Source organism: Salarias fasciatus, unplaced genomic scaffold (genome assembly GCF_902148845.1).
Source record: "Salarias fasciatus unplaced genomic scaffold, fSalaFa1.1, whole genome shotgun sequence".
Lineage (NCBI taxonomy): Eukaryota > Metazoa > Chordata > Actinopteri > Blenniiformes > Blenniidae > Salarias > Salarias fasciatus.
In genome coordinates, this window is record NW_021941373.1 from 2277768 (window position 1) to 2349856 (window position 72089).

The 72089-nt window shown below is 45.8% G+C and overlaps 1 long non-coding RNA gene and 3 other non-coding genes across 4 annotated transcripts; 1 reads left to right on the forward strand and 3 right to left on the reverse strand.

The window, feature by feature from the left end:
• Positions 1–13704: 13704 nt before the first annotated feature.
• Positions 13705–13776, reverse strand: trnaa-agc (transfer RNA alanine (anticodon AGC)). Its single transcript has one exon. It is a non-coding gene; the product is annotated as a tRNA-Ala (tRNA).
• Positions 13777–15850: 2074 nt separating this feature from the next.
• Positions 15851–15923, forward strand: trnak-uuu (transfer RNA lysine (anticodon UUU)). The gene has a single exon. It is a non-coding gene; the product is annotated as a tRNA-Lys (tRNA).
• Positions 15924–20524: 4601 nt separating this feature from the next.
• On the reverse strand, positions 20525–20596 carry trnaa-agc (transfer RNA alanine (anticodon AGC)). Its single transcript has one exon. It is a non-coding gene; the product is annotated as a tRNA-Ala (tRNA).
• A 12141-nt stretch (positions 20597–32737) lies between these two features.
• Positions 32738–54609, reverse strand: LOC115384928 (uncharacterized). Its single transcript, XR_003931008.1, has 3 exons — positions 54599–54609; positions 37687–37690; positions 32738–33192 (listed from the first exon to the last, which is right to left on the reverse strand). It is a non-coding gene; the product is annotated as an uncharacterized LOC115384928 (long non-coding RNA).
• Positions 54610–72089: the final 17480 nt, after the last annotated feature.

Genomic DNA, 72089 nt, shown 5'->3' on the forward strand with positions numbered 1-72089 from the left:
TACGGAAGAAGGAGAGGGAGAAGGGCCGGAGTTCAGGTGAGGCTGTGATGGCTCTGGAGGCGAGGTGTCACTGGAAAACACCGGCGTTCACTTCTAGCGAGCCGTGGCCTGACGCCCCCTGTCCCTCCGTGGAATAATCTCCCGTCACCGCTGGCTGCGTCTGTCAGATTCTCCGTTCTCCGACCGGTGGTTCCTGACACGTCCTGGGAGCTGAACCCGGCTCCTCCGGTGTTTGGATTCCCCCGCCGCTGCAGAGTGAGTCCACGTCATCTGCGCCCTCTGACTCGGGATTCCCTCACTGAGTTTTCACATCTCCAAATGGCGCTACTTAATGCGCGCTCCGTAGCAAACAAATCCTTCGTGCTAAATGACTTTGTTCTGCCGAAAAACCTGGACTTTCTTTTCCTGACGGAGACCCGGCAGAGGAATATGGATCTTGCCCCCCCATCGAGCTTTGCCCAAATGGCTACACTTTCATCAGCTGGCCCAGACTCTCCGGTCGCAGTGGAGGACTTGCTGCAGTGTTTAGGAGCCGCTTCGTTTGCCGCGCGGTGAGCACTGCATCATTCTCTTCCTTTGAGCTTCAAATGACTAAAATTGGTCGTAAAAATCCATTTTACTGTGTTTTAATGTACCGCCCTCTAGGGCTGTAGCGATACACTCATTTGACGATACGATACGATACACGATATTCAGCTCACGATATGATATATATCACGATTTTCGGCCAACGATATGATCCGATACAATTCGATGCAACTCGATACGATTTGTTAAACTAACATCATTTTCTGCAAGATTTTCAGGGGAAAGTGTGATTTTGGTGACATGTTGTTACTGTTCCATTGACTTGGATTGATTTAACCGAACTGAAAAAAGAATGCATCAAATACACAATATATGGCTCTGACTATGCAGAGAGAGTCTACAGCTTGCAAATGCTGCACAAAGTGAATCAAAGACGTGGCGAGAAAATTTATTTTTAATTGAAACAGTGCAAACTGTGGCTTGCAAGCCTTTGTGAGGTGAATAAAGTGCAACAGCATTCCAGTGCACATTGAAAATTGCAGCAAGTGGCCTGTTCTGAACAGTTTCTTTCACAGTTTTTCTTAACTTCACATTTAACTTCTGAGGGTATCCCTCTAGCCACCCAGTTAGTAAACATAGTACCTTGGTTACTCTAAAACAGCCAATAATTCAAGTAACAACGTGCCATTTGAACACATTTAACTCACTGGTGACGTTTGAGGTGCGCCCGTAGGTTCGTTGTATTTCCTGAGTATTTGACGTTTGTGTGACACAGCTTGCAAACCGCAAAATTTTTGTCCAAATCAACACTTTCTTTCTTCTTTTTAAAACTTTTTAAAACATCTGATGTAACCCTTTAAGCCCTGGGCTATTTTTCAGAGCCTCTTCTCGAAAATGACATACCAAACTAAAAAGAGTATAACACTGTAATAACTAGGCCTATTTGAGTGGTTACTGTCTCCTCATAAAGTGAACACTTGTAAGATTTGTCCAGATGTGTAAATATCAGTATATATGTTACTGGTTAAGTGTGACTGAAGATGGAACACAGCACAAATGAAAAATTTTCAGTCTCGCCTAAAAAAAAAAAAGCACTTTCAATGTGATCATCTCTTTGGAAAAATCCAGCTGCAGCTCTAAACCTCCATCAGATCATAGACAAATATGTGAACACTCTCTGCAAAGGTTGACTCTGTGAAAGTGAAGCAGAACAACATTTGATAGGTTTTAGTACAGACAGGTCAGGCGATGGCACACTTTGGCACACTGTGGAGCCATTTGTGAAATCTGACTTTTCTAATGTACCAAATCATATTTTTCACTTTTATATCACTGCTGAGGTTCAATACATCCAAACAGAGCAGTCTCTGGCGTGACTGCAGTGGAAATTCACACAGAGCGTCTGTTTACGCTCAGCAGGACTCTCCGTGCGTAAAGCCTCCTCTGTATACAGGCTCCCAGCTCCGCAGCAGCTTCATGAATACAGACACCCCGTACGTCGCTAGATTCGTCTGAGCCAATAGAATGCAGCGGGGGTCACCGACATGTGATTGACAGCTCTGTTAGCCAATCAGAACAAGCAAAACACCGTCATGGCGCAGACAAACTGTATGGCGCTGACCAATCACAGAGCTCCTTGAGGCTAACTGGGGGTCAGTTTTACGCCCGGATTGACGTCAGAGGTGGCTAAGTGGCTAAGCTAAGCGGCCCCGATGGACAATAAACGCAGAATTCGGACTCTATATGGACAAAAGTCCAGGTAAGAGGCGATTTTTTTTTACCGCAGTTTGAAAACGCGATCTTGCTGTTGGCTGTTTTAGTGGCATTTTCTGGCAGATTCTGTGGTTTTAGAGGGCTTTGAGCGGTATGGTTGTAACCAGCGGAGTCTCAGCTCTCGTCTGAGAGGCTGTTTGTGTGAATTGCATCATTTTTCACAGCGCTACGATCAATATTTCGGCGAGTGGGTTGACACGGTCACGAATATGGTTCATAATTCATTTAGCCTTATAATAGCGTTAACGTTATAATGGCTGATATATTCGGTTAGCCCAGGTTCTGCTGTTTAAGCATCATGACATTCTGTCAGAAATAATCCATATTATTAGACAATCTCTGAAATGTTTGCTGCCAGGCCCCCAATTGGGGGGCGCTCGGGCTTAAGACACGGCAGCGCTGGAGTTAAATTCTCTGCCATTTTCTCGATCCTTCTTGCTCTTTCTACTTCTGTGGGTAACTTACTAGAAGTGCTGCAGCGACACCAGTGGCTGGCTGACCTAATTGCTCTTCCTGCAAAGCAGACGGAGCAGGGGGAGGGGGCAGCGAGCAGAGTGCAGGACGGAACAAGCGGGATTTGAATGAGACTTAATCTATCGATACTTGCGGCTGAAAGATCGATACTTTCTGGCGAAAAAAAATATCGATTTATATCACAGAATCGATAAAATTGCCCAGCCTTACCGCCCTCCAGGCTCAAATGCACTTTTTCTTTCTGAGTTTTCTGACTTTTTATCTTCCATTCTTAAACTATTCAGAGTTCTCATTGTCGGTGATTTTAACATACATGTCGATGATGTCTCAAATAATTTTGCCACTAGTTTTATTAACATCACGGAGTCTTTTAACCTTACACAGCATGTATTAGGCCCTACACATAATGCAGGGCACACTCTGGATCTTGTTTTTACTTTGGGTTTGAATATTGATTCTTTATTTCTTGAGGATCTTTTCATTACTGGTCATAGCTGTATTTTATTTCATCTGTCTTTTAATCTGGATTCCTTACCCTGCCGACCTACCATATGCTCTCGCATCTTTAACCACCTCTCTGCAGGAACATTTACTGCTGCATTTTGTTTTGATCCGGATGTGAATTGTGATGCTGACACCTTGGTACACTCTTTTAATGAATATTGCCGTATTGTTCTGGATGATGTGGCCCCATTCAAAACAAGACGCCCCGCAACCAAGCCCGCCCCCTGGATTAATGACAGTATTCGCTCGCTGAGGAGAAACTGTCGAAGGGTTGAGCGTTTATGGAAATCCACTCAACTGCATGTTCACTATTTTTCTCTAAAAGAACTTTTAATGTCTTTTAATAATGCTGTGAAGGAAGCCAGAGCTGCGTATTTCTCCAAGCTTGTGTCAAATAACTGGCGTAATCCCAAAGTTATTTGAGACTATTGGTAATATTGTTACCCAGCTTTACCCTCGGTACCAATATTCTCTGATGAGGATTGTGACAATTTTCTTTCTTTTTTCTTGGGCCAGATTAATGATATTAGATCAAATATCGTCCCCTCTCCGGCCCCCTCTGGCTGTTGTTTCTCTCGGCGGTCCATCCGGGAGAGTTTTTCCCCTATAACCCTGCATCAACTCTCTGACGTGGTTAATCACACTAAAACCTCTTCTTGCTCTCTCGATGTCCTTCCAACATCTTTGTTTAAAGATGTTCTTGGGTCAGTTGGTCCTGCAGTGCTCTCTATAATCAACACCTCTCTGTTATCTGGTTGTGTTCCTGCAAGTTTCAAACATGCAGTCATTAAGCCTCTGCTCAAGAAATCAAATCTGGACTCTTCTCTGCCTCAAAACTACAGGCCCATCTCCAAGCTGCCTTTTTTGTCAAAAATCTTGGAGAAAGTTGTCGCGATCCAGCTCACAACTGCTCTAGATGATCACGGTATCTGTGATAAGTTTCAGTCAGGTTTTCGAAGGCTGCACTCCACAGAAACGGCCCTTCTTAGAGTCTCAAATGACCTCCTGATGCGCAGTGACGCCGGAGGCTGTTCGGTGGTGGTGCTGTTGGATCTCAGCTCAGCATTTGACACAGTGGACCACGGCATACTGATAGAGAGACGTGGTCAGTGGGTGGGGGTGACGGGGACAGCCCTGCAGTGGTTCTCCTGCCTCTCTGACAGCAGCTGTGCCGTCTCAGTTGGTAACTTCGCCTCCTCATCTGAACCCGTCTGCTGTGGTGTGCCCCAAGGCTCAGTCCTTGGTCCAGTTCTTGTATTTGCTTCCTCTTGGGCAAATAATCAGTTTGAAGGTGTCTCTTATCATTGTTATGCTGATGATATCAGCTTTATTTTTCCTTCACACCCCACATTGCCTCCCTGTCAGCTCTGAGTGACTGTGTGACAGCGATAAAAAACTGGATGGCGAATAACTTTCTGCAGCTAAACTCTGATAAAACTGAATTTCTTATCTCTGCTCCTCCCAGTCTTGTGCCCCGGATCAAAGATGGTTTATGTCTCCATACCTCCATGATTAAACCCTCCGTTAAAATTCTAGGTGTCACTGCAGACCAGGCTCTGACTCTGGATCAACATGTGAAACTTCTGATTTGTTCTTGCTTTTTCCAGTTGAGGAACAGACAAACTGAGGCCCATTGTGTCTCAAGCTGAGATGGAGATCCTTATCCATGCGTTTGTATCCTCACGCCTGGATTACTGCAACTCGCTGTTTACCTGTGTCAGCAAAGCGTCTCTGGATCGCCTGCAAGTGGTCCAAAACGCCGCTGCCAGACTGCTGACCAGGACCCCAGGAGGTCCCACATAACTCCAATCTGATCTGCTCTTCACTGGCTCCCCATTAAGTCTCGAATACAATATAATATCCTTGTGGTCACGCACAGAGCTCTGCACGGCCAGGCACCGCTCTACATCACAGATCTGTTACAGCCTTACGTTACCAGCAGGTCCCTGAGGTCCTCCGACCAGGGCCTGCTGGGAGTCCCTCGCTCCAGACTAAAAACTAAAGGTGACCGAGCGTTTGAGGTGGTGGCTCCCACTCTCTGGAACTCCCTCCCAGTTAATCGACGATCAGCGGACACTGTCGACTCCTTTAAAAAGCAGCTGGAGACGCATCTCTACAGTCTTACTTTTCTGTGATTCTGTTGTTTCTTTTCCTGTTGTGTGTTTTTTTTGTTCTGTTTTTTATCCTTTGTTGTTTATGATGTGTAAAGCACTTTGTGACTCAATGATCTTGAAAGGTGCTATACAAATAAAGTTTATTATTATTATTATTATTATTATTATGTGGACATTAGTGGCCCTCATTGCTGGAACCTGCAGGAAGATGGTTCCCAATGGACTAACAGCCCTCAGCCAGTCAGCAGAGCAGGAAACAACCTCCTCAGCAGGACACACACCTACACAAGTCCTCCAGTCTGAGACAGGAACTGTGGGAAACACCGGCCTTTCACTCTGAACCTGCTCACACACAACACGGGGTCAGAGGGGCGGAGCCTATCCTCCACTGCTTCCAACCAGCCACACACACACACTGCTGAGCTGCTAATGCTTTACCATACACATAGCTATATTATCTTGATTTTTTTTCTTCTGGGTGACCTTTGACCCCTCTAGCTCCATGGGCTCTCTCAGGCGCAGTGTGAAGATCCTGTCAGCTCTCAGAACAACATGGCGTCTGGCGGTAGCGGTGAAACCAGCAGAGCTCCAGATGTGAAAAGGCCAGAGGGGCTCAGAGCAGAGATCAGAAACTATTTCAGCTTCAGAAAGGAGCAGACAGGAAGGAGCCTGGAACAGGAACACAGGACCAACCTGAGGAACCACATGCAGCCACACCACCAAGAGATCCTGTCCAAGACCAGCGGACCAACAGAAGAGCCTCCAGGAAGCTCTGCAGCTCCAGCAGGGCTGTCAGTCTGGAGGAGATGCTGACCGAGGCTTCAGAGGAGCAGAGACCAGTCCTGGTGACTGACAGCCTGCTCATTACTATTGCAACAACACATCATCAGTAGGGTAAAACTAACCTGTCTCACGACGGTCTAATCCCAGCTCACGTTCCCTATTAGAAAAAAAGCATCTTTTCATCCTGATAATGAAAGAAAACCAGGAAAGATCAGCTCTTCAGGAGACATGGAGGATGAAGAGGACTGAAGGAGGAATAAAGACTAAATGTTCTGGACTGTTCCTTCACTGTGAGCCACTCTGTATTTTCACATGAGCTCAGTGGAAACAGGAACGGCTGAACGCTCTGATGATGTTGTTTAAAACACTCAGAAGACCCTTCTTGTTCTCTGAGCTCTGATTTCTGTTTCTGCTCAACAGAAATCTCTTTCTGAGCAGTGATCCACCTGTTTCTCTTTTCACTGGAGCTTGTTGGAGGTTTTACTGCTGTTGACATCAGAGGAAAGTTTCTCTGCTGAAATAAGATTTTTACATCGAGAAATGTGGATCAGGTAAGTATCCACATCAGGAGAAATATTTTTTTTTTGAGGGTTTTCAGTGAAAGAAAAATAAGTAAATGTTACTTTTTTTGAAAGAATATTTTTAATTCCTTATTTCTAGCAAATTAATTATTAAAACATTTGTCTATACTCCACCAGTTCAAACAGGTGTGGGTGACTTCTATTGTGTTTAAGAATATACATATCAGAGTCAAAGCCCAAGAGGTTTTCCACTCTGCCCACCAGATGAGAGCTGCTTTAATATGGCCCATAATCCTCTGCTGCCTGCTGAACCAATACTCTCTGACTCTCTCAGCCTGGTCTTCATGCAGGCTGGTGGCGGGATGGATGAAGCACCGAGCCCAGGAACCCGGTTGACTCTTAGCCAGCTAACAGCCACCTGGACAGTTCTGGAGTGCCCCCGAGCAACAGCTCCAACCACCTGCTGCACAAAAACAACAAAAGGCTCCATGTGGACATTAGTGGCCCTCATTGCTGGAACCTGCAGGAAGATGGTTCCCAATGGACTAACAGCCCTCAGCCAGTCAGCAGAGCAGGAAACAACCTCCTCAGCAGGACACACACCTACACAAGTCCTCCAGTCTGAGACAGGAACTGTGGGAAACACCGGCCTTTCACTCTGAACCTGCTCACACACAACACGGGGTCAGAGGGGCGGAGCCTATCCTTCACTGCTTCCAACCAGACACACACACACTGCTGAGCTGTTAGTGTGTTTTGTCATACACACATATCCAGAGCAGCTCCACACACACCTGCTGCTTCACACACACGGTCCACCTGGCCTCAGCAGCCGGTCTGAAGCTCCTGATGGTCACACGCCTCCTGGGAGAGTGAAGCACATGGCATCAGGACCACAGCCAGCAGTGTCCTCAAAGAGAAGCTGAAGAACCAGCAGCTCTCTACCATGTGGCGACCCGGTGGAGCAGTGTGCTGCTCTGCTACAAGGCTCTGAGCAGCAGCTGCAGTCTGGGGGCCCTGCTCCAACCCCAAGTCCACACAAATGAGGAGGATGTGAGAGAAAGCGGCGGTGAGGAAATATTTGGGATTTGGAAGGAAAGACGCTTCACAGACAAAACTCAGCCGTCAGCAAACAGAGCCAGTGGGAGTTCAAATACTCGGGAAACAACAAACTGAAGCAGCAGCAGGGACTCCACCCCCATGCTGGCTCCGACGTCACGCCAGCTTTAACCAGTTTCTCTCCACAAACACTGAGCAGAGCCTCAGAAAGAGCGCTGAGGAGAACAGACGCCGTTTCAGATTCCATCTGTAAAGATATGAGAGCTCACAGTGTGGTCCAGAATGACGGCTTTCTCCAGCTGCTACATCCTCTGGACCGCCAGATAAAATCCCTCCAGACAGACGATGTGAAGAAGACATCAGCAGCTGAAGACTCGGTTCAACTCCTGGACCAGTGGAAAGAGCCACGACCATCATGTGAGGAAGAGCAGCCACAGTGTCTATGACTGCTCCTCTCACAGCTCAGTGATTGGAGCGCTGCATGATCTCAGAGGAAGACTCCGGTTCAGTCAGAGAGATGAAGCAGACCATGTCCCAGGAGCTCCAGCAGCCATATGTCCTGCAGAGAGCCTCTGCCTCAGACACCAGCTTCAAGAAGCTGCCGTTCCTCAGCGATGAGGAGAGAGATCAACTTTCCAGAGTGTCCAACACGAGGCTGAGAGCTGTGGGACCAGACACTAAGATCACATTCTGCTTCAGGATTGCTGCTAGAAATACTGTTGTTCATGAAGAACAGATCAGCTGCTGCTTTATGATTAAAATACTGACATTTGTTTTAATGACCTGCAGAAGGGCCCAGAGCCACAGCTTGAGAACCAGCTCTTCACTCTGCTGCTGATCAGCCTGACCTGGTGACGGCGTCTCAGGTTCAAACCCTGGACCAGGTGTGTGTTTCCCTTCTGTGGGAAGTGTGTGATTCAGTGTTAGAGAGCAGTGAATGAGTTCATGAACAATCAGCTGATCAGTGTGAGGAGTGAACAAACCAGAGATTTCCCTCTGAAAGATTAAAACATTGTCTTCTCTGTCATGTCAGATGATGTCCTGCTTTCTAAAAGTCTCCGGCCCTTGAGGATCTCTGGTCCTCCTTCACTGTGGACCCAGCCGGACTGTCCAGACCTCCAGAGAGCTGGCCCACACTGAGGCTGCCAAGTCTATCAGCTCAGCATCTCTGGTCCTGGAGGGAGGCTGCTGGAGGCTCCCTCCTGGCTAAACCTGGTCCCAGTGGACCCTCTGAGCCTGGATTCAGCACCAGGAGACACTGTGCCTTCAGAGCAGAGTTTTGTCTCCTCAACATGTTGATCAGCTGCTTTTTGGAAGAAAAACCTTCCAGAGAAGAAAACTACAAGACAGCTGTAGAGTAAAAGCCAAAGAGCTGCTGATCATCACCTGCAAAGGATCTGCTGAAGGATTTACCTTTGTTCAACTGCTTCTCAGCTGAAATGTCTCACTTTGTTTGGACTGAGAACTAAATCAAAAGTTCCTCCAGAAGAAGAGGCTCCTGGATCTAGTAGCTCTGATGCAGGATGAGTGAACTGCATCTGGAAGAACAGGGTGAGGAGGGATCTCCGCTCACTTCTCTCAACACTCTTCTGTTTGACACACTAAAACATGAGTGAAGCTTTCCACTAAAATCCTGCTTTCATTGATGGAAAGAGGACTTGAAGCTCTTTGAGTCTGGTTTTCCAGGATGGGAATTGTTCTGTAGGACTGAAAGCTCATCAAGGCTCTTTAAGCTCACTGAGAAAAAATGCTCTGAAACATCAGAAATGTGAGACCATAGTGCTCTATTTTCATTTGATTCATTTCTTTTTAACTCCAGAAGAATCCTGTTTGCTCTGTTTAACTCCTGACACCATAAAGACCTTAGAAATAAAATGGTTCAATGGTATTTCAGTGTTTTCAGTGAGTTCATATCAATGTAAATGATGGTGAGATGAGCATCGTATCGACTGCAGGCTGGAGAATCCAGTGGAATTCGTCTGGTGACAGACTTTGTGATCTGGGCAAACATGGTGTGGTGATCCAGAAATATGGACATCATATCATCTGCTGATGAAGCTGGGATTTACTCCCCTAATGTCAATATAAAGCTGGGATTCAGAGAAAAAGCCCCTTCCTCCCTCTCTGAGCTGATCTGGACTGAAATCATCACTTCACTGCTTTGATCTGTCTGAGCTTTGAGTTTAGTTCCTTCTCAACCTTGATTTATTGTGAAAAACCAAGCAGCTGATTTCAGAGCAGTAAAAAGGCCTTTTATTCCCGTCAGGAGTGTTTCCAGTTGACAGGAAGTTAAAGCTTTAATGGCTCTATTTCCTCTGAGGGAGTGTTTAGCTGTGCAGCCAGCAGTCCTCAGTGCCTGCAGTGTGTTTTGATCTGCTGAGATCTGCTCCAATAGTCTTCAAACATCTCCAGGATACACTGCCCTGACTTGAACCTCATTTCAAAGCTTTGACTTCACAGCAGCTGAGCAGCCAGACTTCATTTCCACCAGGACTCTGGCCCTGAACAAAGCTGCTGCTTTCCTCTAGAAGCACTAGAAGCTCAGCCGGGGCTGGATTCACTCCAAACTCTCTGCTCCAGACTGACACACACACTTTAGACAACTGGATGGAGTTCAGGGGAAAACCTGGCAGAGGACACATTTCACTGCCACCACTCACTTCCACAAGCTTCTCTTTAGCCTGGAGCGCCACCTGCTGGCTGGGAAACTCCCCACATTTCTGAGGAGAACAGCTGCCTCCATGTTAGAAGAATGGCTTGATTGCTGTTCTGCTTTTTATTTCTATGTTGTCAGTCCTGTCAGGGTTTCATCTGGAGCTCAAAAGAAGCTCTAAAGCAGAAACTGAAATGTTTCCTGCTGGTTGGTAAAGAGCAACAAGGACCTTCAGACCGGCTCCCTTCATGGAAATGGACTTTCCAGTCCTAGAAAAGGCTCCAGATGCTGTCTGAAGCAGCTCCAGAGAAGTCCCACATCACATTCTGAAAGAAACACAGCTGCAGCTGCTCAACAGGAAAAACTCCTCCTCCTTTAAAACCTCCTGGACTGGATGGTGTGTGAAACCCACAGAGCTCTGATATGGACAGAGGACCCAGACCTGATCCTCCAGACACAATGAGAGCTGCTGATCAGAAGAAGACAGGAACCAGGTAGAGACTCCCTGCTTCCTCCTGGACGCTCTTTCTATTGAGGAGGCTGATCTGAACAGTTGCTGAGAGCATCAAGTTCCTACCAGCACCCTGGATCCCAGCAGGACGGAGGAGACCAAGGGGCTGGAGGACATGAAGACCAGGATGGAGGCAGTGGAGATCCAGGGCCTGAGGAGAGGAGGATGATGATGAAGAGCAGGACTGACTGGAGGAACAGTCTCAACAAGATTCACTCCCTGCTCCACATCTACTGATTCACTCTCACATTTCTCTCAGCACCAACATATGAAGCTCATATCAAACCATTTCACATTTTAACAGCATTTCTTCACATTTCTCTTCATCCTGACTGAATCTAGTCTGTAGATCCTGATAAAGCAGTTTACTGAGGCCAGCAGCAGCATCAACACACTAAATATACAACACTGCTTCACTTTAACCTCCCTGCAGCCTGATTTAAGGCTGGAAACAGCTTCACCAGCTCACTGCTTTCATTCTCAAGGTCAACACGTGCTAATTAGCTGTTAGCATGCAGCTAGCTCACCGGAAGTCCTCCAGAAACGTGGCTTTGAAGGAGCTGCAGCTCCGTGGCTGTGGTTCAGCTTCTCCAGCAGCTTCCAGCAATATTTCCACCTTATCAGGACTTATTTTCTCCTCCAATCCAAGAGCTTCACTTTCTTCCTCTGGCAGCAGGACGCTGCTCGCGGGGGTTTCGGATTAACTGGTCTCCGTGTTAACTGGTGCCCCACTTCCTGTAGCGTCTCTGCTGCTGCTAAAAGCAGATGTTAAAAACCGACAGGAATCAATCCGGAGCTTCCTGGAAAACTCACTTTAACCGCTCTGAACACAAAGTTTAAAGAGTTGGACCTTTACTGAGTCTGGATCCTTGTTGGACCAGCACGTGTCAGACCAGGACTGGCATCAACTGCAGCTGCAGCTTCTTCTTCTACTGACTTCCGGCAGGCTGGACGCTGGATCAGCAGAATGCTGCCCCCACCTGGTCACTGTTCATACTGAGAGGTTGGGGGAAGAAGAAACTTTACAACTGCCTGATCTAATGGCGAGTTCAGCCCAGACAGAAATATCCTCTTTAAAGAAAATGAATGAAGCCGAGGCCTGAAAGCTCTTTAAAGTCCCGCTCCAGTCCTCTTTTGGAGCTGTTTTAAAGTGTCCTCAGGAGTCTTTACATTGTGACCAGGAAGTTTTTAGCCAACATCACTAAACCTGAGTCATTTTCCAGCCTCTGTATCTGCAGAGCTCCAGAGATCATTAACTATTTGCTGCTGGGTGAAGACCGGCTGTGGGGGGACTGTCCCCCAGTGTCCAGACTGAAGGCTGTGGGTGGACTGTCCCCCAGTGTCCAGACTGAAGGCTGTGGGGGGACTGTCCCCCAGTGTCCAGACTGAAGGCTGTGGGTGGACTGTCCCCCAGTGTCCAGACTGAAGGCTGTGGGGGGACTGTCCCCCAGTGTCCAGACTGAAGGCTGTGAGGGGACTGTCCCCCAGTGTCCAGACTGAAGGCTGTGGGTGGACTGTCCCCCAGTGTCCAGACTGAAGGCTGTGGGGGGACTGTCCCCCAGTGTCCAGACTGAAGGCTGTGGGGGGACTGTCCCCCAGTGTCCAGACTGAAGTCATTGTTGACCTGGGTTCCTGCTTCCTGAGAACCAGAATGAAGACTGATCTTCTCCAGAGCTCTGCTGCTGAATGACTGTCAGTGGCAGTGGCGGACCGTGCATTTCACACTAAGGCCTTCAGAACAGATCCGCCTGAACCAATCCACCTCTCAATAACTATTTTATGTCTATAAAAAAATCTTATTATGCAGATATGCACATAAAGAGTTGTTGCACAGCAGATAGATACTTGTGCAGCCAGAATAAATGCCTTTGCTGAAGTGCACACGTCTCCTACTACATCTGTGCGCATACAGTGAGCATCAACAACTTAATAAAACAGCAATATTATTTAGGAAAAGAGGAACATTTTACTCACCAAAATCCCGATTATTTGTAAACAAAATCCATCCTCCTTTCCTTCCTCAAAAAGAGTTCATTTGCTCTGTCATATAGATTATCGGTGCGTTTCAGTTCCATCAGCAGATCCTTCTGCACTGCCATCAAAGCCAGGGCTGAAAGTCCAGCTTTCCCTGAAGGATTTCTGGCATTAATTTTAATTCTCTTCCAAGTCTTCTTCTTCTTTGGAATAATGGCGGGTGGCGACCAACAACTTAGGTGCATACCGCCCCCTACTGTATCTCTTGGTGATTGAATCTCTGCCCACTGTTGGACTTCACGAAGGACCACGATCTTTTTTTTTTTCTCCTGCCCACTTAAACCCGAACAGTGATTGGTCAATTTCTTCCATCTCTCTCCACCCCAAAACACAAAGCCTGGTCTTCCCGGGATTCGTGATGTCCTAACCAATAAATGAGCCAGCTAGCCGGGCTCTGACAGTGACGGACGATTCTGATTGGATGACATGTGTCTGGACAGTAACCCTTTCATTGCTGATGTGAACTTTACAGGAAACTTAACTTTCAACTTATATGATGTACTTATACTTGTATTAACTGTATTTTATCAAACTAAATGAGATTATATAATGACAATATATATAATATATATATATTCTCATTATATAATCTCATGCAAAAAACATGAGTTTTGATTAAAACTCATATTTTTTGGTCCTTCTCTGAAGGCCTGAGGGTTCCCCTCTGGTCAGTGGAGAGCTGGAAGAGTTGATGCTGAGCTGGAGTGAGTTCCTCTGCTGAGGTTTTACAGTCATACACTGACATAAAGCTGGAGATGCTGGGGATTGATCCCAAGACCTCATACATGCTGAGCATGTGCTCTACCACTGAGCTACGTCCCCTGTAGTTTGTGCTGCTAGATTTCTTCTTTAACTGAATCGTTTCATCCAGTCAGTGAGGAAAACTCCTGAGAAGCAGATCTTCACCTTCACTGTCAAAGCTTTGATTGTGTTGTGTGTCTGGTTGCTGTAGGTGTGTGTTGGTGGAAGGCTCTGGGTTCACTGTTAACAATGGGAGGATTGGACATTCGTCTGGACAGACCACCAAGCTGGACTGTTGCTACTGTGAACTGTAATGACAAAACTCTTTATAATGAGAAGACTCCCTCATGGAAACACAAAATACAAAATAAAACAACAAATTGTCTCTGAGAGATGACCGAGGAGAATTGAAGTGACCTCACAGCAGAGGAGTTCTCTTTGTTGTTGTCGGTCATTGCTTCTTGGCTCGCAGAGGAAGGTTTCTCGTGACGTCATGTTGGTAAATTTCATGCCCATGAAAGGTAAATGGTTGTTAGACACTGACTGGTTTCCAGGAGCAGTGTTGGGCAAGTTACTTTAAAAAAGTAATTAGTTAGAATTACAAATTACTTCTCCCAAAAAGTAATTGAGCTAGTAACTCAGTTACCTCACTGAAAAAGTAATTAGTTACTCAGCAAAGTAACTGACGTTATTTTTCATGTTCTACACATTACCACATTCTATAACATCTATAACATCAAAGATGTTTATATCAACTGATTGAAGAATAAAAACACTTCATACAGTATTTTAGAACATTTAGTATTTATTTGAACTAAATTGCAGCCTGTTAAGAAAACACAAATGTAAACTTCTGGCCATTAAGTATTGCAAATCTCTGTAACTGTACATTAGGCCTACTGTGTACCAGAGGACCTGCAGTCAGTGTGTTCAGCTCGGCTCTGGTCGCCTGCTGGCTGCTTGTTTTAACTGAGCGGCTCCTCTCCCTCCTGCTGCGTTTGGACTCGGGGTCAGGTTAGCAGCAGCAGCAACAAGTGTCATGCTCGCATGTGGCAGACGTGGATAAAGTCTTCCAGTGAGGCTTCCAGTTTCAGAACGCTACCTTTCTATGTCCTGGGCTCGAGCTCCACGCCATTGTCTCTGTCTTGTTGTGTTTACCGGTCAGCGCGTGCAGCGAGTGAGACACGTGGGCAGGGCATGCCCGCCCACCAACCAATCATCATCGCGTCTTCATCACACCCCCCCCCCCCCCCCCCCCCCCCAATTCCCCTCTCCCCCGTCCTCCCTGCTCTCTCCTGCAGCTGATGTGTGCGGCAGCAGCGGACACTCGCGCTTCATTCAGTCAGTAGTAACGCGCCACTTCATATTCTTAGTAACGGTAACGGCGTTGCAACGATGGGAAAAGTAACTAATTAGATTATTCGTTACTGAAAAAAATAACGCCGTTACTAACGCCGTTTATTCTAACGCCGTTATTCCCAACACTGTCCAGGAGTTGCTCTATTATTGTTGCTCTATTTATTCTTTTGTTGTTTTTTTTATGACTGTTTTTTACTGATAAGCACTTTGCGTTGTTTTTTATTATCATGAAAAGTGCTATACAAATAAAGTTTGATTTGATTTGATTTGATTTGATATTTTACATGATATTAAAATAAAGTATTCTGGATCATCTGCTGCCACTGCTCCACATGTCAGCAGCGCCCTCTTGTGGCCACATCCATTTTGACAGGAGTAAAACTGGGGCTCATGAAATGAAATGAAATGAAGTGTAGTTTTCTAAAAGTTTGACAGGAGATTGATGTAAATTTAATGATTTTTTTATTGACTTTCATAAATTGCTGCACTAAAGTAGGTTAACCTAACATCTGGAGTCCTGTGGCTTTGAAAGAAAGAAAGAGAAGTTTACCACATACAACAAGTGACTCTAACAAGTGGTTTACTGCTGAAGCCCAAAGTAAATATTTTTTTCCATGACAGTGCTTCTTGTACATCATCTTATTAAACTCATGGCAGAAACCTGAAACATTTCTGGTCAAAAAAGTCAGTCAGTCAGACAAGACTCCTCTTTGTCCGCCATGGAGGACAGGAAAGCTGTCTGCTCTGTCTCACTCATAAGTGAGAGGTATAGAGACACAAAAGATGCTGCTGTCAGGCCTGGGTGGCTCAGATGGTAGAGCATCAGACTTTTAATCTGAGGGTCCAGGGTTCAAGTCCCTGTCCAGGTGCTGCAAGGGGAGACACTTGTTCAGGTCCAAATCCTCATAGCAGAGGGTCACAGTGCTTTCAGGTATCTGTGGCCAAAACTCATGTCCTGGTGAAATTCTGTGCTTCATCTTGATGTTGTCAAGCCTGAGATTCTCCGGAGACAGTCTTCCTCTGTGACTTCTTTGACTCCCATGAGCTGGATGTGATGTTCCTGACAGAGACGTGGCTGCTGGAAGGTGAACTTGTTCCCTGCTGGAACTCTGTCCCCAGGACTGTGGCTTCTTCAGCTCTCCCAGCATGCCGTTGGGCTCACTTAGGGCCCATTGATGTCCAGGAGGACTTTTTGAAGTGGTTGAAGTCAAACTGACCATCATTCAAGTCATTAATGACACATGTTTTCATTTCCTTTAGCCAGATGTCATCAGGAGTGACAATGTGTCCTGGCCTGTCTGATGACCTCCAGCAAATCGACGAGGCCAGGAAAACGGCCATCATCAACTGTGAGCTGAGGAGGCTCAACATAGACATTGCAGCACTGCAAGAGACGCGACTCCCGGGCAGCGGGAGCCTGAAGGAGAAGGACTATACGTTTTTCTGGCAGGGACAGGAGTCTGACCAGCATCGCCTGCACGGTGTTGGATTTGCTGTGCGAAACTCCCTTCTGTCCTTTGTTGAACCGCCATCCTCAGGCACTCCACGAGTCCTCTCTCTCCGCCTCACAACCTCCTCTGGACCAGCTAACATCTTCAGCGTCTATGCTCCGACGCTCTGCTCTTCACCCGAGATAAAGAATGTGTTCTATGAGGCGCTTGAGGCCAGGATCCAGCAGATCCCTGCCAAGGAGCACCTGTTTCTGCTCGGTGACTTTAACGCACGGGTAGGAGCAGATCATGACTCTTGGCCCCGCTGCATTGGCCGCTTCGGCATCGGCCAGCTCAACGAAAATGGCCAACGCCTCCTTGAGTTCTGCTCTTTCCATGACCTCTGTCTGACCAACACATTCTTCTCCACCAAGCTCTGCCACCGGGTGTCCTGGAGACATCCAAGGTCTCGCCACTGGCATCAGCTGGACTTCGCCATCACCAGGAGATCCATGCTGAACCAAGTGCTGGTCACGCGCAGTTTCCACAGCGCTGACTGTGACACAGACCATTCCCTGGTTGCCACCAAGGTACGTCTCTTCCCCAGACGTGCCAACCGCTCCAAGCAGAAACCCCGGCCCCGCATCAACACAGCTATGATTGCAGTACCTGAACTGCGGGAACGCTATGCTGAAGCCATAAATGAAGCCCTGATGGACTGCCCCACTGACTGTGCTACTGCAAGGTGGAACCACATCCGCGAGGCCGTGTTTGAGATTGCCATAGACACCTTTGGGAAGAAAATGGGGAGGAGTGCGGATTGGTTTGAAACAGGAGCCGCTGACATGGAACCTGTCATCGCCGCTAAGCGTGAAGCCCTAATCGCCCACAAGAAGGAGCCTTCTGTGCGAACGCTCGCTGCACTGCGCGCTGCAAGGAACAATGCCCAAAAGATTGCAAGGCGTTGTGCCAACAACTACTGGCTTAACCTCTGCCGGGACATACAACTCTCTGCAGAACTTGGGAATGTGCGCAAAATGTACGAAGGCATGAAGAAGGCTTTCGGTCCCACTGCCATCAAGACCGCCCCACTTAAATCAGCTGCTGGCGATGTCATTAAGGATCGTGGCAAACAAATGAAGAGATGGGCTGAGCACTACCAAGACCTCTACTCAAGAGAAACTACCGTCTCAAACACGGCCCTTGAGAACACCCCTTCACTGTCCATCCTGGCTGAGCTTGACGCTCCACCCACCACCAAGGAACTCAGCAAGGCAATAGATTCCATCTCAAACGGCAAGGCTCCGGGCAGTGACAACATCCCCCCTGAAATCATCAAAACCGCTAAGAAGAGCTCGCTCCTGAAACACCTTCATGAGCTCCTGCTGCAGTGCTGGGAGGAAGGGGCTGTACCCCAGGACATGCGTGATGCCAAAATTATCAACCTCTATAAAAACAAGGGGGAGAGGAGCGATTGTAACAACTACCGTGGCATCTCACTCCTAAGCACAGTTGGCAAAGCCTTTGCCCGCGTTGTCCTCAACAGATTACATCTACTGGCCGAACGCGTATATCCAGAGGCGCAGTGTGGATTCAGAGCAGCCAGGTCAACTACAGATATGGTGTTCTCTGTGAGACAGCTGCAAGAGAAGTGCCGGGAGCAGAGACAACCCCTATATCTGGCCTTCATCGACCTGACCAAGGCTTTTGACTTGGTCAGCAGGGATGGACTGTTTGCTCTCCTCCAGCGAACCGGATGCCCCCTCAAGCTCTTGCGCATGATCAAGTCATTCCATCAGGACATGAATGGCGTTGTCCAGTTTGGGGGATCATCCTCAGACCCTTTTCCAATCAAGAATGGTGTGAAGCAGGGCTGTGTCCTTGCTCCAACCCTTTTTGGCATCTTTTTCTCCATGCTCCTGCGCTACGCATTCAAGGACTCTGAAGACGGTGTCTTTCTCTACACCAGGAGCGACGGAGGCCTCTTTAACCTGACACGCCTCAAAGCAAAGACTAAGGTACGGAGCGTTCTCATCAGGGAGCTGCTCTTTGCTGATGATGCTGGTCTTGCCGCCCACACTGAGGAAGCGCTCCAGCGTCTCATAAATTGCTTTGCTGATGCCTGCTCTGAGTTTGGCCTCACCATCAGCCTCAAAAAGACCAAGGTCATGGGTCAGGATGTCAGTAGTGCTCCCAGCATTAACATCGGCGACCACACCCTTGAGGTAGTGGACAAGTTCACCTACCTCGGTTCGATCATCTCCAGTAACCTTTCCCATGATGCTGAACTGGACACGCGCATTGGCAAGGCATCGACAGTGATGGCCCGCCTGGCGAAGCGTGTCTGGGACAACTCCATGCTAACCACCAACACCAAGATAAGAGTCTACCAGGCCTGCGTACTGAGCACTCTCTTATACGGCAGCGAAACATGGACCCTCTACTCCTGTCAGGAACGTCGGCTGAATGCTTTCCACCAGCGCTGCCTTCGCAGACTACTGGGCATCAGCTGGCAAGACCGTGTCTCCAATATTGACGTCCTGGCCAGAGCAGAAGTTCCCAGTATGTTTGCCATCCTGACCCAGAGACGCTTGCGATGGCTTGGCCACGTCACCCGAATGAACAACGGCCGCATCCCAAAAGACCTACTGTACGGGGAACTGGCTACTGGAAACAGGTCAAAGGGACGACCAGCTCTCAGGTTCAAGGATGTCTGCAAGCGTGACCTTAAAGCTGGAGGCTTCAACCCTTCTGACCTGGAGTCAGCCACGTCCGAACGCTCTGATTGGCGGACCACCAGCAAGGATGTCATCAGGAAAGCAGAGGAGAGAAGAGACACCCGCTGGGGAGAGAAGAGACACCGCAGACAGCGGAAACCATTGACATCTCAACCACACCACGAAGAGTTCATCTGCAGTGGCTGCGGCAGGATCTGCGGATCCCGTATTGGCCTCTACAGCCACGCCCGGCGCTGCAGCTCCCTGACTGTAAATCCACGGCACAAACCCCCCCCCATGATCTCTCGAGATCGATGGAGCCAACAACTTTCATTTCCTTTAGCCAGATGTCATCAGGAGTCTGGATCACCTGAGTGATTCATGACAATCAGTTGAATCTTTTTAATACAGCGTGTTGGCTTGTTGGTCTAGGAGTATAATTCTCACTTAGGGTGTGAGAGGTCCCGGGTTCAATTCCCAGACGAGCCCTTTAGTTGTCTTTGCTCTCTCCTACCAATGATTTTCAGGTTTCGTCCAGAAGAAGTCTGTCCACCAGAGGAGAATAATGTGATTACTTTGATATATTCCAGTTAAAAGTGAGGCTGACGAGTGTGGAAACCCTCCTCAGATTCAGAGTGATGATCTGGTTGGTGGAGGAGCGACCGGCCCCCAGTGACGTGGAGGGAAACTCCGTAGCGTCAGCACAGGTTCAGACTGCTGAACGAAGCCACACCTGGCTTTACCAACGTGACACAGCTGCTGAAGGAGCTCCGGCTCCATGCTGCTCACTCAGAGGAGGAAGAACCAGATGTTGGACTCTGCAGGCCAGGGGCCTCGTTGATCACACACTGTGGAGGATCCACACTAAAAGTCTACCAGCACCAAAAGCAGAAACATCCTCTGGTTTATAAACCATGCAGCTCTTTCCCTTTATAAATCCAGTCCAGCTGGAAGGCTGTGCAGGTGGATTCACCTCATATCACCCTCCACACACACACTTTCTACCAGGAATGGTCACAGTACCTCAGGAAGATCTGATCTCAATAAGCTGCTGATCGCTGGAGTTTTACTCTCAATCATGGCAGAGAAGACGAGGAGAAGGAGTTTCAACAACTTCTACATTGTTGAGGGAAATATGATTTTACCAGAAATTCTTCATGCCAACAACAGAAGGATTTCCCCACCAGCTCTGCTGGCAGCAGTTCGATGTTCTGTTTGGCTGGAAGGATCCTCTGGGATGTTCAGAGCTCTTTGTTTAGAGATGGATTTTCACACTCAGCCTCTATTCAGGAGCTTGATGATGTTGATGTTAGACATAAAGCCTGGAGATGCTGGGGATTGAACCCAGGACCTCCTACATGCTAAGCAGGTGCTCTACCACTGAGCTACATCCCCTGCTTCCTCCAGCTGTCCTGCTGGTTCTGACTGAAGTGAATCAGCTCAGTGAGTCCAGGAGGGAAACTCCTGAGAACCTGTTCCTCTCTCAGCAGGACAGTCTGGACTGTGGAGTGTGGCTGGTTGCTGGAGGTCAGTATTGATGGAAGTGGATCCATCACTGGTCCAGGTCAGGTGGTTTCTGTTCATGGGGGTTTGATGGTTGATGGTCCATCTGACAGCCAGGTAGTGCAGCACTAAAACCATGCTGAAGGAGCTGCTCAGAGAGCCTGTCTCATCAACAGAATAGAATAGAACTTTATTTGTCATTGTAACAAGTACAACGAAATTGCGAAGCCCTTCAGTCAGTGCAAAGACAGACATAAATAAGTAACATAAAAAATGAAGTAGATAAAAAGGATCCATATAAATATATAAATAAATAAGATGCATACAATGCAAATAAAATAACATCAGTGCAGGTGCAGAGAAACTGCCATCGTTTGAGTGCATTATCCTTCCATTTAGCCTTTGTTCAGGATCCTAACTGCTGTCGGATAGAAACTGTCCCTGAACCGATTTGTTCTTGCAGTAATGGACCTGTACCGCCTGCCTGACGGTAACAGACTCAACATGTGGTGACCGGGGGGAGAGGGGTCCTGGGTTATTTTCCTCGCCTTTCGGAGACAGCGGGAGTGATGCAGTTCCTCCAGTGTGAGGAGAGGGCAGCCGGTGATCTTTTGGGCCGTGTTGATGGTCCTTTGCAGAGATGTCCTCTGGGCCGCTGTGCAGCTGGTGTACCACACACAGGCAGTACCCCAGGATGTTCTCAATGGTGCTCCTGTAGAAGGACTCCAGCAGTCTCTGGGAGATGTTGTTCTTCCTGAGCACCCTCAGGAAGTGCAGTCTCTGCTGGACCTTCTTCAGAAGCTCCGAGGTTTTCATAGTCCAGGTCAGGTCTTTCTCTAAGAGGACTCCCAGAAAGCAGAAGTCCTCTACCCTCTCCACACAGTCCCCGTTGATGAGAAGGGGTGGGATGTCTGTTTTAGTCCTTTGAAAATCAATGATCAACTCCTTGGTTTTTACTGTGTTGAGGAGCAGGTTGTTTTCTCTGCACCACCCAGTCAGCTGCTCCACCTCAGCCCTGTATGCAGACTCATCCCCCCCGGAGATGAGCCCCACTACTGTGGTGTCGTCGGCGAACTTAATGATGGTGTTACTTGGGTGTGCAGAGGAACAGTCAGAGGTGTAGAGGGAATAAAGCAGAGGGCTCAGCACACAGCCTTGGGGGGAGCCGATGCTAAGGCTGACGGTCCCGGATGTATCGTCTCCCACCCTCACCCTCTGCCTACGGTCCGACAGGAAGCTGTAGATCCACATACAGATGGAGTGTGGAAGTCCAAGGTCTTCCAGTTTCCCCACCAGCCTATGAGGAAGGATAGTATTAAAAGCAGAGCTATAATCCACAAAGAGCATCCGAGCATAAGTCCCCTGCCGCTCCAGGTAGGACGGTGACGTGTGGAGCGCTGCGGCTACAGCGTCCTCTGTCGATCTGTTAGACCTGTAGGCAAACTGGTAGGGGTTGAGACTTTCAGGGAGGAATGAGGTGATGTGATCCCGTACCAGTTTCTCGAAGCACTTCATCACCACTGGAGTGAGAGCTACTGGCCGGTAGTCATTGAGGCTGGAGATGTGTTGCTTCTTGGACAGGGGACGATGGTGGAAGACTTCAGGCAGGGTGGGACGATGGACTGGGACAGCGACCGGTTGAAAATGATGGTAAACACACCAGCCAGCTGATCAGCACAGTCCTTCAGCACCCGTCCAGGGACACCGTCGGGTCCGGCTGCCTTCCATGGTTTGACTCCCCGTAGCGTGTGCCTCACATCGTGCTCCACCAGTATGAGGCTGGCGCTGCTCTGGACCACAGGGTGAGGTGTAACTCCCCCCGGGGATCCTGTCTCAAAGCGGGCAAAGAAGCTGTTCAGCTCCTCCGCCAGTGAGGCTCCTCCCTCAGCAGCTCCTGTCTTTACCCTGAAGTTTGTGAGGTGCTGGACCCCCCGCCACACCTGTCTGCTGTTGTTGCTCTCCAGGCGATCCTCGATCCTCCTCCTGTAGTCCCTCTTGGCCTTTCTGATGCCTCTCTTCATGTTGGCTCTGGCTGCACTGTACAGGGAGCTGTCACTAGCCCTGAAGGCGGTGTTTCTATCCTTGAGCAGCTGCTGGACCTTCTGGGTCATCCAGGGCTTCCTGTTCGGGTAAACCTGTATGGTTTTTTCAATTGTGACATTGTCTGTGCAGTTTTTAATGTAGCACATAACTCTGTCCGTGAACACCTCCAGGTCTGGGTGTTTGAAAATGTCTCAGTTAGTCCTTTCAAAACAGTCCTGCAGCTGCTCAGAGGCATCACCAGGCCAGATTGTAATCGTCCTTCTGGTGCTGGGGGCAGTTTTCTGGAGGGGGGTGTATGCAGGGATCATAAGCAGGGACATGTGATTGGACTGGCCCAGGTGTGCTAGCTGCTTAGCCTTGTAACCCAGCTTGATGTTGGAATACACCTTGTCCAGTGTATTTGCTCCTCTGGTGGCACATTTGACGTGCTGATAAAACTTGGGGAGCACTGTTTTGAGGTCCACATGATTGAAGTCCCCAGCTATGATGTGTGCTGCTTCGAGGTGTCTGCTCTGCTGCTTGCTAATGCTGCTGTGGAGTAGTCTGTAAGCTGCGCTAGCATTAGCATCGGGTGCAATATAGGCAGCAGTCACAAACACCACCGTTATTTCCCGAGGAAGATACACGGGCCTGCATTTAACAGTCACATATTCCAGATCCGCGGAGCAGTGACTATCCACAGTCACTGCGTCGGTACACCAGTTTTTGTTTATGTACATGCACACGCCCCCTCCTCTGCTCTTACCGGAGTCCTTCGTCCTGTCCTGCCGATGGGCTATGTAGCCGTCCAGCTTGATAGCCGAGTCCGGTACCGATGAGTTGAGCCAGGATTCTGTGATCAGAAAAATGCAGCTATCTTTGACGATGTTGTGAACTGCAACCTGCAGCCTCAGTTCGTCCATTTTGTTGGCGAGGGAACGTGCATTCGAGAGAAAGATGCTCGGGAGCGGTGGTTTGTATGGCTGCTTCCGTAGCCGTGTTAGCACTCTGGCCCTGCAGCCCCATTTCCGCGATCTCTCTCGACGCCACCGACGTCGCCTCTCCGTCGGCACGGTAATCCACGGAGACCCGGGAGTTCTTGCAATGTCCGTCGGGATGTTGTGTGACTCAATGAAATCAACAGTCACACTTTGTACGACCTCCTGTCCTATCCGGAGGACTTCTTGTCTGCCATAGATAGTTTTCAGATTATCTATGAGTCCGTTTCTGAAGTACTGACTGGGAGAGCAGTTAGCCGCAGCTACTGTGAGCGCCGCCATCTTGCACCGGAAGCTTCATCAGCAGGAGGTCCTGGCTTCAAACATCATCAGTCAGTTACTGCATCTGGAAAGTGACAGCAGGGTTACTGTCTGCTAAATAACCAGGAGACTGAATTTTATCATGACATCTATTATGTTGAAGTGTTTCAAAAGTTGATGATGGAGTGGATCCCACTCAGCTCTGAAGAAAAGCCCAAAACCTGAAGACAAACTGCTGCAGTCAGAAGAGCTCACTGCTGCTGAACACATGAGGCTGTTAGTTCCAGTTAGGAAGACATTTAAAGTTCACTCTGACTCTCCTGCTTTTCCAGGTGAACAACCAGCCTCAATAAATCAGTGAACATTGTTGTTTATTCTGAAGGCCCAGTTTGATGCAGTGTGAAATGCCATCCTCCACTCCGCTAACAGTCACACCAAAACGTTTTCAGAGACAATATTTTATTTACAATAAGTGACCAAAATAAGAGACAATGAACAAACTTAAAGCGAGATTGAGAGCAGTTGTAACATTATACTGTTATTCTATTATGTTTTGAATTGCTGTTCAGTAACTGCCATGTGAATGGGGCCAGTTTTACACCAGCAGGTAATCAGAAAATAACGGAGTATTAAGTGATCAAAGAATATTGGAATAAAAGACATTAAATAGTTTTGGAACAAAGTGATAAAACTGTGAAGGAATAAAATGTTGAAAGACCTGAAATTGTTTCACTGTTTACATTGACATTTCAGCAGTACATCTTACAAGCTTGGTGCAGACGGCACAAGACCTGATGTTCAGTTGATATGACTATGGACTCTATGCACAACTTCACCACTTCCTGAACTTCAGGAGGCTCCTTGTTTCCTGTCTTTCATGATACTACGAGCTGATTAATCCAGGTTTCCCTGACCTCTGTAACCACAACAGTAATGGTCAGACACACCTGCAGTGATCAGCTCGTCCTGTCATGAAGGACAGGAAACAAGGAGCCTCCTGAAGTTCAGGAAGTGGTTGAGTTGTGCACAGAGCCCATTCCCTTTACTCATCATGACAACAGTGGAAATAAAAGTTTAACAACAACAACAAACCCCTTTGATATGGTTTTATCATGACATTCTGTGTGTGTGTGTGTGTGTGTGTGTGTGTGTGTGTGTGTGTGTGTGTGTGTGTGTGTGTGTGTGTGTGTGTCATTCACACCAAGTCCCTCTCAGCTGTATTAAGCTGATACTCCAGCACCATGGACAGCTCTATCAGACCTGCTTCACTGGTTCCTTCTCAGTCTTGCTCCACTCGGTTCTCTGCTCGGTTCTCTCGGACCCACTGCTGGGTTGGTCGGTCAGTCAGTCGGTCCGTCTTTCTTTCTTTCTTTCTTGCTGCTGCTCATTTTCTGTTTAATCTCATTCAGAATAAATGCGGAATCTTCTGGACTGTAATAGTTGTGGCCCTTGTTATCTCAAAATGATGATATAAGACATGATCCTGATCAGACCTACAGATTCACTGTTAATAAGTTTGTCAGTGACTTAATAGTCTGGATCTGTGAACAAGTGAGAGTTTAATTTGTGTTCATGCAGAAATGTTAAATTTAAAAGTCTGTTCTGTGGTCACAGTGTGTGAGCCTCTGGAGACAGTACTAATGGATTAAAAACATGACTTATAATGATGAAACAAGACACTTTTTCACTGTTACTCATTGAATTATTGTGGAGACAGTCTGGATCTGTGAACAAAGCCAGAGTTTAATCTGTTGAAGCTGAAATATGAAGTTTAACAGTCTCTTTGTAGAGCGTCTGTTACACATCAGTCACTACTTGGACATTAAAATTCTGCTTTGAGTTGAACAGGTGAAGCTGCTGCGGCTTTAACATCAATGATGTTTCAGGATTCAGTGACTTTCTTTCCTTGCAGACATTAGAAAAGCCTCAGAGCCAGGGGAACGGCCGCTCTGTGGAAAAGTCCTGCTGTGTGTCACCAAACACTGGATGGAGATCCACACACTCCAGAATGCCAAGGAGAGAGGGACGGTGAACAACATGGGGGAGGGAGAGTCCTCCTGGGGGAGGACAGTGTCTGCTGCTGCTCTGCAATGCCCGGGTATTGAATCCAGAGAAACAGTCAGGACAACAACAGCTGCAGTGGAAGAGTCGGAGGAGGAGAGCTGGAGAGAGCGGAGTGAGATGTTGACTTCTTCACTCATCAAACACACATTTAGTCTTCAAGTGAGGAACCCTGAGGGACAGGAGGACACCCAGTCATGGAGTCTGGACATTTAAAGAGCAGCTGCAGCCTTTTTCATTCCGCTCTGACTGAAGGAGTCCTCCCTTACAAAACAAAAATATATTTCTCAATACATAAAATCATGATATATTTAAAGGAATACTCCACCCAAAAAACGATTTGGCCTCATTTTCTACTCACCCTCATGCTGAGAAACACTCTGGAGCACTTTTTTGACGTTTCAAATGCAGTTGGAGATGTTTGGGGATTTTCGTTGTCAACAAACAGGGACCGACAGAGCCCGACAGAAAAAATGGTCCATAAAATCCACAAAACGTTCCCATTTTCCTTCATACTGCTCGTCCGCTGTAATCCAAGTGTCCTGAGCGCGTAACGTCCATAATTAATTCTTAACGAGGCCATTTAGTACATTTTAAGAGCCCAAACAGGGCGCTCTCATACAGCTCCATTGCATGTCTGCGCGCGCACCCTGAACTACGGAAGCCGCGGCAGACCAAGCAACACGCTTGCGCGCTTTCAGCGACTACTTTTCTAAATTGTAAGCGTAGAAGAAGAAGTTCCGCTGTATATATTCTGCTGTGAGTAACCGAGCTGTGGACAATCACAAAAGTGATTGGCTACTGTTTTAAAGCTTTGAATTCAGTGTCCTGCTGAAAGGGCACAAGCGTGTTGCTTGGTCTGCCGCGGCTTCCGTAGTTCAGGGTGCGCGCGCAGACATGCAATGGAGCTGTACAGAGCGCACTGTTTGGGCTCTTAAAATGTACTAAATGACCTCGTTAAGAATTAATTATGGACGTTACGCACTCAGGACACTTGGATTACAGCGGACGAGCAGTATGAAGGAAAATGGGAACGTTTTGTGGATTTTATGGACCATTTTTTCTGTCGGGCTCTGTCGGTCCCTGTTTGTTGACAACGAAAATCCCCAAACATCTCCAACTGCATTTGAAACGTCAAAAAAGTGCTCCAGAGTGTTTCTCAGCATGAGGGTGAGTAGAAAATGAGGCCAAATCGTTTTTTGGGTGGAGTATTCCTTTAATGTCTATTCATATACTAAGATCATTGATTATTTAATATATTATCATATATGTCTTCTTCATATATTGCACTCATTTTCCATATACTGCAATATATGGCAAAATACTGCAATTATTGCCGTTTTCATATATTGAACAAATACATATTATATTGTTACATGTATTGAAAAATAGTCCACATCATATAGTGTTATATACTTGAGAAGGAACTGTACATATATGAAGACATACATGTAAAATTATATTGGATAATATAACATACTGTTCAAGAAAATATAATCAGATTTATACAGGACAGTATATTGATTTATATGAAATAATATATTCAATTATATTTAGAATCATTGTATTTATTGGAAATATAACAAATCAAATGTACGTCTGTCATATATTTCAAAATATTCAATAATACATTGAAATAGTTGACATAATCTTAACAGTTTTATGACAAACATTTGTTGTTTTCCAAATGATGGCAACAGAACCAAGAATATACAAAAATACTTCCAAAAAATAAAATATTTAACAAATAAATAAAATATTTACAATAACTGTCCTTCACTGTAATGAAATTAAACAGTGTCCAGTGCAAAAACAAAAATACTTCCAAATAAAAGATTTACAATAACTGTCCTTCATTCATTTTTTTCTGCCGCTTTATCCCTTTCGGGGTCGCGGGTGGCTGGAGCCGATCCCAGCTGCTGTGGGCGAAGGCGGGGTACACCCTGGACAGTTCGCCAGTCTGTCGCAGGGCTGACATATATAGACAAACAACCATTCACTCACACATTCATACCTAGGGGCAATTTAGGGTGATCAATTAACCTACCATGCATGTTTTTGGACTGTGGGAGGAAGCCGGAGTACCCGGAGGGAACCCACGCACACACGGGGAGAACATGCAAACTCCACACAGAAAGGCCCTGAGCCCCGGCCGGTATTTGAACCCAGGACCTTCTTGCTGTGAGGCAAGAGCGCTAACCACTGCGCCACCGTGCAGCCCTAACTGTCCTTCACTGTAATGTAATAAAACACAAACACTGAACAACCAAATAACAGGACAACAGTCCTTTAGTGCAGTTCTATAAATGCCACATTAATTCTGAAAACCACTCTTCCTTAGCATGTCCCTCAGTTTTCCTTGGACTTTTTCTTTTCCTGGTGTCTCAACTCACAGATCCTTTTGTTTAAGGATGTGCAGATGTCAGAAATCTTCACCCCTGGGTGTTTCTGAACAACTGCATCTGTAAAAGATAAAATAAGTAAGACATCGACAAAGTCAGCCTCTGTTGCAAAGAAAGATAAGGTGGAACCCAGTCACAGTTGATTGTACTGAAGTATTTTGGTCAGTAAGAGCACCTGTACTATGTGTTACTGTACTGGGTATTGGAGCCCTTCTCAGGCTATTACGGGAGACTCATTCAATACCAATAAAATATTTTAATGTATTCTAATCAGATTCAGAAATTGCTTTTTATCTAAAAGAATGTCAAAGCTGTTCAAGCCTTTTATTCGTCCATCTGTTGTGTATACTTCAGTACAAAAGTGTGTATTACCCTTTACCATATCACAATAACTTTGCAATATAAATTAGTTAAAAATACTTTGTTACTGTCTTACCAAGTAAAGCTTTAAGTTTCTTGGGATCCAGAGGCTGGCGTCTTTCTGCAGATGGATGGACCTTATTGACCCCTCCTGTCAGGTTAGACATAAGCAGGACGTCAGTGCTGAACAGGCCCAGCAGGAGGGTGCGGGCCATTCCTTGGGCTGTGGGTTGTGCCTTAGCAGTTTCCCAACAATGGACAGACACTTCAGTGCAGCCATCGGTCCCCAGTTTCACCTAATCAATTGTAAGAGCGAAAGACAAACACAAGAATAAAAAACAAAGAGCATCACCAGTGACAGAATGTTTTTAATTTCTCATGACGAAAATGTCCTTACTGATGTTGGTTTGGGAGGTGATGGTAGAGCAACACTGGGGTCAGATTCGCTTTCAGCTTCATAGCTTGAGCTCTCTGCGACCTTCTCTGAAATAAGGGTATTCACAGCAGCCAAAAGTGATGGAATTTCTGGAAAATAAGGCCCAGCCAATTAACCACAACATGACTCCAAGCAAGATGTAAATACATAACCTAAAAGAAAATATAAATGTAAACAAAATACACCTATGCTCATTTGTGGTGTCTGAAAGTGAAAAAACTGTGTTAGTGAGGGCTTCTGAAGGCATTACAGGTATTCTGCTACACCAATTTTGCCTCAGTGCACCGTTGTGGCAAACCCTGCTCCAGTGTTACTGAAGAAACCCTATACTACATTTGTAATTTTCCCTAAAATGTAGACAGCTATATCTTTAAGAATTCCACCAAAAATGAGTAGACTGCTTTCAATCTAAAAGAATAATAATAATAACAATAATAATAATAATAATAATAATAATAATAATAATAATAATAAAAACAGATAGATACCTTTAATTGCCATGTTGCGCAGACGAGTGTTCTCCTTATGTAAAGCCTTGACTTGCATCTCAACTTCTTTACTGGCTGGAGAGGATTGTGCGCTCTGCAGGTCTCTGGGTCTTTTAATCTCTTCTCTGAGGGCCCTGTTCTCTTCTGCTAAGGCCTCTGAGGACGTCTCCACTGGTGTGAGGTCAGGTTCATCCTGGGCAAGAACTTCTAACTCTGACTGCCTTGCAGCTTTGAGTTTGTAGTTTTTCTGTTGGGCAAAGAAAGAGAAGGAGGAGGATTAGGGACAAGAAGAAGAAGAAAAAATAATGATAACCTTCTTCGGTCCCTAAGGGTTTGACAAGTCTGGCTTACAATGAATGAAATGAAACATGAATGAAACAACAACATGAATGAAACAGTAACACTGGCAGAAATGTAAATATATTCTCAAAATATCTACCACCAAAATAACCCTATTACCTTTTTTGAAACCGGTTCTACAGTTTCCTCCTCTTTTTCATCAAGAAAAAGTTTGTTGGGCACCCTCAGTCTTTTCTTGCTTTTAGGCAGGTCTTCTTGCAAGAGTTTTCGCTCCACAGTGCGAAGTGTCGACTCCTTATCTGTTGGTTTTAAAAAAAAATTATCATATTAATTATTATATAAATAATTAACAGACTTTAATGCCTACCTGGCTTACATGATATCAAATAGTGTATTTTACTGTCCACTTTTGTGCTTTTGCAATTTTTATATTACCTACCCCCTCCAGCATAATGCTTTTAACACATCTCTTTATTTATAGCATGCTAAATGTTGCTGAAATGTGAAGTAGGTATCAGTCACAACTTTTTAAAAAGAGTTTAATTAATGTTTCACGGTTAACTAATGGCAAGAGTCCCCATTTAAAGTTTTCAACGGTTATCTGTCATTATCCCAGAGCTCATACACGAACGCTACTCAACTGCTATCACGACTAATAGGGAATAAGAAGAAAAAAAAATAGCACTGCACTTACCTGCCAACTGCACAATGTTGGCTGGTTCGACAGGCCATCCATCAGCAGGCTTCTTGCCACCCATGATGCGGCACTCGACAAGATACTCATTTTGAGAGTTCAACTTTTCAAGGTGGAAGTCTACTATCCAGTGCACGGGGACGATGCTCAATGCATCTTTATCCTTCCCCTTTGTCCAGCTAACAAGCGCAGACTTCATCTTTCTTTTTTTTCCAAGAGTGTCTGGCTACAGACCTCTACTCTCAGCCGGCTAACAGCTGCTCCACTGTGAAGCGGAAGCCGCCTCCACTGTGGGACGGAAGTGACGTAATCTGCTTTTTTTTCAGTATTAAACGTCTGATTGGCTCTTCTACCTCCAGCTCCTCCTCCAGCTGGACCCCTCTCTTTTTTCTCTCTCTCTCCTGGCGCGTATTCTGCCATTCCATAAACCATTGCGGTTCGGGTCGTCATTGTAGTTTTTTTTTTTTTTTTTTTTTGCTCTTGGTTGCTCATGGTATAATAAAAAAAAAAATACTCCAAGAGGAAGACGTCTTCATTTTTTGATCCTGTTGATTGTAATGTATCATATCTGTCACCCACATTTTACTGTATGTAAATCAATACATAAAATAATGATTGTCATGCAAAATCTGATTTGAGTTGGAGTATTGTTGATGAAGCTCTGTAAATAATGTAATGCAGATGTACACACACACACACACACACACACACACACACATGCACAGTCTCATATTTCTATCCTTGTGGGGACCGTCCATTGACTCCCATTCATGTCTAGCCCCTAACCCTGACCCTTACCCTAACCCTAACCCACACCACAACAAAGCCTAACCCTAAAGAAATGTTTTTGCACTTTTACTTTTTTCAGTAACAACAACATGGTCAAGAAAACACTGTTTCTCCTACTTAGGACCGGAAAAAGGTCCCACAAGGCACGTCGTTCCACGTTTTGCTATCCTTGTGGGGACATTTGGCCCCAACAAGGATAGAAATACGAGAACACACACACACACACACACACACACACACACACACACACACACACACACACACACACACACACACACATATAGAGCAGGATTACTATTGCAACAACACATCATCAGTAGGGTAAAACTAACCTGTCTCACGACAGTGTGTGTGTGTGTGTGTGTGTGTGTGTGTGTGTGTGTGTGTGTGTGTGTGTGTGTGTGTGTGTGTGTATATACATATATTCATATATTTTCAAATACATAGCAACATGGGGGTGGCAGCCTATTGCTACATATATATGTAGCAATAGGCTGCCACCCCCATGTTTCTACATATTTTCAAATATATGGCAATCTTTCAAATATATTGAGATGTACTTTCTAATATATTGCAATGCAAATTGTAGTATATTGCAATATATTTTTGTTTCGTAAGGGCTGCTGTACAGACTTCATGATAACACTGCTGTATTAGTTGTGTTTCAGGAGGAGGCCAGAGGGGGGCGCTAAGAAAGGCCGTGGAGAGGATTGTGGAGGAGCAGCAGCAGGTCAGCTGACTGACAGCAGAGAGAAAAGTCTCATGTCCACAAAGAATCAAGGCCTTTCTCTGAAGCAGCGGTCTGCTGCAGTCATTTGAATCCTGCTGAACTGTTGTCAACACAGCTGTCAACAGAGCAGGAAACAGATCAGGAAGAAAGTAGGAACAGAGCAGCAGACAGACCACCAAGAAAAGATCCAGGAGAGTCCAGGAAGAGCCGGATTTTCATCCTCTGCTTTTCAACAAATAAACCATCAACTAAAGAGAAACTAGCCTGACTGGAAACTCTGTTTCCTGCTCTGTTGGTTCACTGCTGCTCCACCTGTGGAGTCCTGATGACAACTGGAAAACTCTCTTTAATGCTGTGATGCCAAAGAACTGCTGACTGCGGCTGTTTCCTCCGTTTCCATGGAGACCAGTGGCAGCAGTTTCTAAAAGTTGTGTTTTCAGAGGCTGTGAGCAGCGTGGTGGTGGAAAGAGGACGGAACAAGAAACAGTTCAACAGACTTTATTAGAACAAACATTGAACATGTTCCCAAATCAATCCAGTCAGGAGGGAATTCTCTGTGTTTCATTCTCAACCAATGAAACAAAGCTCTCAGACAGGAAAAGAGTTCTCTGACTATCAGCTGACATCAAGACTTCAATCAGGAGTTTAAGCTTCAGAGAAGATGAGAAGAAAACAGAAGAAACAAGAAACCAGCTTCACTAAATATTGATCAAAATAGAGTTTTATGAACAAAGAGGACAAATGAATCTGGACTGTTTCAAAGATTGTGTCTCAGATCTGTGTCTTAGTAGTTTGATCATTTTTACTGAGCTGCTAAACAATTAGAAATCATTGAAAGTTGAGGATTGACTTTAAAAAGTGATTCAGAGGAATGAAAAACTTCACCAAGCAGAGAATTACATGACTGAACAGTTCATCATTTTTCTTCTGCAGTCAGTCCAAAAGTTCTCCTGTTTTCTGTCACATGACTCAGAAATGAAGAGATTTAGTCTGGAATCACTTTGAAAATCAAAGCAGATTGTATCTGAGAGCATGAGGAGTACATCTGGACAGCTGTTTCTACACCAGTCTCACAGGAACAGCAGATGTTGTTGATCTGAAAACGTTTTCTGAGTGGTTCTTTGGATAAATCTCCTTCAGGATGGTGAAATGAGGGAGAGCAGCAGGGCTGAACGCTGAAGATCTACTGATGCTCCATGGTTCCATGCTGGACTCTCACAGCTCTTCACACTGCACCACTGACACTCAGCAGCTCTTCTGCTGCTTCCTCTGAAGAAGCTCTGCTCTCAGTAGATCTTCAGGACTCTCAGCCTCCTCTCTGCTCTCAGCAGCTGCAGAGAGATGAGAGGTGGAGGTCAGAGTGTGTGAAGCAGTGAGGACTTCAGTCCTGTTCAGAGCAGCAGTCAGCAGCTCAGAGCTCATGAAGGACCACCACTGTCAGACCAACACAACAAGCCTGTGGCTCCTCTGATTGGCTGACTGTGTGTCCTCTGCTGTCCAATCCTGAAGCTGCTCAGCGTTCTCCTCTCACAGCCTCACTGAGAGTCAAACACTGGATCTTTGTTCTCACACTGACTGTGTTTAGTCCAAACCTGCTGAAAGCAGCATGGACTCACTCCAACCATCTACTGACCTCAGAGTCTGCAGGCTGCAGTCTGGACTCTGCTGGAGAGCAACCAGCTGCTGCACATCTGGAGCCTGCAGCGGGTTGTCATCCAGGTGGAGTTCCTTCAGGTGGGAGGGGTTGGACTTCAGAGCTGAGGCCAGAGAAGAACAGCTGATCTTTGACAACCTGCATCTCATCAACCTGAATAAAGAGAGAAAGAAGTGAGATTAGAGGACAAAGTTTGAACCTTCTTCAGCTATCAGTCACTTCTACATCAGACTGGAAGAGTTTAGAAATGTAAAGTCCAAACAGCTGAAGCCTCCAGGAGGAGAAGAGCTCTCATCAACATGCTGCAGAGCTCAGTCCACTCTCTGTCCACACTACATCTGGATCAACACACAGACACACACACACACACACACACACACACACACACACACACACACACACACACACACACACACACGCACACACACACACACTCTGGAGGCAATTACAAGAAACAGGTCCTTCAGTTTTTTGGCAGCACTGATGTTGGATGTGGTATTTTTGCAGGTTCTGTTTCCTGCACAGAGGAGATAACGGGTTTAATTCTGGTCAGCTGCATATGAGTATGTAAGATTACACTGATAATGTGGGAGTGTGCCTGCTTGTACCCTTCAATTGCCTTTGTAACACTGGGCAAAATGTCTCGTCTTCAATTGGGATGTGTGCACTGCAAGCGTGAAATATGTGTTATTTTGTGGTGACTACAGGAAAATATTTATCAGTCTGTTACATTTAATTTTGACAATAGAGGAACCGGTTTTAGATAAGTTTAGCAGTTTCATGAAATCTCCTGAGGACTGCAGTACTCCATCTCCTGGCTGGGTGGCTCGTCCCACGAGGCAGTGTCTTGCTTCTGGTGAGTGAATAAGGCCACACAGGGGTGTTTGAGACACAGTTTTGAACATGAGGCATCTCCATGGCCCTGTTCGTTTCATCATGACCCATCTTCTAGAGGGGAGAGGTTACAGCACGTCACCCTTCTGTTGGAGCTAACAATGTGCCTGTCCTGTTCTTGGAGTGTGTGTGTGTGTGTGTGTGTGTGTGTGTGTGTGTGTGTGTGTGTGTGTGTGTGTGTGTGTGTGGCAGGGGGGTTGCGTGCGTGTGTCTCCTCAGAGGCACACACCCCTAATGACTGAAGGGATCTCCCTGCTTCACTGACCTTGAGAGGGGTAAAATCTATAACATTAACACCCCCCCCCCCTTGCAGTCACACTTCCCCCTCAGTCTGTGGGCTTGTCTTCCAAGAATCTCTGCTTTTTGCAGTGGGACAGATGGATCCTTGGGGATCTTTCAACAATCTTCACATTAGTCGGGGTTGTTAGTAGCACTTGGTCAGGCCTTTCCCACCCAGGGCTGGACCACGAGTTCTTCTTAATCCCCCTTATCAGGATCCAGTCGCCAGCCTGAATGGGCGGGTCACCGTCCTGCTGAGAGATAGGAGAGTCTGGCACTTGGTTATCTTGCTTTACCACTTTGTCAGTTAGCATTTTCCTCATTTAATCAGCGAAGTTCGTCTCTTCATCCTGTGGGGTGTCAATCTGGTAGCCTGAAGGTTCTGTGGATTACTTCAAAAGGTGTTTGACCTGTTTCAGGGCTTGGAGTTATTCTCATGTGTAGTTTCACTAAATCTAAACACTGCCCATGTCCTGTTTCTGCCATTCAATTTTTCAGTTTGGATTTAATTGTTCCATTTGTTCTCTCCACCAATTGAATTCAATTCAGCTTTATTTCTATAGCGCCAAATACAACATAGTTATTTCAAGGCTGCCTTTACAGAGCAGACCCAACAGATCCACATGAACAAGCATAATGACTGTGAAAAGGAAAAACTCCCTTCTAAAAGGAAGAAACCTGCGGAAGGCTCAGAGGTGGCGGCTTTCTACTATTTCGACTGGGGTGAGGGGACAGAAAGAGAGAAAGAATAACACAAACAGATTGATTCTCTGACACAAATATGGGAATCCTCAGATGGAGATCCTTGGGGATATCCTCAGAGAGAGAGAGAGAGAGAGAGACTCTACAGGAGGGAGAGAGTTCATGGACTAGAAGAGAGACAATGGTTAATGACACGTAGCAGTGAAACATGTAGAATGAGAAAGAAGAGAAGACAGCCTCCCTGACTGAAGCTGGTTCCACATGGCAGGAGTCTGAGATTTCATTTAGGATAGAGGATAATGTTAAGCTTGGAGTTAGTATCAAGGCTAATATTGAGGTGGTTTGGATGTGTTTTTAGTGAAAAGGAGAGTGAGAGAGAATGTGAGCAAGTCAGAAACAAGGAGAGGCAGACTGAACGGGTTTGGATCGCTCCCCCAGCCGGGACTGGCCTGTAAGCTCCAACTCCTCCTAGACAAGAGAGAAGAGAGAGAGGAGGCTTTTTATTTGTTTTGTTCCTATTGTTTGATAAGATTGGTCTGTGTTGTTCTTATGAGTTTTAGGATGCAATTTTGAGTCTCAACCTCCAGCAGTGCCACTGCTGGTCCAGGGAGGCCTGGAGCAGCCTTAACTGGAAGCTTTACTAAATAGAAAGGTTTTAAGTCTAGCCTTGAAAGCAGAGACTGTGTCAGCCTCCCTAACAGAAACTGGGAGCTGGTTCCACATGACAGGAGCCTGATAGCTGAAAGATTGCACCCTCTGAGTCCAGGCCGTCTCATTAGATCAATGGATCAGCCGATTGATGTTCTGTATGCGATCCCTCAATCACGGCTCGAGTTCACCTAAGAGAACCTCTTCTTCCAGGGTTTTGGTGTTCTGACTTTTAAGTCTCCCATAGTGGAATGGACCGTCAATCCCAGAGAGAGAGGCGGGGGAGGGGGGGGGGGGGGGCAATCAGAGAGATCATTTTATTTTCATCGAAGTGGACACGGGTTCATAGATTTGCACAATCAATCCACCACTCTCAACACTTTTCTCAACACCACCTTAGAGAACAGTTACATAACAGTTCCTGAAATGCAGAGAGAGGGAGAGAGAGAGAGAATGTCCTGGTCATAGGTCACTCCCAGGTTCCTCACAGTGTTACTGGGAGTTTAGAGTTTTTTTTTTTTTTTTTTTTTTTTATCTCAGATGTTTAGGCCCAAATGTAATAACATCTGTTTTATCTGAATTTAGGAGGAGAAAATTATGACTCATCCAGGTTTTTATGTCATTAAGACAAGCTTCTAATTTGACAAGTTGATCGATATCATCTGGTTTCAGGGATAGGTAGATCTGTGTATCATCTGCATCACAATGGAAGTTAACGGAGTGTTTCCTGATGATGTTCTCGACAGGAAGCATGCATACACACATGCACAAGATGGTGCCAGCCTGTGCGGCTTGCCATCTGCCTGTCCTGCTCCTCGCTATTGCTCTATTATGCTTACTCTGCCAAGACTCCTCTGCATTGCTGATATATGATCAGCAAACTCTACTCAGAATTAAATCATCCCAAGAAGTGCATAAGAAGCTTGATCTGGACGATCAAACATGGACTCTCCCTCCTCACCTGCTGTCTGTGCCAGTTCACCTCCTGCGTGCACCCGCCGTCATCCCACGGAGGAAACGCCCAAGGAGATGCGCAAAAAGAGCTGGAACCCTGGTAAAACTGAAGGCTCTGAGACGGTCCAGCTTTTGCAATGGCCCCTATTCCGCCACGGTATCCTGTCTGTAATGGCAACCACGGTGTCCGCGATTCATCCAGCCCGTAGCTCCCTCTTGCTCAGATGCCTGCTATCTTCATCCACCGGTGGAGTGCGACATTCGACCCTCTTCACGCTTCTGGACGTCCCGAGGCTGCAGCATTGCCCACCGGACTTCGCCACCAGGTCATCGGGACTATCCTGGACTTCCGTGTTTACATCGATGGAAAAACAGCCGGCTTATGGCCACTGGCTGAGCCGGACACCATGTGATCGCGGGAGGTGGCTTCGGCCAATCCAATTGGACACAGCTGACACAAGTGCAGTGACGTCATCATCAGGTAGTCGTATTTGTCTCCTGAATGCTCGCTCTATCGCAAACAAATCCTTCTCTCTGAATAAACTGTTTACCAGTGAAAACTTGGACTTCCTTTTCTTCACTGAGACCTGGCAGAGAGACGGGGAGTTCATCCATCTGAAGGAGCTGTGTCCTGCTGGATGCTCAGTCCTCGGTTGGCCCCGCCCCCGTCGCCGTGGAGGTGGTCTTGCTGCTGTGTACCAGGACAGGTACACCTGCAGAACGATGAATACTGACCACTTCACTTCATTTGAGTCCCAAATGATCAAAGTTGGCTCCTCTAACACATTCCACTGTTTCCTGGTCTACTGCCCTCCTGGTCCTGCTGGTGTCTTCTTAAATGACTTCCTTTCGTCCATCATAAAACTGGATAAAGTTTTGATCCTTGAAGATTTCAATCTGCACGTTGACGCTGGCTCATGTAACTCAGCAGCTGAGCTCTTATCTCTGACTGAATCCTCTAATTTCCAGCAGCACGTGTCAGGCCCCGCCCACAACAAAGGTCACACTCTGGACCTGGTGTTCTCACTTGGCTGCCATGTTGGAAATGTGTGTGTAGAGGATGTCCATCTGAGTGATCACAGTTGTATGTTTTTTGAACTGATTATTCCACCTGAACCTCAGCCTGCCTCTAACAAAGGCAGAAAGGAGGATCATCACTGATACCACAGCTAAAAGATTCCATTCCCTATTTGACACCCATGATCTGATCCACTGCTCTGATGCTGATGACTTTATGTGCTGTTTTAACTCACTCGATGGCTCTGTTATAGGCCGAGTGGCTCCACTAAAATGCAGTAATGTCTCGAGAGAAAGCAGCTGTCTCCCTGTTTGAATGGCAACATCCTGAGCCTGAAAAGATTGTGTCAAAAAATTGAGCGCTTTTGGAAGTCCACGAAGCTCGAGGTTCACAGACTACACCTCAGGGACTTAGGCTGAATCCCACTTCACCCCTTAGCCCTTCCCCTTGGCCCTACCCCTCGTTTTGCGCGTTCACGTGGAGGGGTAGGAGTGTCCCAATTGTCATTATGACGGAGGGGTAGGGCCAAGAAAGAGGGCCAGTCACCCCTCCAAAAGGAGATTCTCGAGAGGCACACTCCAAACGGAGGGGTATCGGCCGATGGCAAGGGGCGCTTGTTCTTTCAGCCTAGGTCATGCCTGGCGGGCGGGGTTCATTCACTTCCGCATTGACTGGAGTGATCGTTTCCACACCCACGCATTCCAGGCGCATTCCAAACACAACAGATAGCTCGCCGTCAAAGTTCCCACTAACGTCTCGTCGAATCTCATCTGGTAGCTCTGTCAGATGAGAGTCCCATGTTATATGCCAGCGATTCGGGTCTCTGTTGACCACTGCAGCAGAAGTTCCTCAGTGTATTGTGTCCTCGGACCCGGTGCGGCGCCGTCATGTCCCATTATGAGGCTGCTGAAAGTCCACAAAGTCAGCAATATGGCAATGACAAGCAGGTCCATCACAGCAGATCCGTTGGAAAATTTGTGGAGCGTCTGGTCCATAACAATCGGCCACATACAAACATACAGTTCTTCAAGAAAGTCACTTACACACAGCACACAGGAGGCCGAGAAACCCCCCACCCCCCCCCACCCCCGCCGGTCGCAGCATGCGCATGTGCCCAGGTGTGTGTGCGTGTGTGTGTGTGTGTGTGTGTGTGTGTGTGTGTGTGAGTGTTGGGGGGGCAGGTCAGGGGAGGGAGGAAGGAGGGGGGTGTGCTGGGTGGGGCCGGGGGGGTGAGCTGCGGAAGCGGGGGTGATGCCCTGGATCTCGGGGTATGTGGCTGGAGTGCTGGGGGGGTACTGGTGGCGGGTGGTCGCCCGTGTGGGCCAGCTCTTCTAGGTGTGGTCATGACCCTCCGCCTGAATGGGGGGGGGGGGTCGGCTCAGGCATCCCGGGCCCGGGGGTGGGCCGGCTCCTGCCAGCCCTGGCTCCCTGGGGCTGGGCCCCGGGGCCGCTGGGGCTCCCGGCCGGGGCGTTCCTCTGCCCTCTTCTGGACCGGAGCGTGGGCGTCTGCCTGGGGGTGGGGATCGGATCTGGGCTCTGGGATGGCTGTCAGTTATCTGAGCCCTGAGGGCCTCTCTGGCCTGCTTCTGAGCTTCCTACGGGTCAGAGGTCATATATGCATGAACACTATCACTATCACTGTCATCAGGTGATTGTCTGCACCTGGTGGCTGCAAGGGCGCTGAGAGGTCGGCAGCCTGTTGCTGTAGCTCCAAGTCTCTACTCTGTATTTGGCTCTTTTTACCATCTTTTTGTTACTTTCATCTGTTTGTTGTACCACGTTTTAGCTGTGGTATATTACTGGTGGAGCTTGACATTATTGTTTGTTTTTCTTCTTGAATGTACGGATTCTTGCTCGCGATGATCTCATTCACACGGGAGGAGCTGCTGGACTTCAGACATGGAGCTGGCGTCCCCTCTACACACATTCCAGAGGAGATGCGGAGAGGCTGCCGCCGTGGGAAGAAAGCCAGTGCTAAAGTCAGAGAGAGGATCGAGAGGGCCAGGAAATTCAAACCTTTTCTGCCATCGATCATTATGGGAAATGTGAGGTCACTCGCCAACAAGACAGACGAACTAAGCTTTGATAAACAGTCAGCGTTTATACAGGGAGAGCAGCTTGCTTTGCTTCACGGAGACGTGGCTCCACAGTAAGATACCGGACAGTCTGCTGGAGCTTGCCGTCTTCACACTGGTACGAGCGTACCAGGGGGGAGACAGAGCGGTAAGAAGAGAGGAGGGGGGCTTGCTGTGTATGTCAACTCTAAATGGTGTCATTGCGGACATGTTACTGTGAAGGACTGTGTCTGCACCCCTGATATTGAACTGGTGGCGGTAGGATTAAGACCTTACTATATTCTACGGTAGTTCTCACATGCCATTGTTGTTGCTGTCTACATTCCACCGTCGGCTGCAGCGGCCAGCGCGAGTGACGCCATACATTCTGTGATGCCAGGACTACAAACCCAGCATCCCAGCACCCTCATACTGATTAGTGGGGATTTCAATCATGTCTCTCTCGCTCCTGTCCTGACGAACTTTAAGCAGTATGTGGACTGTGTAACGAGAGGAAATAAAATCCTGGACTTGCTCTATGCCAACGTGAAGGAGGCATACAGCTCTTCTCCTCTCCCACCTCTTGGAGAATCAGATCACAACCTGATACACCTTGACAACACCTACAGGCCACTGGAAAAACAGCAGGCAGCCAGCTCAAGGACTATCAAGGTTTGGTGTAAAGACACAGAGTTGGCCCTCCAGGAGTGCCTTAATGTGACAGACTGGGAATTGTTTCAGGTGGACCACGGTGACAACATAGAGGGTCTCTCTCATAGCACTACATACACTTCTGTGAGGACACCATTGTCCCATCGAAAAAAGCTCACTGCTTCCCAAACAATAAACCTTGGATTAACAAAGAGATCAAAGCCCTTGTTAACAGAAAAAAGAGGGCCTTCATGGCTAAGGACGGAGAGGAGCTCAGGGCTGCCCAGTGGGAGCTAAAGAGGAAGCTGAGAGAGGCCAAAGAATAACTACAGGGACAGGATTGAGGCCAAGATGGGTGAGAACAATACAAAAGAAGTGTGGAATGGGATGAAACTGATGACAGGCTGCTGTAAGCCTTTTTTGAACCCATTTTTCAATAGGTTCGACATCTCCCCCACCCTGGTGAGCTTGGTCAGTGTACCTGGGCCTCCACCCACCATCTCTGCACCTATTCTCACTTCTGCTGGAGACTCTGTCCCAACCCCCATCCAGACCTTGACTACCTCCAGCCCCACTCCTCCCAGCTCACCAGCAGCTCCAAAGGACAGTTGTCCCTGTCCTCTCAGCTCTCTTCTTCCCAACAGCCTCAGGATAATGGACGCTCCCCTGCATTCATCCTCCTCACCCTGTCCAGAGATTACTCCCGGCCAGGTGAGGAAGGAGTTCTCCAGACTCCACCCTAGCAATGCCAGTGGGCCAGACAATATCAACGCCAGGGTTCTCAGGCTGTGTGCTGGGTAACTTGCGGGAGTATTTCAGTACCTTTTCAACCTCTCCTTGAGGTTGATGTTGGTGCCCAGACTGTGGAAGACCTCCTGCATTGTTCCAGTACCTAAGAAAGGACATTCCAGCGAACTCAATGACTACAGACCTGTGGGTCTCACGTCACATGTCATTGTTATGTATTTAGTTAGACCTGTCAGTTCAGGGTCAGTCCGCTAGGGGGGGCTCTAGGCCTGTTTAGGAGTTGGATTATTCCAGGAAGGGGCTGGGAGGAGATTGAGCCAGACGAGGAAGTTGTTGTTTTTCCCCCCCACTGTAACGTGTGATTTTGGGTTCCCATTAAACAACTAAACTAAAGCCACTTCTTGTCATCTGTTCAAATATCAAAGGACGTAATACTGGCGACGAGGCGGACGTATGCTCTGGATAACGTTACGTTTGGAGACATACACGAACTCACGTGAAGAAGGACTTGAGCTAACGTTGCTGGCTGAGGAGGCAGCCAGCTCGCAAGAGAAGTGAACCCTGGAAGCACAGCGTGGCTAACGTGGACTACTAACATGGCTACGTTCGGACGGATTGAGGAATTCTCGGGGGATAAAGACGCCTCATGGGAGGAGTATGCAGAGCGGCTGGAATGTTTTTTTCAAGCAAATGAGATTACAGCTGCCGAGAAGAAAAGGTCAGTGCTGTTGAGTGTTTGTGGAGCAGCCACGTACTCCATGCTGCGTTCCCTGGTGGCTCCAAGGAAACCTAGTGAGGTGGATTATGATGTGCTGATAGATAAGCTACAACGTCATTTCAATCCAAAGCCCGCAGAGGTTGTGCAACGTTTTCATTTTCACAACTGTAAGCAACAGCCGGGTCAGTCCATTTCGGCATTCATAGCGGAACTGAGGAAGTGGTCTGTGCATTGCAATTTCGGAGACCAGCTGGAGAACATGCTTCGTGACAGGATAGTGTGTGGTGTGCAGGACCCGGCCCTACAGAGACAGTTGTTATCAGAGCCCGCGCTGACTTTCAAATTAGCGGAGGAGAAGGCTATTGCAGCTGAGATGGCGACGCTGAATGCTGGTATGCTGCGTATGGGGCCATCGGTTTCTCAGTCAGAGGGGATTCACAAGACAACACACACACCTGACGCTAAAAAGGAAATGGAAGCTACAGACGGAAAAAGGAAGTGTTTTCGCTGTGGAGCTTACCATAGTCCCTCTGAATGTAAATTTAGCATGGCAGTCTGTCATTTCTGCAAAAAGAAGGGGCACATTTCGCGGGTCTGTATGAAAAAAGCTCAGACTACGGCGGCTGCCAAGCCTGAGGACACGTCACAGACGCATGCTTTAACATTGGAGAACCAAGATGAGTATGTCATGCATCATACCACAACAGAACATGCCACAGCAGACCAGCTGGCACAAAAGAGGGTGGCTTACACAGCTAGGGTGTTCCTGAACAAAGCGCCGCTTGATATGGAAGTGGATTCTGGCTCAGCATGCACGCTGATCAGTGAAGAGACGTACAACAGCCTATGGCCAGCGGACCCACCAACCATTACACAGGCCAGTGGGGTGCTTAAGATGTGGTCCCAGACCAAACTACAGATGCTGGGAAAGATCTATGTGAATGTTGAGTATCAGGCGTTTAAAGGCATACTCCCCCTGTTTGTGGTGAGGGGAGAAGGGACAAGTCTGCTGGGAAGAGACTGGTTTGAACCACTGGACATCGGTATGACAGGGGTGCACGCCATCCAGCACCAGTCATTACAGTCCATGTTGGAGCACTATTCAGAGGTATTTGGGGAGCTAGGGGCCTGTCAGGGGCCGCCTGTCTCCTTGGCCGTGGACCCAAAGGTAGTGCCTAAGTTTTTTAAGGCACGCCCAGTTCCTTTTGCGCTGCGTCCGAAAGTGGATGAGGCTTTAAACAAGCTGGTCGAGCAAGGTGTCTTGGAGCCTGTGAAGCATTCCAAGTGGGCCACGCCCATTGTGCCCATCGCAAAGAAAGACGGGAGTCTGCGGATCTGCGGAGATTACAGATGCACAGTGAACACAGCTGTACTTCCTGATGTATACCCACTACCCACTGTCTCGGAACTGTTCTCCTCACTGGCGGGGGGGATACTGTTCACAAAACTGGACCTTAAGTAGGCTTACCAGCAGCTTGTTCTGGATAAAAACGCAGCAGAGCTACTGACCATGAACACTCACAGGGGACTTTTCAGGCCTACAAGGTTGCAGTTTGGAGTGTCAACGGCTGTTGCTATTTTCCAGAGGTTCATGGACACCCTGCTGGCTGGAATTCCGGGAGTGCAGCCGTATCTAGATGATATCCTCATCACAGGGAGATCTCCAGAGGAACACGCAGACAGGCTGCAGGCTGTGCTGAGCCGAGTGGCTGAGGCAGGACTCCGGCTGCAGAAGGAGAAATGTGTGTTCGCAGCAACAGAGGTGGAGTTCTTGGGATTCCGGGTGGACAAGGATGGAGTGCACCCCACTACGGAGAAGGTAGAGGCCATCAGGAATGCACCCACACCCAAGACAAAGACAGAGCTGCAAGCATTCCTTGGACTGCTGAACTTTTACAGCTGTTTCTTACAGAACAAAACTACAGTCTTGGAACCTCTGCACCGGTTGTTGGACCACGACGCAGCCTGGGACTGGACCCCAGTCCACGATGAAGCCTACAGGCAAGCAAAGGAACTGCTTCAGGCCGATGGGGTGCTGACCCACTACGATGAGAAGAAGCCCCTGGTGTTGGTTTGTGACGCCTCACCGTATGGAGTTGGGGCTCTGCTGTGTCATGTGGAACCAGATGGTCGTGAAGCACCCCTCTGTTTCGCTTCAAGAACACTCACCCCCACTGAACGGAACTATGCACAGATTGACAAGGAGGCGCTAGCTATTGTTTTTGCTGTGAAGAAGTTCAACCAGTACGTGATGGGGAGGGAGTTTGTCATCTACACAGACCACAAGCCCTTGCTAGGGTTAATGCATCACTCAAGACCGGTACCACAAATGATATCTCCTCGTATGCTGCGCTGGAGTCTGATGTTAGGTGCGTACCACTACGAGCTTCGCTACAGGCCAGGGAAGAAGCTGGCTAATGCAGATGCCCTGAGCCGTCTGCCGCTGACCCATGGAGGGGCTGAGGCTCCGCCCCCGCAAGAGGTGCTGTTACTGGAAGTTGTTCCTGAGGCCCCACTCCATGCACAGCGGATCGGCAGCCTGACACAGAAGGATCCAGTGTTATCTCGTGTCCTGCACTGGTTACTCCACGGCTGGCCAGCGGAAAAGCAAAGTGAGTGTTTCACGCCTTTCATCCAACGGCGAGACGAGCTGTCAACACACAAGAACTGTGTGCTCTGGGGAAGCAGGGTGGTGGTGCCCCTGGCTGCGAGGGCTGAAGTCCTGAAAATGCTGCATGATGCTCATCCGGGAATCGTCCACATGAAAGCCCTGGCAAGGAGCTATGTCTGGTGGCCGGGCATGGATAATGAAGTGGAGAAGGTTGTCAAAGCATGTGAGACCTGTCAGCTTACTCGCCATAATCCACCCAAAGCTCCGTTGCACCAGTGGGAGTGGACAAACAGGAAGTGGTCCAGACTCCACATTGACTTTGCGGGACCTTTCCAGGGAAGGGTTTTCCTGATAGTGGTGGATGCCCATTCTAAATGGCTAGAAGTGTCCCTCATGCCGTCTATGTCATCGAGCGCCGTCATTGACACCCTCCGTGCGCTGTTTGCTACTCATGGCATTCCGGATGTCCTGGTGTCGGACAATGGCACCGCCTTCACGTCGGCAGAGTTCAAGATGTTCACGGAGAAGAATGGAATCAGACATGTGACAACGGCCCCGTACCATCCCTCCTCAAATGGACAGGCTGAGAGGATGGTGCAGACTACAAAGGATGCCCTGCGGAGGATAGCTGTGGGAGACTGGCAGACTCGTTTAGCCCGGTTCCTGCTGGCTCAACACATCACACCAAATTCTACGACTGGGAAGAGCCCCGCCGAAATGCTGATGGGCCGTCGGCTGAAGACTGCACTTGATCGTCTACACCCGGACTCCCAGAACGAAGTCCGCACACGACAGGAGGAACAGGCCCAGAGGGAACCAGGGGTCCCGAGACACTTTGAACCTGAGGAAGCTGTGTTTGCCCGGTGTTATACAGGGGCTAGATGGATGCCTGCTGTGGTGGAGCGGGCCACCGGGCCAGTGTCATACAGTGTCAGAACCCCAGACGGCCAGGCACATCGGCGTCATGTGGATCAGCTGAGAGGGCGTGCCGCCGTAGAGACTATCGATGACGATGCTCCTCGGCCCGTGTCAGCTGGTGAGCGAGCACAAGAGAACTCGGGGCTCCAGGAAGTGGTGGGGTCCCAGCTGGGGGGAGGAGGAATGATCGAACCTGCACTTACTCCTGAGAGACATGCACCAGGTACCAGATCCTCTTTAGTGCCGGTTCGCCAACGACCCCAGCGGCTCAGAGTTCATCCCAAAGGCTGGGATGATTATGAACACTAACTAGGGGAAAGGAGTGTTATGTATTTAGTTAGACCTGTCATTTCAGGGTCAGTCCTCTAGGGGGGGCTCTAGGCCTGTTTAGGAGTTGGATTATTCCAGGAAGGGGCTGGGAGGAGATTGAGCCAGACGAGGAAGTTGTTGTTTTTCCCCCCCGCTGTAACGTGTGATTTTGGGTTCCCATTAAACAACTAAACTAAAGCCACTTCTTGTCATCTGTTCAAATATCAAAGGACGTAATAGTCATGAAGATATTTCAGAGTCCAAAAAGGTTCATTGGTCTTTCCAATTTATAATCCAAAAACAAAGGTTCTTTTCCAAAGACCAGGGAGGTATTTTTTGTTATTTACCTGACGGTTTCGGCAGCTGTCAGCTGTCTTCTTCAGAGAGTCACGTGATGTTGTTGTGACGTATCTTGTCAGCTGATTTATACAGGTTAGCGCCAAAACCTGTATAAATATATATATATATATATATATATATATATATATATATATATATATATATATATATATATATATATATATATATACACATATCTTATGCTACCCCACCTCCTACCCCGTTCCCCCTGTCTTTATCTCTCTCTTTTTGTCTCTCTCTTGCTCTCTGAGCATTTCCGTCCCGGTCCTGTCCGGCAGCCATGCCAGATGCCAGTTTCAAATAAAGGCGAAGCAGCGAGAGGTTAAAGATGGTGGTGAAAACCTCTGCCAACCATTTAGCACAGGACTTTAGCACTCTTCCCAAGACGCCGTCTGGACCAGGTGATTTCCTCACATTGACTCTGCTCAGGGTGTCTCTGACCTGATGCTGCTGCAGCTGAATGGGGGTGTCGTTCCTCTCAGGCAGAGCGGCCAAGGGGGGGGCCTGTCCAATGTGTTGGTCAAAACAGGCAAAGAACTGGTTCAGAGTGTCTGGTAGAGTGCTGTCTGTGCAGACTGATGTTTTCTGACCATCTTTATAGCCAGTGAGTCTCATGACCCCTTGCCACATGTTCTGGGTGTTATTGTCAAAGTGCTTCTCAATGCGCTGTTTGCATTTGCGCTTGGCCATTTTGATGCCTTTCTGCAGGGATCGCCGTGCCTCTTTATAAGCCCGCTGGTATCCTGACTTAAAGGCAGCCCCCCACACTCTCAGCAGAGCATGCGCCCCGCTGTTAAACCACAGTTTTTGGTTTGGGGACACTTGTTGATGTGACACTCTCGGAGCAGAAGTTGATGTAGGAGAGCACAGCAGATGTGTGACTCTCCAGGTCTGCCCCTTCTGCAAATATCCCCCAGTCTGTGGTCTCAAAACAGTCCTGCAGGGCTGAGGTGGCTTCTTCAGTTCATACACGAACTGTTTTCGTTGACAGTTTCTGACTGCAGATCTTAGGTTTATAAGCAGGAATCTGGGAGAGAGAGAGATGGTCTGACAGTCCCAGATGTGGCAGGGGGGTCGCTTTGTCGGCATCAGGAATGTTTGTGTAGACCTGGTCCAGAATGTTGCTTTCCATTGATGGAAAGTTCACATTCTTTTTTTTTTTTTTTTTTTTTTTTTTTATTGCAAACACGAACAAACAATACAGACAGACAGAGACATGCAACACGACAAGCCACACAACAGAAAACAGAGTGGAAGCAAAACAAAACAAAACAAAAAACAAAAAGACAAAAAAAACAAAAAAAAAAAAAAAAAGAAACTAAACAACTAATGAGTAAGCTGTTTGGTGTGTATGATGTGTGTGTGTGTGTGTGTGTGTGTGTGTGTGTGTGTGTGTGTGTGTGTGTGTGTGTGCGCGTGTGTGTGTGTGTGTGCATAACCTGAAAAATATACGGTCCACCCCTTTTTTTCACATATAAATATACATAAAGATATACACACACATTCATACCCGCATACATACATACATTCACACATGTGCACAATACATACATATACAAACAATTGTAAGGAAAACAACAGCCACATAATCAAAACAATAATAACAGCAACAGAACTCTGCCAGCAAGGAAACCAACAAACAAAAATAAAAAAAATAATAAATAAATAATAACAATACAAAAAGTAAATCAACAAGTAAATTATACAAAGCAAAAACAAATGAATAGCAAATGCAAGGATATCAACAGTGGCGGTGGAGGCAACAAACTCAAGCAATCATGACCATCAGTGACAGCTGCAGCAAAAAAAATAAAAATAAAAAAATAAATGAATAAATAAATAAATAAACCTCAATATAACAACAACAATCACAACAATAACAATAATGATAACAACAATAGGAACAACAATAACAATAACAACAATAACAACAATAATGACCATGTGACCTTGTGACCATGTAGGTCGGAGCTGCTGATGCCCTCCAAAGGCTGTGACGTGTTGCGGTCCCGTTCACCTGCTCTACAACGCTGAGGCAGTGTTGAGGCAGGAGAAGATTCTGTAGGAGTCGATTCCGGGTTACCTGGGTAGTCACGAGTGACATCTGTTGGTATACATACTCGAACTGCGCATGCGCGAAGGGAGCATTCCAGTGCTTTAAGCACCGCCTCTGGCGGTCATCTGGGATTCATAGAACGGTAGTTACATTCGTAACTCTCAATTACTATTGCTTCAACACATCATCAGTAGGGTAAAACGAACCTGTCTCACGATGGTCTAAGGCTTCAATCATAAAATATTGCACGCCCCAGCTGCTGAACAGGACACCAAAAAAAACAAAAAAAAAACAGGAAAGGGGCGGGCTGAAATAGCGCAAAAACCAATGAAAATAAGCATTGGTCTTTAATAAGCATTGAGTCTGCTACTGCGGACGCCGCAGAGACCAACCTGATGAACTGATCGCAAGCCCCCCTCGTTGACAACTCTCTCCGGAGGGGGACACGCACGGGGGGTGTCACGCTTTGTTGTATTCAAAACTTGAGAGCCCCGTGATTGTCATAAATCAGGCAAGCGATCCAGACTCCTGAGAGCCTTGACAGTGCTCACTGAATGATGACATCCTGACTAACAGAAATGAAAACATTGTTCATGGATAACCTTGTGTTCATGTTGGCACCAAACGTTTTTTGGTGTTAAACGATTGCAAGAAACACATCCAATAGTTTATAGTGTTTCATTTTGCCAGGAGCCTCTATGTTGAACAGAAATGTTCTTTTAGTTGATCGTATCAGGCAGAGGTTTATATTGAGGCAAATCAGCCTGCTTTAATCTCTCTAGTTCTGTGATGGAAACACAACCACATCCTGACATATGACAGCAGCCTCCTATCCAATCTAATTATACAAGTCCGTTTCTCAGGAAATGACTTCTGTTGCTCAACATGATCACAAAAGTTTCTCAACCTGGACAAATATCCAGAGTTAAAACTCCAACAAACATATAAAACTCCAACAACCTGATGCAAATGACAACAAATAGATGGAAAGCCTCCAGAAAGTGATGGAAGCCAAAAAGCGGATGTAAAAGTGAATAAAAACATGTAAAGTCCAGTCCTCAGATGTGTAAATCCTCCAATATGAGAGATGATGTTAGACTGGACTCCAGGATGAAAACTGCTTCATTTGAATCCAGACAGAAAATGTTTCCCATGTGAGTCTGAGACAACAAGATTCTTTAGCGTCTGGTGAAAAACATGCAGACAGGACGTGGGTGTATGTGGAAGCTCCACCTCCAGCTCCACCTCATGGCTGATAAATGTTGGGGACAGTTGATGCTGATCAGACTCTCAGAGAGACGTGGTCGACCTGGAACATGGAGCTGAAGCTGCTGCTGCTGCTGCTGTGGAGCTCAGGTAGGACTCTGCTGCTCTCTGCTGCTTCTCTCTCTGCTGGAATTCTCCTCCATCTTGGAGTTCTACTGCTCCACACACTAGAAGGAAGACATCAGTGTGGTCCTGAAAGCTGCTTCATGGATCATCCTGATGGCTCTTTTCTGCAGTGAGGATTTGGAGCTTCCAGGCAATCATTCCAGTACGACAGTGTCAGTGATCAATATAGAATGTGGAGAGCTTTGCTGTTCAGGAAGGATTCTGCTTTGCTGAGGACTGAAAGACTTGGGGATATTTTGGATTCAACAGCCTTCAGATTCTAAATTCCCCCCTGGACAGAAAATACTTGTGTCATCAGAAAACAGGATAAACTGTAGTATTTACTGGATTTTACCTCCTTCATGACAGTTTTTCTCAGTGGCTTTGGTGCATTTCTCACATGACTTTTTCGTTTTGCTCAACAGTCAGTTCAACCTCCTCATTCAGTCATTTGTTCTCATCACAGCAGCAGTTTCTCATTCCTTGTAACAAGTCTCAAATGCTTGTGGACGGTCATCAGCTGCTGTCCTCCAGCTCTGTGCTGTTTGATAACATGAACATTTGCTTATGTCCCGTCAGTCCAGATGAACTCTGCTGTGATGCTGAATCGTCCTCCTCTTCTTGTTGAAGCTTGGAGCCAGGAGAGCATGGCAGAGTTTTCCTTGTATTTTCTGAAATTAAGAGCGTCGGTACCACGCACACTTTGGCTGGACTGGCATGTTGACTGCAGGCAGCTTGAAGGACACATGCACACTTCTCTGGTAAAGCCCAGGGCAGTATGGGTAATGAAGCCTGTGCAGGATGAAATATTAAAAGTGCGCTGGGCCCTGTGAAGGCTGATGCGCTCTGATAAGCAGCGGAGCAGTTATCTGAAGGATTCAAAGAGACGCTCTGGTAAGGGTAGAGCTACGTTGTTGGAGCTTGGAGAAGTGCCAGGACGCTCAGCTGACATTTTTAGAAGTCCTGGAACTCTGTACCAGTGCAAACCTAACCACTGAAACCACTGAGCAACTGTCAACACCTGTCAAGTATCTTTTAGACATTTTTATCAGTTTTTCCTGAAAATGTCTCCTAAATTGAAGTATTGAAGTACTCAGGTAACTTCAGCTTTCACTGATGAGGAGTGTGTGAAGCATTTTCTGATCTGATCTCATTAGTTGCAACTGAATCCCATCAAGTCCTACTTTACAAGCAGAGTGTGAATCGTTTCTATAACACTGTGACAGAAATGGAAGGTCAGCCTGGTGGAAAAGGGGTGAGGATGCTGGGGGGAAGCGGAAGAGGACAACACAGGGGAAGAGGAAGAAGAGGCCGAGCACATCGGAGGACTCTCGATTAAATTAGGGCTCCGCTTGTGGATCATGGTGTGAATCCAGGCCTCACAGTGGCTGAGAGGCTGATTGAAGGATGCAGCTAAAATGTTGGAAGAACCACTGAAAATTCAATGATTCCAACATTTGGTTGGAGAACAGGTGTGTATAATGACAGGAATTCAGCACCAAACAATCTGCACTGAACTTTCTTTGTGTCTTTGTGTCAAACATGAAGCTTCCAGTGGGACAATAATTTGTCACTTTTTACATTTAACATTTAGACTAACAGCTTTACTGAAGCTCAGATTTAGTGTATTGTAGTGTACAGTGGTTTGCTATGTTTATTGTCATTTTACTCTGAACCACAGAAGATTGTAAGACAACCTTGCCGAGGTGGAAGAGGAGCCATTTTCCCTTCACAATAAGAGCACCATGTGTGCAGTGGTAATTTCAAACAATGCCAGAAGACTGAGAGATACAAAGTGCTGTAATAGAGGATGACAACATCTTTCAGAAGATTGAATCTGTTTCAGTCACTACAACTCACTAAATACAATAATGTTAAACTTTACGGTAGTTTTCAAACGGCTGTGTAAATAGTATAAAGTGCTGCTTGAGCATTTTTAAGTAAAGCCACGTAGATCTGACTGTTTTAATTTGGAAAACACAGAGTGGACTGTCATTATGCAAACATGACAAAGCCTTTTGACTATCTACTTCAGAAACAATGGTGCCAGGACTTTTCATTTTAATGACAAAGACACGTTCATTGACATGAAAACTTGCTTTTGAGGAATGAACTGTCCATTTGAACAAGTGACATATTTTGCAGGTTATAGGTTTTGCCTTTTGTAATCATTGTTTTGAGAAATGCATTAACTATAGTGCAAAAGTAAAACGTGATGTGAGGAATGAACCAAAGTGATTGAGAAAAACTGGTAATGTAGACTGGTAATAAAGAGGTTTGGTCCCAATACTGACCCCTGGTGGACACCGCAAACAATGTCCAAGCATGAAGACTGAAAATCTCCCATTTTGACAAACTTGTCTGTTCCTTCAATAACTTTCTACTTCGTGTGATGCTTAACCCACCTACGGGCTTCGTTATTGGTAACTCCTCTTGGCGCCAGCCAGACACTGAGACAGATCAAAGCAGTTTCTGCGCCAAACAATGGCTTGTTTCTTTTTCCTTGTCACTTGGACTGCTATCCAGCCTGTAAGACGGGGTTTTAAGTGTTGGCTTGTGACTGGGAGTACAGAGTGTAGGCGTCCGCTCATGAGAAGTTGTGCAGGCGACTTGAATCCGTCGACGGGTGTGTTGCGGTGCTCCAAGATGGACAACCATGGATCAGTTTTCTGAGCGAAAGCTTTGCCCAGTATCGACTTGGCAGTTCTGAAAGTTCTCTCAGCAATCCCATTACTCTGTGGATAATGAGGGCTTGATGTAACATGCTCAGAGTCCTATGAAGCTGCAAACACTTTAAAGTCCTGTGAGCTGTACTGTGGGCCATTGTCAGAGATAATCTTTTTGGGAACACCATGTCGAGCAAACACAGCCTTCATCTTCTTCATGACTGAGCCTGAAGTGGTGGAATGAACCCTATCCAGCTCGAAGTAGCGGCTGTAATAGTACACAACGATCATGTATTCTTCTCCTTTCCATGTGAAAATATCTGAGGCGACAATTTGCCAGGGCCTTTCTGGTACTTGGTGAGGTATGAGAGTAGGGCTGGGCGGTATGGCAAAAATTTCATATCACGGTTTTTTTTTTAATTCATACCGGTTTCACGTTATGTGATGGTATTTTTTTTTTCATGCAAGAGTGTTGTTACACACATTTTCTTCTAATAAGAAAATAACTAAAGCCGCAAGCGGCATTGGTCGGGACCGAGCCTCCCTGCCGGCCCACGACTGAGACGTCCTTGTACCTTGCTGGCCGAAATCCAGGTCAGCGGGAGTTTTGCTACTCTGTAAACGTCCATTTTCTTGATTTTACCTAATTTTATGATGTAAAAGGGCTTTTTATTTTGAAGGAATTTTGGGCTTTTATTTTGGAAAGGTAGTATATGCTGTCATTGACACTGATTAACCCCAAATTGTCAATGTGTTTTGTTTGAAATGTCATTTTTCACAAAAATTTCACTTTTATTTTGAAGGGGTTTGAATCTGTTATTTTGACACTCCAGTAACCTTTTAGACCTCGATGAGACGAACGTGTGAGTGGTGGTTTTATCTTTCTATGACATTCCTGGGGGCCGTGGTGACCATTTTAGATTATCTAGGTGGCGCTAGAGAGCAGATGAGGTTAAATGTTCCATTTTATAAAATATTTCACTGGCTTTAAAATTAAGATGTTAGCATCTCATCTATTAGCATGTAGCTGTTAGCATCTTCCATTCATTTCCATGGAAATTTTAGCATGCCATGTACTAGCATGTAGCTGTTAGCATCTCTCATCCGTTAACATGGGTTTATTAGCACCACTAGCATCTCTCTTCCACCAACATGGAGTTGTTAGCATTTCCCATCTGCTTTGGACAGTCACTGAATGAAGGCACTGAGGCTGTGTTCGAAACCGCATACTTACTTACTACTTATATTAACTTATTGAGTATGCAGTGCGTTTACACTGGCAGTATGCGAGTTTGAGTAGGCGAGCAGACTAGGAATAGGAATACGTAGGAATGTCGTAGAGAGATCAAACCAACACTCACGCGTTCGTCTCATTGAGATCTAAAATTCACGCAATGACACCCCTGACCTAAATCCAACAGGAAGTCCGCGATTTCCCTTTCAAAGTAAAATTTTGCTCAAAATCACTCCTCACGAAAAAATTATCTCCTCCGAGACCGTTTGTCGTACAGACATAAGAGTCACACGACACGATAGAGGAGAAGTTTGTCTACAAAAGTTGTTCAAATCTTTGTCAAAAATCTCATGGTGTGGATTTTATTAGCCTTCAAATTTGGAAGTCTGAAATCCTGCCTTGCTCCTGCTCTCATCCGTTTTAATGGGGGAATAAGGAAAAAAGTGGCCTTTTTCCAGCACCTCAAACAAGCGTCGACTGTGGCTAAACCGTGCCTCCTATCAACAAACCGAGCACACGTGAAGCATCAGCAGGTCCTCCCAAACAAGATGATGTTACATAAGTGGGGAAAATATCATGATATATGTACGTTTTCACAGGTATGAAATGGTGTGCGCTCTGCATCTTTTTGCTCTCAGTTATAATGGAGCCGGATGGGGAAAAATCTTGCGCTCCTCACAAACTGAGGCCGCAACGGTCCAAACTAAAAGTCTGACTGCTCTGAAAGCCTCACCAACTGAAAGACAACTAATTTTCCTATCAAACGTGATATTTTTTGTTCAGTTTTGCCAAACAGGAAAGGAACAAGGAGCAATTGTTTCCAAACAGAAACTTTTATTTTCTCCTCTCTCCCACTCTGACATTACCATATATGGGCATCCGGTGCAGTTACACAGCTGACAGCAGCTGTCAATCAAACTCTGCCACTCAATGCCTTCATTCAGTGGGTGCGTTTACATGCAGTCAATAACCCTTTATTAACCCTTTCTTAACCGGAATATTCACAATAACCCGGTTTTTCAAAGCCATGTAAACACCTGCAAAAACCTGAATATGCTCATAATCAGGTTTATAAAAACCTGAATATTACCCCTGGGTTACTCCTTTTCTAACCCGAATTTCTGGTCATATAAACGCGCATCGGAATATCCCGGTTGAAAGGGACATGAAATACTGTTCTGCGCATGCCCTATCCGCAAGGAATTCTGGGTGTTTTACAGGAAGTGTTTGAAAACATGGCGGGACGCAGAGCCCCACGCTTTTGGAGTGAGGATGAAACTTCACATCTTATTAACCTTTTAAAAGATAGAAAAATCTTCATTACTTTTCTCGACGGCCGGAAGTACCGCGACACTGAAATATATTGCAGGGTGAGCGAGAAGCTACGGGAAGCCGGCTTTGTACGAACGCCTGACCAGATCAAACATCGCTGGAAAACACTGAAGAAGGCGTACTACAAGGCTAAGAAGCAGAACGGCACCAGCGGGTCCGACCCATCAACCCAGTTCGATCTCATGGATGAGATTTTGGGCCAGAGGCCAATAACTACTGCGCCAAACAGCGGGGTTGATGTGTCCATGCCTCTATATGTTCCTGTTGTTGCATGCTTTGTTTAAATATATGTTACAACTTCAATCTGGCCAGAGCAACTCATGAAAATTGTGCTTATGGCTACTTCTGGCATGTTTACAGTTCACTGCTGATTAATATGCACTGTCCCTATTAAATAAACCAATTTTACCTTGTAGAGCCAGCCACCCCTGTTTCTGTTTCCCCCCCCCCCCACATAACCCGAACCCACAAGGTGAAGATGAAGATGATGGCGACCCATTCATGACATTCCACCAATTCCAGTAGTGCTCCACATCTTCCCAGATGATTTTTTAGATCGCCTTGTTGACTTTGTGATTACTAATTTGCAGGTTCCGTTGTTTTGCCGTTAGGTCATGACTGTGGCACTGTTCTTTACACCTGACAGTATATTAGCAAATTCATTCATACGTTTACCCCTTGGTTTGCACCTTATTTTTTGTTACATAGTTTTTGCTGCAACTGCAAGTTGCCCCTTTATTTATAATGCATGTGTAATAACAAAGCTGGAGTTTTATGTGTGAAAATCATTTATTTCCCTTACAAATTTTACATACATGTTTGTTAAAACTGTGTGCACACAGTTTGCACAAAGTTTGTTAAACCTGTGTGCCAAACTTGAATAAAAAATATAGAAAAAACTTAGTCTCTTCTCCCGTTTCCCACAACTATCATATGTATAAGATCAAAACAACCTCTGGAACCTCTGAACAGATATACATCAAAAGACTACTAAAAAATGTCTAATTAAGCCAAGCGAGCATTGCAGTCGACAACTTGGATCACTGGCTTTGATCCATTTGTTTCTCTCTCTCTCTCTCTCTCTCTCTCTGTCACCCAAATCACTCTCATAAACGAGTGCGAGTACGCAGTGGGACACGTGCAGCGTGTTACTGCCCGTCTGATGGCAGTGGCCACACCAGTGGTTGTGGTATTGGCAGGTGGCACAGGCTGTGGAAATTGCCTTCCAACAGATGCTGCCTCCTCTGTCCATCTGGGACTCACATGCTCCTTCTCCATCTCACAAAAATTGTGCAGAGCACAACATGTTATAACCATGTATGGTGTAAAGGTGAAATGAAAATCGCTGCGTTTCAGGAGAACACGGAAACGGGATTTCAATCTGCCAAATGCCATCTCAATAGCAGTTCCAGCAGAACTCAAGTGCACGTTGAGTGCGCGGGGGGGGCGGCGGCAACATGTAGCAGATCAGAGAGGGGGGGGAGATTGTTGATGACTTTAAATGTAAACAGAAGTTTGTTTGTTTGTTTGTTTTATTGAGATCCCCATTAGCTACTGTTACAACAGTTGCTATTCTTCCTGGTGCCTAAACTTCATCAGAAATATTTCTGCACCAACACTTAGCATCACGTCAACAACAGGATGTACAGACAACATTCATACAGACAATACAATAACACAACTTTCAACAAAGACGAAATTAACAAAAACAAAACAATATCAAAACAGACGAAATAGCTCACCATTATACAATCATAAATAACCAGTTCCATATGTTATTCCTGAGTGAATAAAAATAGTCTCATTTGTTTACAAAAATAAGTTGTGTGCATCTGTGAAATCAAAAACTGCGGCGGACGGTTCGAGGCCACCAATGCTCTATAGTGCACGAATCTTTGAATGTGACTGGATCGACAGACATTGAACAGAAAACGTCCCTCAACTGTTTGACGGTAGAATGCTGATGCACATCACTGAAAAAGGTCAGCTTATTATAGAGTATTGCTGGTGTTCTTGTAATTATAATATTTCTAATAAATTTTGTGAGAGAATAATTTATTCTACTTTTTACTCTCAGCCCCGCCAGCTGGTTCTGCATGTCTTCAGTGCTTGTCCTAAAAGAACAGTTTAGGACAAGCCAAGCTGCTTTATTTTGTGCAACTTGAAGTTTATTGATATTAGTTTCTGTAGTGGTTGACCAAATAACGGAACAATAATCTAAATGACACAAAACTATTGATTCAACCAAAATCTTTCTTATTCGGTGTGGTACACATTTTCTACAATTTCAAACTGCTGCCACACTTCTGCCCATTTTATTTAATATCAGTTTTATTTGCTGATTCCAGGTCAGCAGGCTGTCCACAGTCACACCAAGCAGCTTGGCCTCAGTGACTTGTTCAATGATTGTGCTTCCTACAGACAAACGCAAAACAGGAGAATCTTTTAAATAATATGATGAACCTATGACCATGCATTTAGAATTCTCAGCATTAATTACCAACTTATTTTCATTGATCCAATATTCTACTAATTTTAATTAATTATTCAGTAGTTTATTCAATTCTGCAATATTGTCACCAGACACATAAATAGTTGAATCATCTGCATATAGAACAAGAGTGGCATGCTCCAAAATAAAAGGCAAATTGTTTATAAAAATGGAAAATAACAACGGTCCTAGACAACTCCCTTGCGGCACTCCACATGAAAGAGGCCTTGTCTCAGAATAACTACCATCAAACAATACGGTATAATCTCTATTAATAAGGTAACTTTTAATCCATAGGATTGCAGAGTTTTTAAAACCATAACAACTTAGCTTTTCCAAAATTAAATCATGATCAAGTAAGTCAAATGCTGCACTCAGATCTAGCAATACAGTCCCAATTAATTTCTCTTTATCAATATCATTTGACCAATCATCAGACATCTGAGCTAAGGCAGTCGTTGTGGAGTGACCTTTCTTATAAGCATCTTGATATGGTGAATTCAAACCATTTTTACAAAAATAATGAGTGATTTGATCATAAACTATCTTTTCCATAATTTTACTCAAAATGGGCAAAATACTAACAGGCCTACTGTTTTTCCCAGAAAAGGGTTCTTTAGTGTTTTTCGGAATAGGAACGATTTTAGCTGTTTTCCATTGGACAGGTCATTTACATTTTTCTAAACTTAGATTAATAATGTGACACACAGGCATCGAAATTACATCAACTACTGTAGCGTCATCGATATGACACCGAGTTAAACCGCCAGAGAAGAACCAGGACCACAGGGGACGTTTTGAAGCTTTGATTTTCTCTCCAGTCGGTGAAAATTACAAAATACAAGAACATTCCCTTCAACAAATGCATCACAAAACAAAAAGCATCGGCTCTGCACAAATCTTCTCATCATCATGAAATAACACAAAAATATAATAGTGAAGCCATATGACAATAAATTCACACACTTACGGCATTGCCTTGTTCAAGATTCAAAGTGGATGGCATCAGATCATCACAGACATGTTGCTCAGCTCCGCATGCGTCGTTTGCGATCGAAACCGAAACCGGAAGTTGCGCGGGGAAACCGGAAGTACAATTATTTCTCCGTATTTTTATACAACATGCATAAATAATGATGAAATTTGCACAAAGAACATCTCTGAATCAATATTTACACTTTTTAACATTTTTTTAAACATTTTTAAACATATTTAACCATTTTTTTAATCACATGAACTTATTATAGAAAACAACTGCCTTCAGGGCAACACACTCCCTGCCTGGCCTTAGTGAGGCCACCACAACTTCCAACCATGAAAATCAGTCCTTCGGCAGAAGAAGAATAACTTCTGTCACTTGTCGCATGAAACTCTTGACACTACCTTGATCGTTGACCTTGACTTCGACTTTTCTCACGTGACTGTCCCTCCCCGGGAATGTGGCAGTTACTCTGGCCATAGGCCAGTTGTTACGTGGGGCCTGTTTGTTCTTGAGTAACACAAGGTCGCCAACTTGCAGATTTCTATGGGATACAGTCCACTTTTGTCTCGGCTGCAGTGACGGCAGGTATTCTCTCTTCCAACGTGTCCAGAACTTGTTGGCAAGAGCCTGAACCTGTCTCCATTGTTTGGAGTAATGGTCTTTGTCCAGGAAATCTCCAGGAGGGAGTAGAAGGCAAGATTTTTGGGTTAGCAGCATTGAGGGCGAGAGGATGAATGGATTCTCAGGATCAGATGAAACGGGAAGGAGTGGTCTTGCATTTATGATTGCGGTTACTTCAGCCATGAATGTACACGACACTTCTTGAGTGAGCTGTACTCCGCTTTGAAACAACATTGAGTCGAGTATTCTCTGAGCAATCCCAATCATGCGCTCCCAAGAGCCACCCATGTGTGAAGCATGGGGTGGGTTGAATTCCCAGCTGCATCCTTGGTCCTTCAGATACTGTTGTAATGACCTGTCCATTCCCAGCTCCTTTGCAGCCCCAATGAAGTTAGTACCATGATCAGACAAAAGTTTCTGGGCGGGGCCTCTTAATGCAAAGAAGCGTCTCAGGGCATTGACACAACTGGATGTGTCCAGAGACTCGATCACCTCGACGTGCACAGCTCTCGAACTCATGCAGCTAAACATGATGGCCCAGCGCTTACTGTGAGCTTGTCCACCTCTAGTACGCCTGGTTGACACTGTCCAAGGCCCGAAAACATCAAGGCCAACGTAGCTAAAGGGAGGACATGTTTTGAGCCGTTCAGGTGGAAGATCTGCCATCCGTTGCTCTTCCTGCTTTCCTCGTAGTTTGCGGCACACAATGCATTTGTGGATCACTGAGTTCACAAGTCTTTTGCCACCTATTATCCACAGACCTGCTGCTCTTGTTGCCCCTTCTGTCAGGTGACGACCCTGGTGCTTGACCTGCTCGTGATAGTGAGCAGGAGGGAGACGTGGTTGTCTTTAGGAAGAACTACTGGGCTCTTTTCGAAGCTCTCCAACTCAGAGTGTTTCAGACGACCTCCAACTGATATGAGGCCATTGTCTAGGACCGGGCTAAGTTTTAGCAGGGGACTCTGTTTTGGAATTGGTTTACCAGCTTTGAGAGCAGACAGTTCTTTTTCAAAAGCGGCCTGTTGGGTCTCTTCGAGAATGACTTGTTTTGCTTGAGTCATTTCATCTGGTGATCGAGGTAAGTGACATCTGTGCCACCCTTTGCATTCACTGTTTGGGTTAGTGCCATTAAAAGATTTGGCAATGTGGATGAGAAAGGCGACTCCTCTGACCAAGGACTTCCAGGTGGAGAAGCGTTCAAACTGCTTGCAGGTGAGTACTTGCAAGTGAGTGGCACAAGTTTTAACTTGTGGCCTGATTTCGCCGTCCTTTTCTGGTTCAACTAACTCAAAGTTTGTGTTTTCTCGTTGGGCCAGCGCAGGAGGACGATGCATGAAAGATGGACCAGTGAACCAGGTGGTTTTTGTGAGTTGAGAGACTGTCAGTGAGTGTGACGCATGATCTGCTGGGTTTTCTTCGGTGCGCACATATTTCCACTGCTCCGGTCTTGAGGACTGACGAATGCGCTGCACTCGGTTGTGGACATATGTGTAAAATCTCTTTGATTCATTGCAGATGTAGCCCAGGACTACCTTATTGTCTGTGTAAAAGTGAACCGTGTCAAACTGCACGTCCATCTCATCCTGAATGAGCTCAGCCATCTCTACAGCCAAGACGGCGGCACACAGTTCAAGTCTTGGTATAGTGGGTTCTGATTGGGGGGCCAGTCTTGCCTTGCCCATGACAAATCCTACCTTGACTTTGTCATCTGGATGAACTGCCCTTAGGTAGGCTACAGCGCCTATGGCTTTGGTAGAGGCATCTGAAAATAGAAACAGTTCTTTGTGTTTTGCTTGACTGAGAGAGGTAGATGTGTATGCTCTCGGAATGTGGAGTTCTTTCAAGTCTTTAAGGGAATCTCTCCAAGCTTCCCATTTGCTTTGCTTGTCTTCCGGAAGTGGCGTGTCCCACTCCGTGCTTTCTGAAGTGAGTTCTCTGAGTAGAGCTCTTCCTTGGATAGTGACAGGTGCCAACAGGCCCAAAGGATCAAAGACACTGTTAACAGATGACAGAACACCACGACGGGTAAATGGCTTGTTCGCGGTGGCCATTGAGAAAGTGAAGGCGTCTGTCGGTGTTTCCCAAATGAGGCCGAGACTGCGCTGTAATTGTGTCTCTTCACCACCAAGGTCCAGGTCTTTAACAACCGCTGCACAATCTTCAGGGCAGAAAGCCTGCATGACTTCTCGTGAGTTAGAAGCGAACTTGTGCAGACGCAGATTGGACTCAGCGAGTGAGGCTTGTGTTCTTTGGAGCAGATTTATTGCTTCAGCTGGAGAAGGCAAGGAGATCAGGCCATCGTCGACGTAAAAGTGTCTCTCCACAAATTTGACTGTGTCATCACCGTAGTCCTTTGCTCCTGCCCGAATGGCCTTGCGCAGTCCATAGACAGCAACTGCGGGAGATGGGGAGTTGCCAAACACATGGACTTTCATCCGGTAGTCAATGACCTCCTTGGCAACGTCATTGTCCTTATGCCACAGAAAACGGAGGTAGTTTCGATGGTCTTCGCGTACCCTGAAACAGTGAAACATCTGTTGTATGTCGGCCATGATTGCAACGCTTTCCTTTCTGAAGCGAAGAAGCACCCCAATGAGACTGTTGTTTAAGTCAGGGCCGGTGAGGAGCACATTGTTGAGGGAGACATCAGAGTGCTGTGCGCTAGAATCGAAAACTACTCTGATCTTGTTGGGCTTTTGAGGGTGGTAAACTCCAAACGTTGGGAGATACCAACACTCTTCTCCTTTCTTTAGCTCAGGTGCTACTTCTGCATGACCATTGGAGAAAATGCCTTCCATAAACTCCACATATTGTTGCTGCATGTTTGGTTTTCTTTGCATGTTTCGCTTCAGGGATGAAAAACGACTGACTGCTAGCTCTCTGTTGTTTGGCATTTGTTGACGAGGCTCTTTGAATGGGAGGGGGGCAACGCAGCTGTTGTCGTCATCTCTGTACATGCCCTTATCCATGATCTCTATGAAGAGAGTGTCCTCCAGAGAGGGAGCTAGCTTGCTGTCATTCTCAGTTTGGTTGAAAACCGTCTGTCCCAGAGTTTGTTCCGTTACCCTGCTTGGCTTTTTCGTATGAGGCATTTCTTTGAGTTGCAGAAAGTTATCACACTGTGGAGCGGCCATTTTCGAGAACCACTGTTTTGAATGAGTTCACTGTAGGATCATGAACATTCCCTACACACACCTCCCCGACTATGACCCACCCTAAATCTAGGCGTTGGGCAAAGGGTGCATGATGAGGGCCATTGACCTGTTCTCTGACCTTGTGTGCACGCAAAACGTCTCGCCCTAGCAGTAGAAGTATTTCTGCTTGTGGGTCTAGCTCTGGAATGTGCTTTGCTATGGACCGGAGGTGTGGCTGGTGCAGTACAGCGCTTGGAGTTGGGATTTCACTCCTGTTGTTAGGGATGTCCTGACACTCGATAAGAGGAGGCAGTGAAATTACAACTGACCCATCCAAAGACTCGATCTGAATGCCTTCAGCCATTTTTCCCCATGTTTCAACAAGGCCGGAACATGTTCTTAGGTTGTAGCAAACAGGCTTGTTTTTGATGTTGAAAAGTTCAAAGAGCTCTGGCTTTGCTAAGGATCGGTTGCTTTGGTCATCGAGGATGACGTACGCTTTAACTGCTCTGTCTTTGCGCCCTTTAGGGTACACCTGTGTGAGACATATTTTGGAACAAGAACGACCCCACTGACTTGGACCACACACCTCTGTGCAGCTCGTGGATACTGCAGGGTTTTCTGAGTGGTGTTCTCCCTCCCCGCCATCCTCTTGAGCAGGGGCAGGAGCCTTGTTGGTCTGTGGTGGAGGACCAGGATGCATGACTGTGTCATGGCTTGTGCTGTCGCATTCAGAGCACTTCACTGCAGACTTTCAGTCCTTAGCAAGATGACTGTCTGAAGAACAGCATTTGAAGCAGATTCCTTTCTCTTTGAGGAAGGCCTTTCTTTCATCCAGCAGCTTGTTCCTGAATGTCCTGCATTTCTTGAGTGGGTGTGGTTTGTTGTGTAGTGGGCAGTTCCTGTTAATGTCTTCTTTGGGGGGTGTAACGTTTTTTTTTTGTGCACGTAGATTGGTTTAGCTGAGTTAAAGTTCTTCAGGTTGGGTCGTTCTGGTTTTAAATGTACTTGGGTGTTTTGTTGGTTGAAACTTGGATCGTTGCGTTTCTTAGCCTCTCTGCAGATGAATTTACAGAAATATTCAAAAGGTGGGAAACAGCCTAGATTGTTTTCCTTATACTCTGAGCCTTGGGACATCCATTTCTCCTGGAGTCCATAAGGGAGTTTGTCCACGACTGGGCCGATTCCGCAAGAAGTGTCAAGATAGCGCAAGCCAGGTAGGTATCCATCCTCCTTTGCACCTTGGATTTCCTGTAACAGATCCCCTAGTTCCCTCAGTTTCACATTATCTTTTGCTGTTAGTCTGGGAAAACTGTCCAGTCTCTGAAAGAGAGATTTTTCAATGATTTCAGGGGCTGCATAACACTCATGAAGTCGCTCCCATGCCTTCTGCAGTGCGACAGAGGGGTTACTGACGTACACTGAGCGAATGCGTTTCACCTGATTGCTTGATTCTTTCCCCAATCATTTTGTCATGAGATCAAGTTCTTGGGTTGGAGTGAGGTGGACCTCGGCTGTAGCACCAGTGAATGAGGAGTACCATGCTCTGAAATTTTCTGGCTGATCGTCATATTGGTAGAGGCCTGAAGTAATTAAGTCACGACGCGCCATGTATTGTGCAAATGGCTCTGCTGGATGTGGCACGCTTGCAGGGGTATTGTTACAAGGTGTGAAAGGGCTTGAGAATGGGTTGAGAGCCTTCTTTGTTTGTTCAATTTTTGGTTTAGTCTCAACTTTGGGAGGGCCTGGCGTACTTTGGAAATGTGGAGCAGAATATTGGGTGAACTTTGGCCTAGCGCTGATGGGTGGAGGTTCTGTATCTGAAGCATCATCTTCAGGTGGGTTCCAGGTTATCAATGTGCCCTCTGCGAGTGTGTTTTGGTGATAGATGACTGGAGCTGGTGGGGGACCTTGAGGTTCAGGTAAGTTCACTTGAGACTGCACATATTCATTTGTTCTTTCTCTTTTTACTTTGTCTGATACTGATCTTCTGCCCTCAAGTCCATCCTGTATTGCTTCTGCTTCCTCTAGCACCTCTGCTTCAGCTACTGCAGCATCTGCTTCTCTATTTAGCGTTAGCACTTGTAGCTCTGCATCGATCTTCAGTTTCTTCAGTTCACTTAATGCTTTTCAATTTTTAGCTCTGCTTCCTTGCTTGCGTATGAAGCTCTCACCTTTGCAGCTTCTGCTTTAGCTCGAGCCTGAGCAGTGCTTGTTGCAGATGAAGCTGTGGTGCCAGTTGAAGTTGCTGCAGATCTGTTGCTGGCTGCCATTTTGACCACGATGAAGCTTGGAATGCTGCCTTTTCACTGTAGCGTCATCGATATGACACCGAGTTAAACCGCCAGAGAAGAACCAGGACCACAGGGGACGTTTTGAAGCTTTAATTTTCTCTCCAGTCGGTGAAAACTACAAAATACAAGAACATTCCCTTCAACAAATGCATCACAAAACAAAAAGCATCGGCTCTGCACAAATCTTCTCATCATCATGAAATAACACAAAAATATAATAGTGAAGCCATATGACAATAAATTCACACACCTACGGCATTGCCTTGTTCAAGATTCAAAGTGGATGGCATCAGATCATCACAGACATGTTTCTCAGCTCCGCATGCGTCGTTTGCGATCGAAACCGAAACCGGAAGTTGCGCGTGGGAAACCGGAAGTGACACAACAAACCGGAAGTACAATGATTTCTCCGTATTTTTATACAACATGCATAAATAATGATGACATTTGCACAAAGAACATCTCTGAATCAATATTTACACTTTTTAACAATTTTTTAAACATTTTTAAACATATTTAACCATTTTTTAATCACATGAACTTATTATAGAAAACAACGGCCTTCAGGGCAACACAACTACTAATTTCAATAACTGTAGCCTACATCAAGTACATCAATCCCTGGGGGTTTTACTTTCATTACTTGCAACACATTTTCCACTGTAGTTACACTTACTTTATCAAAAGCAAATGCACACGATTTCCCATTCATAATGTTATTTTTAATTGTTCTACATGATAAATCACCTTTAGTCTTTGAAATCAGGTTTTTCCTTAAGTTCTGGATTTTATTTTTAAAATAATCACTTAAATGATCAGCTATATCAAAAGGTTTAGTCAAGAATGAATCACCTACTTCCAAGTATGTTGGTGTAAATTGTAGGCAGAATTCCGCATCTCCGCCATCTTGCTTAGGTTTACCTAAGCAAGATGGCGATTTGACCCATCTAAGAGGGCCATTTGAAACCCAGCACAGCCAATCCTGTCCTGTTTTCTCTGACATCACGCCCTTCCGCAAGTTAAGCTCCTCCCACAAGAACGTACGACGAACGCCCCTCGACCAATCACGGTTAGACCCTCAGGGGCTCTTCTGATTGGTCAAAGATACCTGGAGCTATTGAGATTCCTTTTCAGCTCAGAACACAGACAGATGGAAACGCTGCACCCTCGCGTTTGTGCAATTATGCTACACTCCTAAAGGATTATCAATGGATACTCTAACATTTAATCCAAAGAAAACACAGAAAAATTAGCATTGACTAGCAAAATCCTGCCTACAGCACCTTTAATTCATTTAAAGTATTCCATGTTTTATTACTGTCTGCTTTTGCCTCCTTAAATTTAATTTCATAATAAGCCCTCTTCTTTGTTCTATTTAATTTGGTAACATAATTCCTTAATTGTCTGTACCTTTCCCATAAAGCATTGTCATCTGATAAGATCGCCTCTGTCTTTACTTTCTCTCTTTGTTTAATATATTCTTTGAGTTCTAAATCTAACCATGGGGATGCAATATTTCTCACCGTCATTCGCCTTAATGGGGCATGTTTATCAATAATTGGCATTATAAAATTTGTGAAAACCTCCAAAGCTGTATCAGGATCATCTTCCAGTAACACTTGTGACCAATCAACATTTCTAATGTCAGCACAAAAACTAGCTTCACTAAATTGTTTAAAAATGCGTTTTATAATTATCTTCTGTCCAGATTTTGATACTTTAGTTTTTTCTGTTGATTGCAATTAAATTATGATCACTGAAACCAACATGAATTGAAATTGCTTTTGAACATGAATCTATTGCATTGTTGAAAAGCATATCAATACATGTAGTGGTTTTTGTCCCATCAGACTTATAGGTGACTCTTGTTGGTTTTTTAACTACTTGTGACAAATTGCAAGTATCTGTCATAACCCGCAACTTATTTTTTAAAGAGCAGTTGTTCAAGCTCCAATCAATATTTAGGTCACTTAAAAAATAGATCTCATTATTTATAGCACATACTTTGTCCAACATGCCACAGATCCGATCTAAACAGACTATAGGTGCAGTGGGTGGCCTATAGCAACAACCAATCAGGATGGGCTTAATGTGTGGTAACTGCACTTCCAACCACAACGCTTCAACACCAATGCAACCAAGGTCGAGTCTAGTTTTAACTGGTATTTGATCCTGTACATAAAAAGCCACCCCACCACCATTTATATTTCTGTCATATCTGTACATAAGGTATTCATTTACATGCAAAATTGAGTTGTCTATAGTTGCATCCAACTGTGTTTCAGATATTGCCAAAATGTGCAAGTTATTGTTTTCAAGAAGCACAGTAACATCTTGAATCTTATTCCGTAGACTACAGATATTTAAATGAGCCATTTTCAAACCTTTTTGTGAAAGTACTTTATCCATCACCATTGCATATTTTACTCAAACCTTTCATCCAACAGTTATTTAATGAAGATCTATCAAATAAACAAAATAAACAGCAAAGACAAACACACAAAGACACACATTGATACACATACACACATCTGCACACCCCTTTTGCCAACATTTGTAAGTGACAACTAAATAGGATGTGTAACCAACCCAGACTTACTTTTTACTCTTTACCTATGTGGTTATTATTTCATCCTTCAAGACGGTCATTATTATCTTCTAAGATGACTGTCTGACATAATTTTAACCAAAATTCCAAAAGCACTTAGGCTGTATACATAGAAATAATGGAGCAGTCTTAAATAAATGTTTAAGTCACAGCCGCATGCACAATGTCAATACCTGTGTTTTGTCATCAGCGTTCATCACCTTGGTTTCGCATTTCCGGTTCAACCACAGTCTTGAAGAAAGTCTCTGCGGTGAGACGGTCCGTAAACTTCATGATCTCTTCTTTAAAAGTCACAATCAGAGTGGCTGGGTGTATGATCCCATGTTTCATCCCTGCGCTCCACAATTTGTTCCTCACGTCATGGACACGCGCCCTGGCCCTTGCCGTCTCTGCAGTAAAGTCAGGAAAGATGCGCAGCTTCATTCCACGAATCTCCAAAAGCTTTTCTCTCTTTGCAACTCGCAAGATCTCCTCTCTGGTTTCCAGTCTGTGCATACGATCATTGCGCGCTGTCCAGATTTGGCCACGGGTCCAACAATGTGCGCATTTTCCACTTCAGGTGCACGCTGGAGTTTATCCCCGAACAGATCCTTCAGCAGAGCGGACACATAACTTGTCGGATTTCCCTTCTCAACATCTCAAGTCAAGCCGAGAATGCGGATGTTATATTTCCGACTGTGATTCTCCATACGATCGACTTTCTCCTTCAGGTCTGTGTTCTCTTTACGCAAACTTTCGTTCGCAATCTCCAGCGTCGTCACTCTGGTTTCCATGCGGTTTAATGATTCCTCCATAGCGGCGACTTTATTAGAACACGCAATTACCTCATTTTTAACGGCATCAAGTTGCGGCTGGAGTTTATCAATCGCCGCATTGATTTCTTCTCGTATTATGGTTCGGATCAGCACAGATAACTCGGCGGCGTCTTTACCTGCCATGTTAGTCTCCGACACCTGTGCAGCTTGGCCGTGTTCACTTAACTTTGTTTGCGACCATGTTTGCTTCTTAGACATATCACAGATCCCACTCATGATCTAATCTTCTTTTGTTGTTGATTGGCCGTAGTTGCAGCGCATCAAGATTTTGTTCTACCACAATATTTTGGGTTTGGTCTGAGATTGGCATCACCCCGAGCTGCTCAGTCTTGGCGCATGCTCAGTATTTTGAAGATGAAGATGAAGATGAAGATGTATTTTGAAGATGATCCGGACTTGGACAGGGAGCCAATGGAGCTGCTGGAGGATAGGGGTGATGTGGTGAGAGTAAGGGGTTTTGGAGATGATGCGAGCTGCTGAGTTTTGTACCAGCGAGAGCTGATGGAGGGATTTCTGGGGGACACCAAGGAGGAGTGCGTTGCAGTAGTCGAGGCGGGAAGTGACGAGACTGTGGACCAGGATGGCAGTGGTGTGAGGGGTGAAAGAGGGGCGGAGACGGTTTATATTTCGTAGGTGGAAGTATGCAGACCGAGTGATGTTATTAATGTGGGAGTGGAAGGAAAGTGAGCTGTCAAAACAGCTGTCGAAACAGTTATTTAAAATTAAATGAAATACCTGTAACACTAGGAAAAGGACAACTTTTACAATGCAGTCTGCATGCACAGCCTACCTTTGGTGAGAGGTGGGCCTTCTGGAACAGATTGGACTGTCTGAGGGCATTGGCGTCATGCGCAGAACCAGGCATTTTGCAGCTCACACTCCAGAACCTGTGGGAAAATTATCAGAGTGAACTGAAGTGTAATTCGGACAGTTTGGTAATGGTATAATCACACGGACAAATCACAATATCATATGTAAGATCATATCATGTCATATCGAAACAATTTCTATTGTCATGTCCCTCACCTCAGCTGCCACAGAGGGGCAGTATTGCCCTGTCTCTCCTCTGTCTTTCATAAATTAATGTACCAAAAGCAAAAGTATTATATAGTCATTCAAAATATTTTCTGTTGCATGGAGTCAATGTTCACATCAATTCTCTGTTTAAACAATTGCCTTGTCACTGACCTTTCATATTTTGAGATGCATTTTATAAAAGGACATCACAGACTCGTGTAATAAAGTAAAAAACATAAGACAGATGTAAAACATAAGACAGTAGCTTTACTGAACAGAAACAAAGGGAAAACAAAAGTATTCCTAGAACTTCTAGGAAAAATACAATTACTGGAAAAGCAAATGGAAAAGTAGTGTGAAAACTTTAAGTTTAGGTGTTATAATTTTGGGTTGAGGAAATTTTTGTTGTTTCAATTACTTTTCTGACAATTGTGAAATTTGGATTTTTTTTTCTGTTCACAAAAAAACTTTACGTGAAGAGGTTTAATTTATGAAAAATATATTTTTATACTAACGATCGCGAGAAATGCAAGTAAAAGCTATCTATCGATGAGTATATGTGGAACTAATACATGGGATCACGCTCTGATCTGACCCTGAGGTGGAATTAATTTAATGCTGTTTTTCAGGCTAAAACTGATCCAGATTTGGGAATGAAGTTTTGAAATATCCAACACAGACTCAAATCTGGATTAAAGGCAGGATTGGATTTCCTAATCTGGATTTAAATTATAACACACACACACACACACACACACACACACACACACACACACACACACACATATATATATATATATATATATATATATATATATATATATATATAAGACAACACCTTCTTAAAGTGGAGTATGTAAAGCTGGGAATGGTACAAAGCTTGCCTGTATTTGTCATCGCACACTGCCTGGAGAATATAGGAGTGACAGTCCTTCCTATTTACGAAGTCTCTGTAGCCATCACTGGGAGGCAAACAAGGGATGTGACTCCCGTCCACACAGCCTGTAAATAAACAGAGTAGGCTATTTTTCAGAGCCTCTTCTCGAAAATGACATACCAAAATAAAAAGAGTATAACACTGCAATAACTAGGCCTGTTTGAGTGGTTACTGTCTCCTCATAAAGTGAACACTTGTAAGATTTGTCCAGATGTGTAAATATCAGTATATATGTTACTGGTTAAGTGTGACTGAAGATGGAACACAGCACAAATGAAACATTTTCAGTCTCGCCTAAAAAAAAGCACTTTCAATGTGATCATCTGTTTGGAAAAGTCCAGCTGCAGCTCTAAACCTCCATCAGATCATAGACAAATATGTGAACACTCTCTCTGCAAAGGTTGACTCTGTGAAAGTGAAGCAGAACAACATTTGATAGGTTTTAGTACAGACAGGTCAGGCGATGGCACACTTTGGCACACTATGGTGCCATTTGTGAAATCTGAATTTTCTAATGTTCCAAATCATATTTTTCACTTTTATATCACTGCTGATGTTCAATACATCCAAACAGAGCAGTCTCTGGCGTGACTGCAGTGGAAATTCACAAAGAGCGTCTGTTTACGCTCAGCTGGGCGCTCCGTGCGTAAAGCCTCCTCTGTATACAGGCTCCCAGCTCCGCAGCAGCTTCATGAATACAGACACCCCGTACGTCGCTAGACTCGTCTGAGCCAATAGAATGCAGCGGGGGTCACCGACATGTGATTGACAGCTCTGTTAGCCAATCAGAACAAGCAAAACGCCGTCATGGCGCACACAAACCTGTATGGCACTGACCAATCACAGAGCTCCTTCAGGCTAACTGGGGGTCAGTTTTACGCCCGGATTGACGTCAGAGGTGGCTAGCTGGCTAAGCTAAGCGATCCCGATGGACAATAAACGCATAATTCGGACTCTATATGGACAAAAGTCCAGGTAAGAGGCGATTTTTTTACCGCAGTTTGAAAACGCGATCTTGCTGTTGGCTGTTTTAGTGGCATTTTCTGGCAGATTCTGTGGTTTTAGAGGGCTTTGAGCAGGGCCGTTTCTAGCTTCATGGGGGCCCTAGGCCAGATGTTGTCTGGGGGCCCCTATTCTGTCAGACTGTGAAGAAGAAATTCCTAACCCTTTAGATGGTCTACTAAGCCTAGGCTACAGTTAAAATCAAACGTTTTAAGAGTTGAGTCACTCTGGCAAGTTAAACCGATAAAACTATAATACAAGGGAAACCATCCTCTATATGTCAATAAATAAAACAGATTGAGTATTTATTTTTAAAGACACGTTTATTTGAAATAAGAAAACATAAATCAACATGTATTTTAAAGTGCAACAATCAAAACAAACCACCGCTTAAAGTTGTGAGGTGGGGTTATGGAAAGGTTGAATAATGGAAAAGTTTGACCTGGTTGAAGTTTACTATCAATGAAAGGGGTCTGACCGGGTGTGTGCACATTTGCCAAGGAAGACACAACACAGGGAGTCAGAGGCGGGAGATTGAAGCCCGATCAAGTCATCTCCATGCCATGTTTTTGCCCTCACCATGTACCACAGACAAGCTGAGGAGCAGGGTTGATTAGATTCACCTGGTGTGATACATGGTCAGAGCAAAAACATGGCATGGCGATGACTTGATCAGGCTCCAATCTCCCACCTCTGCAGGGAGTTGCTCTAAGAGTTTGTATTAAAACCAGTTCAGCCCACTAAGAAAATTCAGTCAGTGAAAAGCT